The 72,089-nt window shown below is 35.0% G+C and overlaps 4 protein-coding genes across 6 annotated transcripts; all 4 read left to right on the plus strand.

Moving 5' to 3' along the window:
* Positions 1 to 2,733: 2,733 nt before the first annotated feature.
* Positions 2,734 to 4,383, plus strand: LOC133816770 (uncharacterized). The gene is made up of 2 exons (XM_062249090.1): positions 2,734 to 3,813; positions 3,911 to 4,383. Exons 1-2 carry the CDS (start codon positions 3,028 to 3,030, stop codon positions 4,211 to 4,213), a joined length of 1,089 nt encoding a protein of 362 aa, XP_062105074.1. The 5' UTR covers positions 2,734 to 3,027; the 3' UTR covers positions 4,214 to 4,383.
* A 2,691-nt stretch (positions 4,384 to 7,074) lies between these two features.
* On the plus strand, positions 7,075 to 9,744 carry LOC133819694 (probable folate-biopterin transporter 9, chloroplastic). Of its 3 annotated transcripts, XM_062252996.1 has the most exons (3): positions 7,075 to 7,240; positions 7,895 to 8,006; positions 8,226 to 9,743. In XM_062252996.1, the coding sequence occupies exons 2-3, from the start codon at positions 7,922 to 7,924 to the stop codon at positions 9,374 to 9,376; spliced, it is 1,236 nt and encodes a 411-aa protein (XP_062108980.1). In that variant the 5' UTR covers positions 7,075 to 7,240; positions 7,895 to 7,921; the 3' UTR covers positions 9,377 to 9,743. The 3 variants fall into 3 exon arrangements, with proteins under 3 accessions (XP_062108980.1, XP_062108979.1, XP_062108981.1); XM_062252995.1 differs by lacking the exon at positions 7,075 to 7,240 and having other exon boundaries at positions 7,252 to 8,006; positions 8,226 to 9,744; XM_062252997.1 differs by lacking the exon at positions 7,075 to 7,240 and having other exon boundaries at positions 7,869 to 8,006; positions 8,237 to 9,744.
* A 6,181-nt stretch (positions 9,745 to 15,925) lies between these two features.
* On the plus strand, positions 15,926 to 28,075 carry LOC133819695 (DEAD-box ATP-dependent RNA helicase 13). Its single transcript, XM_062252998.1, has 15 exons — positions 15,926 to 16,220; positions 16,501 to 16,938; positions 22,657 to 22,829; positions 22,907 to 23,101; positions 23,592 to 23,768; positions 23,992 to 24,380; positions 25,063 to 25,243; positions 25,558 to 25,680; positions 25,800 to 25,916; positions 26,056 to 26,160; positions 26,678 to 26,818; positions 26,938 to 27,003; positions 27,241 to 27,402; positions 27,551 to 27,632; positions 27,745 to 28,075. The coding sequence occupies exons 1-15, from the start codon at positions 16,052 to 16,054 to the stop codon at positions 27,792 to 27,794; spliced, it is 2,568 nt and encodes an 855-aa protein (XP_062108982.1). The 5' UTR covers positions 15,926 to 16,051; the 3' UTR covers positions 27,795 to 28,075.
* A 35,148-nt stretch (positions 28,076 to 63,223) lies between these two features.
* On the plus strand, positions 63,224 to 65,020 carry LOC133819696 (ammonium transporter 1 member 1). The gene has a single exon (XM_062252999.1). It carries the CDS (start codon positions 63,306 to 63,308, stop codon positions 64,812 to 64,814), a length of 1,509 nt encoding a protein of 502 aa, XP_062108983.1. The 5' UTR covers positions 63,224 to 63,305; the 3' UTR covers positions 64,815 to 65,020.
* The last annotated feature ends 7,069 nt before the right edge of the window (positions 65,021 to 72,089 follow it).

A 72,089-nucleotide genomic window follows, 5' to 3' on the forward strand; every position in this document is an offset into this window, starting at 1 on the left:
CCTAACACACACCCCGAGATATTGTTACACACAATTTCAATATTTGTATAATAAAACAAAAAATGAAATAAACAACTACAACTACAACTTTTATTTTTTATTATGTTCAACCCAACCAAATCGTTTATTTTTTATGTTAATTTTTAATAATTGTTAATACATTTTTTAAAAAGGTTTTGGTTTTCATGTTGCATTCAAATATTATAAATGAATAGGTTCATCACCATGCTAATGTTTATAAATATCAATTTTTTGTTTATTTTTTAATTACATTATGTTCAACGTTTTTGTTTATGAACATTAAAATCCAGATTTCTATTTGAGAAGATTTGTACATGCTTACAATCATTATAATAATATACATATTTAAAAAAAAAAAGAAAAAACATGATGAACATAGATATAAACAAATAGACAAACAACAAAATTGGAAAAAAAATGGACATTAGTATTAAAGGAACCATACCTTGTCGTGAAAAATGGTGAAATCTAGTTTATTTACTAATATGCATGACCGATTACACCCTTATCATGATTTTGAACAGATTACAAACAGTTTTGAAGAAGAATATACATTTTTGTTTAATTGTGTCTGATCGGAAATCTTGAACTAGTAGCCTTGGTATATTCAGGTTTTCAGGTGAACGTTTTCTGCAAAATAAAGTTCAAATTTTGAATTTGGGCAAAATGTTTTGGTTGATATTAGTTGTAGCTGTTTATTTCATTTTTGTTGCATAATATATAGATACATATGGTAAGTTATTGGGTATAACTAACAAATATAAAAGGAAAGTTTTATTTCTATGCAATTAATAGAATACTAATCTTTTTAATTTTGGTATACATTTTGTATTGTTATTATAATAAGAATATATGATATTATTTATGTATATCATTTTATAGGGAAAATTTGTTGTAGGGGCTTCAAAAAGATCCTCACCAGTGCGATACTTGTGTATTCCCGCCCCGTGAATAGTTTTCGGGGTGGTTTTTTTATATGATTTTGTATATTGTAGTTATTTAGAGCATCCTGCAAATTTTCAGAAAATTCTGAATAAGTCACAATGTCGAAAACTATATTCAAAATAAGTTGTTGTAAGCGTGACTAATCATTTGTGGAAATTAGATCTGGTACCCATTTTAAATGATCCACTTTAATTTTTACCTACTATTTTTAACTCTTATTTTAGTACCAAAATTTTCAATTAATGTACCCATTATACCCCTTTAATTACATGTTTTTTTTTCTCTCCTTAAACACATTATAATTAGATTGCATTTCCAATTTAATTATAATATGACACATATAATACACATTACAACAACACTTAGAACCATGTGCTCAAATAAGGGTAATTTAGGAAGTCTCATGATAATAATGGGTAAAGTTCAACTAAATATATTAAGTGTCTAATTTTAGTTAACTACTCCTAAAAATAGGTAGTTCTCAACTTTTCTCTAATAATTTTATAAGGGAATTTGTGGCGAAAATCATTAAGTAGTCTGAAAAGTTGTACTTAAGTCACTAAGTAGTTTTTTTTACGGCAATAGTCAATAAGTAGGTTGAAAGGTTGCACTTAAACCATTAAATAGATTTTTCGATGGCAAAAGTTAGTAAGTAATTTAAAATATTACACTTAAGTGACTAATTTTATCTAATTTTACAAAAATCATATTTTATACTAATTTTATCTCAATTTTAATTTATTAATAAAAACATAAAAATATATAATTCTAACATTGAAAAATTATTTGGAATTTATTTTACAAATAAAACAAATCAAAAGTTATAACATGAAAAATTATTTAATTTTAAATAAACTAAGTTTGGATTCAATTTAAGTTGTATTACTTTCTAAAATTTAATTTAACTAATATTGAATAATATTTGTATATTTATTTTTTATTTTTAAAAGAGATTTTATTTATTATATTGATTTTATGAATATATATTTTTAGACATTTATTGATTAATTAAAATCAATATAAAATTTGTGTAAAATGTGACTTTTGCAACAAAAACAACTATTTGGTGATTTAAGTGCAACATTTAGACTATTTTGTCGCAAAAGAGAAACTACTTAATGACTTAATTGTAATATTTCAGACAACTTCTTGACTTTTGCTACCAAAAAAACTATTTAGTGATTTAAGTGCAATCTTTTGAACTACTTAATGATTTTTGCCGCAAATTTTTCTTTTTTAATACGCGTGAAAAACAATATGTTAGTTTTCGGCAGGGTAAATTATTCAAAATTTTGCAAGATGTTCTAAACAACTACAATATACACGGTCATAAAAAAATCAGCCTAAAAACTATTCACAAGTCTATAACACAAAAAAACTCCACCGATGAGACTCTTTTTGAAACCCCTATAGCTAGTGATGCATACGGGGTGGTGAATTGGCAGGGAGTGCACCCCCGTCCCCGTCCTCATTTATATTTTTAATTTCCATCCCCACTCCATTCCCCGTCGGGGGCGGGGTGGGGAATCCATTTATTTAAAAAAATAAATTTTAAAATAAAAATCGTAAATTATATGTAAATTAAAATATTGCACAATAATTATTATTTAAAATATTAAATATTATCTAAATAAAATTTAAAATATTAAAAAAATTACTACTATATTACAATAACACATAAGTAAAGATATAAAATACATATAAAATATTTAAAAAATATATACTAATTTAAATGAGTCCTGTCGGAGTGGAGAGTGATATCCCCACTTCGGCGCATTTAACATTCGATGATTGAAAATCAATATCATCCCGCCCCGCTCACCATTTAGACAAATACTCCATTAAAAGTGGGTCCCTACGGGCCACATCCCATGAGAAAATTGTGCATCACTACCTCCAGTATAATCCCCAACTCAATACTTTAGTACCCTAATAAAAAAAAGCCCTATTAATGACTCCATTTCAAAAAAAAAAAAACTTAAATAACTTTGACGCATTTTTTTTACAAGAAATAATTTATTGACGTGTTATGTATGACCCACTCTATTCGACGTGGCGTCTATGTCTCGCACCGGTGTGTATATAAAGCCCCTAAACCCATATGAAAGCTCAACATTAACAGTTATCATCAAGTTGACGAGAAAAATGGGAGAACCTCTGCTAATTCAAGAACCATACTCAAGGCAACACCGGAATCCACTACTCGATCAACGTCCCGAAGAGTCATCAATGGAGGAACCCCTCGACTTCTCAGCTCTCCGCCTCGAGAGCTCGCCACCAACCATCCCCCACCAACCCTGCGCTAACTGCGGCTTCTCCGGTTCCGGCTCCGGCTCCGGCTCTGGCTGCACCACAGACCACTCCAATTCTGGCTCCGGTACCCTCAAACGACCCTTGCCTCCTTCCACATCCTCCTCCACCTCTCTTCTTTGTCCTAGTTATAATGATCCCCAACCCAAACCCAAGAAGCTGTTTCTTGACCAGAACGACGCCTCACCCTCAGCCGCCGACCACCCACCTCTATTGTTGCCGGAGGATCTCTCCGCTCCGAACCCTTTTCTCCTTCGTCGCTGCGTTTCCGATCCCTACCACGCTCCACCGGCACCGGTGCCAGCCGATTCTTTTCGGGGTTCTGACTCTGGCATTTTCTCGAACACTTACAGTTCTCCTCAGAATGTGATCAAGACCAATCCCACCACCAACTCCCTCACGCCTTGCTCGGCCCCGCTGCCTCCTCGGCCGCCACCCATTCTCCGCCGCTGCGTCTCGGATCCCACTTCTTCTCCATTCAAGTCCTTTTCACGTACATCGAGCTCCAGCGACTTGGAAAAGACGCCCAAACCAAAGGTGTTATTTTTTTTTTATTAAAATGAGATTTCTTGAATTTTTTTTCTTCTTCTTTTTGAATAAATTAATACAATTCTTGAACGTGTAACTTTGACAGAAGCTGGGAAAAATGTGGGATTGTTGGAAAGAGATGAACTCGAAGATGGAAGAATTCATGAGCGAAGAACTAGAGGAACAACAAGCAGAAGAAAACGACAATGTTACGTATCAGAAAAACGACAATATCATCATCAAGAACGACGTCGTTGCGAATGATGAAGATGATTCTGAGATTGTATTTGAAGAATCATTGAGTGTGGAGAGAAAAGGGGAAAGCTTGACTGTTCGCTTCAACTGTCAATGTGGAAGAGCTTACGAGTTTCTTCTTCCTGGAGGCAACTGTTACTACAAGCTCTTGTAAACAACAATATACCCATTTTTCTCTTTACAATTTTTTCACTTTATTTTTTTTTTCCTAAAAAAAATTCAGAAGACATATATACCCTATATAGTTTGTTACATTTCTTATTCTTTGTAAAACAAATATAAATAAGGAAAAAAAAAACTTTTAAGAAAATTTGAGCACATTAATTTTGCATTATTCAATTGTTTTTTGGAAAGGGTGAAAAGCTATTATATTAAGTGATTTTTATGATATCTTGGGTTTCTAATTTTGGTGGCACATACATTAATATTTTCCATGCAAAAATAAATATCTAATTCTTTTTAGGGAAAAAAACAAATAGAAAAACGTGAGTATGTCTGAATTTGTTTGATATTAATTTTGTCGTTTTATGCACTACTGTTCTAAATCTAAATGTATCATGTAACATATTGTTCTAAAAGACTTGTTCATATGTTCTCAGTGTCGTTTAAGCATTACATTGTCGTTTATAAGAATAAACTATCGTCTTTCAGGCCCTACAACACAGTCAATGTGCACGAACGATATCAGAGATGGGTTAGTGTTCTTAAGATCTTCCCAAACTCTAAGCTTTGTACAAAGAAAATGTACCAAATTGGTCATTCTCTGTTAGCATCTTAAAGCATTCACATCTTTCTTCTATTTTTTCTTCAAAACACATTACTAAAATTCTATATTTTTTTATTTTACATCAAATTTTTGCATTACATCATTTCTCAATTTATTTAGGTTTCCTGGCAAAATGAATTATTTTTAAATTCATTTTGCATTTTAGTCTAGTTTTAATAATATTTTGCAAAATGATATCTCATAGTTTAGATAGATAATCGAAAATTTTAAACAGCTGGTCGAAAATTTTGAATAGCTGGTCAAAAATTTTAGACAACTAGTTAAATTTTAGAGAGAAACCGTTTTAAAAAAAAATATCACAAATAGATTAGAGTGTAAAATCTGTAAAAGAATAAAAATCTAATAAATTTGGAGAGTTAATGAAAGAAAGAAAAGTTAATAAAAAAATAAAAAAAATACTTAGAAGGAGCTGAGAAAGATATAAAGATTAGAGAAAAACACTTTCTTACGTATTTCAAAATTTATAAAGAAAGCTGCTGTGAAGATTTATATGTAAATATCTTGGCGGGAGTGGTTTGACGTCTCAACTACAACTACTGTGTAAGAACACTTTTTAACGTGTTCTATTTCATTTTTTAAAATACATTTTTAAAACATATATTTTTTTATTTTATTAATAATTTTTACATTATATTATACATCAGTTTTTTTTTATTTTTTTTTCTATATATTATTTAAATATTATATTTTTAAATATTTTCTATTTATTTTAAATATTTTTCTTAACTATCAATAATATCCTTATGTCTTTTAATATTTATAATATCTACCCATATATTATATCACATAATTAGATTATAATACTAGATACAAATAAAGTACAATGTAGATTTACTTGATTTTATTTATAGAATTTATTAATTATTGTATTAAATTTGTATCATTGTTTTATAAATTTCAAATAAATAAAAAATATTATATATAAAAGAATGACATAAATATATTAAATAAAAAAATTAAACTAAAATATTATTTATAATTTTTTTAAATATATATAATATGATGATATTTTTCAAACATAAATGATAATTTCTTAATAAAAATTTAGATTATGTATTATATATTATTATAAAGATATTTTATAATATTTAAATTTATATTAATATAAGTATTAAATATTTAATTTTGTATTATATATTATTATAATAATGATATTTTAAAATATTTGAATTTAAATTTATATTAATATAGTTATTATCTATGTAATTTTATAGTAAATATTATTATAATAATGATATTTTATAATATTTAAATTTATATTAATATAATTAATAAATATTTATTTTTAATTAGTTTTAAAAGTTTATTATATTAAATATATAGAATATTTCATTATAATTACAAACTCTTACAACCAAAATATTTTATTGTCTACACATTTTTTTTATATAAAAGAGATATAAATATAATGTACATGTAATACTGTGCTAAAATAAAATAGGAATATACTTATGTGGTACCTTATATTTTTGCAAAATATCATTTTGGTACCCTCTATTTTTAATAATGCTTATATGGTACCCTGTATTTTAAAATCGTACATATTTGGTACCCTAAACTCAGATTTGATAGATAAAATTTTGTCAATTTAATCAAACTGCTGTCAATTATGTAAGTTACAAATTTAAGTTTAATTACATAATTACATATAACTGATGACAGTTTGATTATATTGACAAAATTTTATCTATCAAATCTGAGTTTAGGGTACCAAGTATGTACGATTTTAAAATACAATGTACTACGTGAGCATTATTGAAAAGAGAGAGTACCAAAATGATATTTTGCAAAAATATAGGGTAACAAAAGAGTATATTCCTAAATAAAATATAATAATATTATATAATATAAATAAAACTTAGTTATTTTTTGATATAATTTTACATATTTAATTATTTCTAAAGTTACCTGTCCCCAACGCCAACGGTAGGAGAAACTCGGCCTGTAATTTCAACCCCGACCAAATAAAATTAATAATAATAATTATTATTATTACAAAAACACACAGTAAAAGTGAAGACGAACTGCCACGCGCTCGCATTTGCGTCCACTACAATCGCTACTCTTAGTCTTAAACCAAGGGTTCAACTCCAATACCAATGTTCGAGGAGGGATCAAGCGTGCGTGGCCGTCTCCGGACAAAGTCAAGGGCTTTCAAGGCAGTCACCATCGAATCGAATCAGCTGTTCAATGTCACAGAAATGGACGTTCAGAAAATGCCCATGTGGTATCCCACCGCTCTACTCTCTCTGTCCCAATACTCTAGGACAACAAGGGAGCGCGTGCGGCGCGTGTAGTTTATTTGTATGGGGGACCCAACAGGATCTCCCGAATGGAGGCTTGGCAAGGCAACCTTTAACTTCATTGCTCGACTGGTCCAGCGTCGGGAACTAGGTATCTTCATCACTGGAATCCTCTTCATCTTTTAATTTTTTTTAATTATATTTTATTATAAAAACTTTTTATTTTCCTTTTTCTCATTATTAGACTCTTCTAGATTTCTGTCTTATCACTCTTCTTATTATAGATTCTTTGTTTTTGCTAGTAATGATACCAATCTTGTTGTTATACTAGTTACTTTTCGTTTGGTTTTCGTTCTGAAGTTTATATCTTTAAAAGGAAAAAGAAAAAATACTCATTTTCAGCCAAAAGCCTTGAACCCCATTACACAATATTATGATTTGCCAATTGGGTTCGTGTGAAAATCCATGGAGGATAACGAATATCACTCCCCAGATCTTGAAGAGACCTCCATTGAAGAAATCTCTCTTGTACTCAAAACCAGTCCTTTGTTTTCATCCCCAGAACCCATATACGATAAACAGAGCAATAAAACGCAGAACCCACCTGGTAAATCCCACCTTCTCATTCAAGACCAAGGTTTTTCACGAGAAAAACGAACAGAGAAGTGGGGCTCTGGTCGGTGGCCCTGAGATGTTGGATTTGTGTGGACTTGGGTATTGGGTTCAGGGCTTTAGATGTTTTCCATGGCTGGCTTTGAATTTCCACATGACTCACAATCTCAACTTGCATCCCTCCATTCTGCAGCTCGTTCAGAACTCCGGTAACCTTCCCATGGTGGCCAAGCCTTTATATGGGATCTTATCTGATGCTTTTTACATCAATGGCGCTCGTAGAATACCTTATATATCTATAGGAGGTTGGTTAACTCTCATCTGATTTTACTTGCTTGCGCTTTTCTTTCTCTTTTTTATGTGTCATTATGATTCTAGTTCACTTTATAAATATAACGATTGCTGAATGTTGTAATTGGAAAAGGTTTATCTTTACTTTATGCCTAAAAAGGTAGCTTGTGTAAATGCAATATACCTTTTTGGACAATCTGTTGGTGTACTCTGATGGAATATAAACTTATCAGTTGTTTTGCAGATTTTGTCTTGGGGGTCCCTTGCATTGATCCCAGTTGCTGGTCAATCCCTTCTCACCGTTATGACAATTGTTCTTTTCAGTAATTTTGGAGCATCTATCGCAGAAGTTGCCAAGGATGCTCTTGTTGCCGAGTATGGTCAAAAACACAATTTGAATGGTCTCCAATCTTATGCTTTGATGGCTTCAGCTGCTGGTGGAATCCTTGGCAACTTACTAGGTGGATTTTTCTTAATGAAGGCACCACCTAGAACCATGTTTCTTCTTTTCACAGTTTTGCTTTCCATTCAATTTGGGCTTTCCTTAAGAACAAGTGAGGAATCTCTAGGCTTAGGGAAATTGCCGGATAACAGACTTGTGGAAAAATCAATTCTAGAAAGCTTTGGAACACAGTTTTCTGAGTTAAGAATGGCCATCAGCGATGAGAGCGTATACCGCCCTCTCGTATGGATTATAGCTTCTATTGTTTTGGTTCCAAGCCTGTCAGGATCCATCTTTTGCTACCAAACACAATGTCTAAATCTTGACCCTTCAATCATTGGCTTGTCAAGAGTAGTTGGTCAGTTAATGCTTCTCTCCATGACTATTCTTTATAACCGATACTGGAGACAAGTTCCCATGAGGAATTTGGTTAGTGCAGTTCAGATTGCTTATGCTGGTTCTGTTCTTCTTGACCTTATTTTGATGAAACAGATTAATCTCAAGCTGGGAATTCCAAACGACATCTTTGCTCTTATTTTCTCTGGATTGTCCGAAACTATTGCACAATTCAAGTTGTTACCTTTCTTAGTTCTATTTGCTAGTTCATGTCCTCCAGGTTGTGAAGGGTCTCTCACTTCATTCTTGGCATCAGCTCTGTGCTTGTCATCAATAACAAGTGGTTGTTTGGGCATTGGATTGGCTCTTGTGCTTGGAATAACATTAGGTGATTATTCAAGGCTGCCTTTGGGAATAGCAGTACAGTTCATTGCAGCTATGGTTCCTTTGTTATGGAGTCACCATTTACCTATGTCACAAGGATCTGCCAGGGAGAAGAAGAAAGGCATGAGTAAAAGAACTCGGCGAATCAGAAGGATTGGAAGAGTTGTTCTTGGATCAATCTATGTTTACCGACGGGAAAGAGAATCTGAGATGCAGAGTTGAAGAGAAGAAGCTAGGCTATAGCTAGCTTGTTCAACAGGTAACTTTCTTCTAGAGTTTCTTCAAGGATGATGGAGAAGAGGAAAGTGGAAGTCTTTGAGATGAGGCTTAGGAAATTTTCCAACATTAACTTGAGCTGATGAGTCACACAAGGCCCTCCCTCCCATTTCTCCAGACTGACTTTAAGATGAAGTATTTGTATGAGGTGAGGTCAATGATTCATCCTTGTAAAAATGATTTTGATCTGAAAGAGTGTAATTAATCCTTTGCAAGAAAATTTCGGCTCAGTTGCACTGTAAATATCATGAAATTTGAGAGCATTGAATTTGAATATCTAAAAATTGTGTCATAATAACCAGGTAGTGTGTGCGAGATATGATTTGCTGCACATGGAACCAAAAGAAACTGTTACCAAATTAGTAGTCTAACCCCAAAAGTTAAATAAACTAAAAACTAAATTGAGGTGAGTTCATAAACATCTCAGTCTAAGACCAATAGAACAAAATGGTACCTTAGCTCAAATTTGGTCACAAATGATATGTATCAAATAGGTATATTCCTACGGAATAGTAAAATATCATTTTATACTGATTTTCAAATTATAAGGTGCTTAATGACTATTATCTTGAAAGTAGGGTACATTTTAGTAATTTTCAAATTATAGGATACACAATGATTATTATAAAAAATATGGGATACCAAGAATATACTTTATTAAAACACAAAATATCAATAAAGTACCTACCCTTATTATTATTTCTATACATTTTCTACTACTAGTTAAATTGGTTTATAAAATTAATTTCAATAGTGGCTTCGAAAAATATATGATAAATTTGTTTAATTATTGAGCTATCATCAAAATAAATGACACTTGTGACTAGCTCAGTAGTTGAGTGTGTGAGGAAGAGATAGGAGTTAAAAAAAACTATCATCAAAATAAATATTGTGTGAGAACTTATTGATTTATATTTCAATGCATACTTACTCCATCTTTTAAAATATCTCCTCAAAATACATATTTTTTTATTTTACTTTTAAGTTTTACATTATACCATACATCAACTTCTCTATATATTTCTCTACATCATTTAAATATTATATCTTTATGATAATTTTGCAAAATAGACAAAATGAGATTTGAGAGATAATCAAAAGGGAGGTTAGGTTTTTATTATATCAAAAGAGATGAAAATAAGAGTACAAGAGCAACAAAATATATAGCCAAAATAATGAGAGGCTAAAAGACTAAACTACACTTACATATTAATAAAACTTATATTATTAACATCCCTTCTCAAACTCACGATGCATTTGCGGGAAGCATCGAGAGTTCGCTAACTAAGAAACGAAAACGAGAAATAGTATGAGCCTTCGTAAACAAGTCGGCAATCTGCATAGCGGAAGTGACAAATGGTAAAGTGATGGTCCCATTCTGATAGTGGTGACGAGTAAGATGACAATCTATCTCAATATGTTTCGTGCGCTCATGAAAAACGGAGTTGCGAGTAATCTGAATAGCACTAACATTGTCACAATGCATCGGAGTGGGATCTGAGAGAATAACACCCATATCAGCAAGTACCCAACGCAACCAAACAATTTCAGCGGTAGTGGAGGCCATGGCACGATATTCTGCTTCTGTAGACGATCGAGAGACAACAGTCTGTTTTTTACTCTTCTAAGAAATAAGAGAATCTCCCAAAAATATACAAAAACCAATGGTAGATTTGCGATCAGTACAATCACCACCCCAATCTGCATCTGAGTAGGCACGTAACTCTAAAGTAGACGTAGATGGAAAAAGTTGACTCTGAAATTGAGTTCCCCGAAGATATCGAAGAATACGAAGCACAGCTGCCCAATGAACGGTAGTGGGAGATGCAACAAACTGACTGACAATGTGAATTGCATAAGTGATGTCTGGCCTGGTGATAGTAAGGTACACTAAGCTACCAACCAGAGTGCGATATAGAGAGGGATCTGACAAGGCAACACCATCAGATGAAGAATACCTGACATTAAGCTCAAGAGGGGTATCAACAGTGTGAGCATCAGAGAGACGAGCCTGATCAAGAATATCAGCAATGTACTTAGATTGAGAAAGAAGATAGCCACGAGGAGAGTAAGTTACTTCTATCCCTAAAAAGTACCGTATGGAACCCAAATCTTTCATCTCAAACCCACGAGTCAAGTGCGTTTTCAACTCCGTTATCCCATTCGCATCATCACCGGTGATAATCATATCATCAACATATAAAGAGAGTAAAGTGCGGCCATAAGAAGTACACCTAAGAAAGAGAGCTGAATCATGTGCACTGTGGTGGAAGCCGAGAAAAGTAATCACGATGGAGAATTTTTCAAACCAGGCTCGGGGAGCTTTTTTAAGCCCATAAAGAGCCTTCTTCAATCTGCAAATTTCTCCTGAATTATGAGGAACACCTGGTGGAGGAACCATGTAAACTTCTTCTTGAAGAGTCTCGTTCAAGAAGGCGTTTTAACGTCCATTTGAGAAATGGACCACTGTCGAGCAGACGCAACAGCAATGAGAGTACGAATAGTGGTATGTTTGGAAACTGGAGCGAAAGTTTCCTCATAATCCATCCCATACTCCTGAGCAAAGCCTTTAGCAACCAAACGAGCTTTGTACCACTCTACTGACCCATCAGACTTAGTCTTGATCTTGTAAACCCAACGGGAACCAATAGCACGCTTCCCCACAGGAAGAGGAACAATATCCCAAGTACCTGTCTTGTACAACGTAGAGAGTTCTTCAACCATTGCCTGCTGCTAAAGAGGGTCAAGAGTAGCCTCTTTATAAGAAGAGGGCTCAGAGAGTTGGTGAATAGAAGTCAAAAAAGAAGAGAAAGAATCAGAATAAGTGGAGTAGACAAAATCAGGTAACTGTGTGGACTTACGAATTCTTTGAGGGTAGCGAGGAGGAGGAGCAGGATCCACAATCTCATAAGCATCTTGGGCAGTAGTAGGGACAGAAGGGACTTCGACAGGCTGAGAACCGACATCTGCAGAGTTAAGAGTATCAACAGTACAAGAATCAAATGGATCAATACGAGCGAGATCAGATTTGTGTAGAGTGGGGGTGTCTGATGGAATAGAGTAGAAATGTATATGCTCAAGAAACACAACATGACGAGAAACATAGAGTTTTTGACTAACAGGATCATATCATCGATATCCTTTTTGACCTTCACCATAACCAAGAAATACACAAAGAGCGGAACAAGAAGTAAGCTTACTACATTCAACATGAGGACGGAGAACAAAACATGTGGAACCAAAGACTCTCAATGAAGAATAATCAGGAGCGTCACCATAAAGTTTTTCAAAGGGAGACAGACCTGAAGTGACAGATGACGAAATTCTATTGATTGAATGAACTGCAGTCAGAATGGCTTCCCCCTAGAACTCACTAGGAACATAAGCAGACAATAAGAGAGAACGAGCAGTTTTAACAATGTGTCTGTGTTTTCTTTTGGCAACCCCATTTTGCTCTGGTGTATCGGTACAAGATGTTTGATGTAAGGTACCATCTAAAGCAAGCAATTCAGAGAAATGATTGGAGGTATATTCACAACCCAGATCACATCGAAAACATTTGATAACAACATTATGTTGAGTTTTAACAAAAGCACGAAACATATGATAAATCGCGATCCACCTTTTGTTAAGATAGACCGATGTTTCATAAGATAGACCCAATAAAAATGAGTATAATCATCAATAAAAGAGACATAGTAACGTGATCCACCTTTTGTTAGAACGGGTGATGGCCCCCACACATCAGAGTGAATCAAATCAAAAGGTGCAAGAGAAACAGAAACACTCTTATAAAAAGGTAAAGCATAAAATTTTGCCAATTTGCAACCACAACAATCTGAAATATCATGGGTTTGTAACTTTCCTAATGCTCCTGTGGAAGCTAAGTACTTTAAACGTGAACCAGATACATTTCCAAGACAAGAATGCCATAAATAAAAACTAGACGAAGACGAACTTAAACGAAATAAAGACAAATCGACACTAGAAGCTGCAACATCAGGAACTCTCAACTCATCTAAAATGTAAAGCCCCCTGCCTACGGCCTGTCCCAATCAGCTTCTTGGAATGAGGATCCTGCACATAACAACAAGAATTAGAGAAAATAACTAAGAAACCAGAGTCACATAATTGACTAACAGAGACAAGATTCAAAGTAAGATTTGGAACATGATATACATCAGAGAATGACATTTTTGGAGTGCAAATCGAGCCAATCCCTGCTAATGGCATGGGAGTGCCATCAGCGGTCATGACAGATACAGAGGGTGCTGATTTAATGGACATGAAGGAATTGGAATTAGGTGACATATGATGTGAAGCTCCAAAATCAAGGACCCATATAGAGGAAGATATACCTGGTGTATTACTAGAAGGCAAACCTATGTGTGAGGAGGCTGACATGGCGTGTGGTTGCGAGGCAATGAACTTCTGAAACTGCTCTGTGAGTGTATCAATCGAGGTACTAGGAGTGCTTCCAGAATCTGCAGGTGGAATAATAGCTGCCATGTTCGAAGACATAGAATGAAGAGGTCGATGAGGTTGGTTGCCAGATTTCTAGTGAGGAGACTGATTCGGTGATTGCGCCCTGTTCAACAGTTTGGGACATTGAGCCCTCCAGTGTCCCTTTTGCTTGCAAAAACTGCATTTGTCGTAGCCAACCTTGGCTTGAGTCTTGTGTTGATTGTTGGAGGCTGGCCGATGAGGAACTGCAAAGACAGAGGGATTCGGAGAAGGAAGAATCCCCTTTTCCGCCCCCCTTTATCAACACGAGACTTCAAGCGAATCTCTTATGCTAACAACTCATTAACCACCGAATTAACCGACGGAAGAGGACTGCGATGCAGGATTGTTCCACGAAGACCTTCAAACTCATCTCGAAGAGCCATAAAAAACTGAACCAGACGTTGTGCGTCTCTCGAGTAATGTAAGGGGCAAATGCCCGTAACTCCGCTGATTCAGTCAAAGCAAGCTGATCCCACAGATTAGACATAGCAGAATAAAATTCCTGAACGTTCATGCTATTCTGTTGAAGGGCCCGAATGTCAATCTCCAACTGATACTGCTTTGCGAAATTAGACTGTGTATACAACCTTTCTAAGTGCTCCCAAACTTCCTTCGCCGTCTCATATTTCGCCAATTGGATATCGATTGATTGTTGATCCAAGTGATGATTTTCGAATTGTTGGCATCCCAAAGATCCAGCTGTTCTACAAAACTCTCATCCTTATCGTCCTTCGGTTTCATGGAAGTTTCAGAAACATAACCCCACATACGTTTCCCTTTCAGACATTTTTTCATAACATAATGCCAATACGAATAATTCTGCCCATTCAATTGCACATTGTAATCCTAGCGCAACCAAATTGAGGATACTCAAGAACATTGCTCTGATACCATGATAATTTTGCAAAATAGACAAAATGAGATTTGAGAGAGAATCAAAAGGGAGGCTAGGTTTTCATTATATCAAAAGAGATGAAAATAATAGTACAAGAGCAACAAAATATATAGCCAAAATAATGAGAGGCTAAAAGACTAAACTACCCTTATATATTAATAAAACTTATATTATTAACACTTTAAATATATTTTATTACTTAAAATAAAATAAAATAATTAAAAAAAAGAAATAATAAATATATACTAAATGGAGAGAGAAAACTTATAAATAAAAATAATAATATTAAAATATTATATAAATGATACGTAAATATTACGTAAATGTAGATATGGATTAATTGGAGTTTGTGCATAGCCATTATAAATATATGTATAAAAAAGTTGATGGAAGATGTTTTTATGAGTTTTAGCTAAACATTATAGGGAAAGTGTATTACAAAATATATCACAAAAATATACATTTTTATAATTTGCCTCAAACTTTTATATTATACCATACATTTGCTTATCTATTTTTTCTCTAAATCATTTATATATTATATTTTTTAAAATATTTTATTCATTTTAAGAAATAAAATAATTAAATATTATAGGATCACACTCTCATATATACAAAAGTTTATAAAAAAATAATAAAATATTTATAGCTTGATGAATAGTATTTCACTACATATAGAAAAATACTATTCATTTAGGTAAAAAAATATAATTTTACATCACTCATTGGAAGACTACTTAACCAATATTTCTTTATATTATAAAGAATAACATATTTTAGCTCATCCATTGAGAGTACTCTTATCAGTAAATAACAAATAACTATTTAGTCATATGATTTTATAAAGTACTTTTTTTTTTCATGAGTACGTGAGACTTACTCAAATTTGAGTTTTTAGCATTTCTTTTTTGAAAAAAAACAAACAATAAAATCTTAAATATTAACCTTAAAGACTCGATTACAAGATTTTTTTTAGGGACTGAATCACCAAATAAAGTGAAAGTTAGGGGCATTTATGCTAAAATCTCCAAAAATTTCACAAATAAAAACATTAAAAGGTATAGGGGCAATTACGTCAAAAACAAACAAAAACCCTTTGTAATTCTTGGCTTCCTCTTCCCATTCCATTCACTTCTTTCTTATTAGTCCTACAAATACAGTTGCTAGCGAAAGCCTCACCGGCAGTCGGACCAACAAAAACCACGGTTGCTACTACGGCCATGGATTCGGTATCTGTATCCAGTGGAGGATTGAAGAAGAGACCGAAGAGGAAGCGGACTCAGAAACACGACGCCGAACTCGAGCAATTCGACTCCCTCCCATGGAGCTCATCATTATCCGGCGAGGACCCGTTCTCTTTTGTCGTTGGCTCCAATGAACTCGAAGGAGGTTTGTTCCTCTTTTTACTCGATTATTCTGCTCTAGAATGAGGATATTGTAATACATTTAATTGTTTCACTAAATTCTTTCAATGGAAATTTCGATTGCATTAATAGATTAACTTTTGGTAAGGTTATGTAAAATCAAACGAACTCGTTTGAAATTATGTTGATGAAACAGTTTGTATTTGATTCATTTTCATATATCAATGTAAGGTGGTAGTTATTAAAAGGTTTTTCATTTTGATGGTTTAGGCTTTTTGTATATATGTATATGAATTTATATACAGGTTTTCTTTCGCTTGAAGAGATTAATGAAGCCGAATATGGATTGGAAATCCCTAAACCCGAGGGAAATATCAAAAAGGAAAAGGCTAAGCCAAGTAAACAATCTAGCAAACAAAAGCTCAGCCAAAATGGTGGCAGTGACGGTAATGAGGTTCAGGCTGTAGATGAAGTGAACATGGAAGAGGGAGAGAATGTGATGGCTGAAAAGAAAAAGAGAAAGAAGAAGTTGAAGATGAAGAAAAAGAAGACAAAGGAGGCACAGAAAGTCGAGGATGTTGATTCTAATGCTGCTGATGTGGTTGAGAGTGAAGTTAAAGAGAGTGAAAAGGATGGGAATGTGAAACCTGAGCAGGGAAGTAAGAAGACTAAGAAGAAGAAGAAGAAGAAGAAGAAGAAGAAGAATGTGAATGAAACTCAGGAAAATGAAGAATCCATGCCTGGTTAGTGTTTTGTTCTACGTTCTAAATTACATGTTTATTGGTGCATTTGGATGGTAGTTTCCTTTTTAATTATTATGTGTTTTCTTAACCAGTTCTTATTCTATGGCTGGATGACAAATTTAGTTTCTCTTACAAAAGAAAAGATAATCAAGTCACTTGATCCTTTTCAGAGTATTAACTTAATGTTGTCACTGTGCTTTGTCTATCTGAAATGTAAACCCCTCTCACTATGGTAAGAAAATCTGGTGTATTTTGATTCTATTGTTTTATGTAGCCAACAGTTTCTGATTAATAATTTTCTATTTCCAAAATTTTTAATTTTTATAGCTTGCAAATTTTGTAAGTTCCGCTTTAAAACTTTTGTTCGGATCTTTGATAAGCCCCGACTACCTGCAAATCTGGTTAGAGACCAATAGAACAGTAGCAAAGCAGAAAACCCAGAAACAGAGAAATAATAAGCAGCTCAAAGAAACAGTGAAATCTGAATTAACCAGTCAAATGGTACAAATTCCACAGGTATTCGAGAGCCTGGGACTCTCCAATTGCAAGTAGCAAAAGCTAGCTCATGCATAACATTCTCTTTTCTCCTAACCGAATATATTCAGCTACTACTCATTATTAGTTACAATTACTAAACAGCCCCCCATACTCCTCCCAATAGACCGAATTACCCCTGGTGGGTGGACTTGGCTCTCCTAGAATAGGTGAACCTAATAGTAGTCCTAACATTACCCCCCCCCCCCTATATCTCTAACCTTGTCGTCAAGGTTAAAGGACGGAAATTGATTGCGAATGGTGTCAAACTTCTCCCAGGTGGCTTCAAACAGCGGTAGGTCTTTCCACTTGATTAACACTTCCAGCTGCTGGGTTGGGTCGTCCTTGGCATGGCGGACATTGAGGAGCGCTTCTGGTTCTACAATTAGCTCCAAATTAGCATTCAAGGTTGGAGGTAAGGTGGGAGAGGAGTGTGCCGCCCCGACAGCCGCGTGGAGTTGAGATACATGGAAGATAGGGTGTATGGCCGAAGTAGCTGGTAGGTCCAAACGATACGCTACTGCCCCAATCCGAGACAGCACCTTAAAGGGACCATAAAATCGTGCCTGCCAGTTTTTCATCTTCCAAATTGCCAAGGACTTCTGTCGGTAGGGTCGAAGTTTCACAAACACCGAATCCCCCTCCTAAAACTCCACATGTTGCCGAGACAAATCTGACGCTGCTTTCATCTTTTGCTGTGCCCGCAGTAAATGCATCTTCAAATCATCTAAAAATGCGTCCCTATCCTCCAACATCTGCTCTACGGTCACCGCTGTTGTTTTTCCAGTCTCGTAGCGGATCAAGGATGGAGGGTCACGGCCATAAAGCACTTTGAAAGGGGTGCATCCCAAAGCTGAGTGAAATGTCGTATTGTACCAATATTCAGCCCAAGACAGCCACTTCGCCCACACCCGAGGCTTCTCTGATGCAAAACAACATAAATACGTCTCGAGGCAGCGGTTGACCACCTCAGTTTGGCCGTCGGTTTGGGGGTGGTAAGCTGTGCTCCGCTTCAATTCTGTACCTTGTAAAGGAAACAGTTCTGTCCAAAAGTTGCTGAGAAAGATTCGGTCCCTGTCAGATACTATAGAACGCGGTACGCCATGCAATTTGACCACAAAGTCAAGAAATTTCTCAGCCACGGTTCGGGCATTGAAGGGATGTTTTAGACCAATAAAGTGGCTATACTTACTCAGTCGATCCACCACTACCAATATCGAATCCACCCCTTCCGATTTGGGCAGCCCCTCAATGAAATCCATTGACACATCTTCCCAAACCCGCTCGGGCAGCAGTATTGGTTGTAACAACCCCGCGGGTGACATGGCTTGTTCCGTTGACACACCTCGCACTGTCGCAAAAATTCCGTCACTGCTTTCTTCATGCTCGGCCAATACACATCCTGTCGCAGTCGCTGATAAGTACGCGACTCTCCCGAGTGCCCCCCAACCGGGGAACAATGATAATCCCTCAAAAAATCTGGCAGCAAGGATGAGGACGCTGTCAACACTAATCTGTCCTTATACATGAGTCGCCCATGCTCCCAAGTGAATCCCGGAACCACACTCCCTTGGGTAAGGTCAGCAATCACCCCCCCAAACAGCTTGTCTTGTTGCACTTCCCGAGCCACCACCTCCCAATCCAACCAAGTAGTTGAGGACAAAGCAGCACAATCCACCTGTGGTAGCCGTGAGAGTGCATCAGCCGCACTATTACCCACCCCTGGCCGAAAATGAATCTCAAAGTCATAACCCAAAATTTTTACCAACCACTTCTGATGTTCTGGAGACACTAGGCGTTGCTCCAACAGAAACTTTAAACTCTTTTGATCCGTGCGCACTATAAATTTCCTACCCAACAAGTATGGTCGCCACCTCAGAATGGCTAGCACAATCGCCATGAGCTCCTTCTCGTAAATTGACTTCAATTGGGCGCGCGGTTTAAGTGCTTGACTGAAATACGCAAGCGGCCGTCCCTCTTGCATGAGCACCGCCCCAATGCCATATCCCGAGGCATCTGTCTCCACCACAAAAGGTTTGGTAAAGTCCGGGAGAGCCAACACAGGCACAGATACTAGTGCTGTCTTGAGTGCTAAAAAAGCTTCAGTGGCTGCTGTGGACCACCCAAATTGGTCCTTTTTCAGTTGGTCCGTGAGAGGACGGGCTATGGCCCCATATCTCGCTACAAATTTCCGGTAGTAACCGGTCAATCCCAAGAAACCCCGCAGCTCCTTAAGCGTTGTGGGCAGCGGCCATTCATCCATGGCTTGAACCTTCGTGGGGTCAACGGCTACTCCCTCGGCTGAAATGATATGACCCAAGTATTCCAATTGAGATTGGAAGAAACAACACTTCTTGAAATTAGCATATAGTTGATGCCGAACTAAAGTCTGCAAGACCAATTCCAAATGTTCCATATGTGTGTCGCTGTCCGGGCTGTAAACAAGGATGTTGTCAAAGAAAACTAGCACAAATCGCCTCAAGAAAGGCTTGAAAACTTCATTCATGAGGGACTGAAACGTGGCGGGGGCATTCGTCAGGCCAAATGGCATGACCACAAACTCATAATGGCCCTTGTGAGTGCGGAAAGTCGTCTTGTGAATATCTTCCGGTCGCACTCGTATTTGGTGGTAGCCCGAACGTAAGTCTAACTTCGAAAAAATTCTGGCCCCATGCAGCTCATCTAACAGTTCGTCAATGACGGGAATAGGAAACTTGTCGGCGACTGTCTCCCGATTAAGCGCTCGGTAATCAACACAAAAACGCCAGCTGCCATCCTTCTTCTTAACCAGCAAGATGGGGCTTGAATAAGGGCTGCTATTGGGGCGGATTATACCAGCTGCTAGCATTTCCCCCACCAAACGCTCTATCTCGTCCTTCTGAATCTGGGGGTAACGGTAAGGTCTCATGCTGATCGGTAAGGTGCCCGGACGCAAGGAAATGGCATGATCGTGACTCCAGTGTGGTGGTAATGTGGACGGCACATCAAATACTGAGGTGTAAGTCTGAAGTAGTGCCGTGGCTGTACTAGGCAGCTCCCCCACTGTCGACGCAACCGTGGACATTCCCAACTCTACCTAAACCCCTTGCCGTTCTTGCTGCAAAATCTTCCGCATGGTCTTCAAAGAAACTCTGGTCTTATGCAGGGAGGGGTCGCCTCGCAACGTAAATGCTTTGCCACCAACATTCAGCTTCATAATGTGGTCCTTCCAGTGATGGTACGTGCCGCCCAAGGTCTCAAGCCACTGAATTCCCAAAATCACATCCGTGCTGCCCAACGGTAGTGGTAAAAAATCATCAACGATCTCCAATTCCTGTAAAGCCAACGGAACCGAGCGGCACACCCCTTCCCCCTTGACTGCCTGTCCCGTCCCCATTTGAACCCCATAAGCTTCAGTGCGAGATATAGGGAGTTGTAGCTTCGAAGCTAACTCAGCGGTAATGAAGTTGTGGGTCGCCCCACTATTAATAAGAACAACCACCTCTTGGCCATGGATATTGCCAAGTAATTTCATTGTCTTAGGCGAGGTCAAACCCACTACCGAGTTCAGTGGCACTTCCACCAATTGGGCCTCCAACCCCGTCGACGCCGGCGTATCCGAAGCCATACTCAGAAGTTCTTCAATCGGCTCGTCGGTCTCCTCCAAAGGAGCATCATCTTGCACCAAAACGATCTGCAACTCAGGAAACTTGCACTCATGCCCCCGACGCCATTTTCCCTCACATTTGAAACAAACTCCTCGAGTTTTCTGATCTTGAATCTCGGCCTCTGTCAGGCGACGATAGGCTGCCGTTGGTGTAGTCGGAGAAGACACTTGATGCGAAGTAGCCGCCGAGGAAGGAAACGTACCCCTGCATGTGTCGAGCTGCAAAGGACCCAATTGCCGATTAGGGTGTGGGTTTGATTTGGGCGGCCCAAGCCCAACCCGAGAAGCCCTAACCAAGGATTGGTTAGCTTCAATCACTTCTGCCAATTCCATCAACTGGGCCAAGCCCGCGGGCTTAAGGATTTGCAATGGGCCTTGGATATCCATCTTTAAGCCCTTGAGGAACGTGGACACCAACATTGAGTCCTCCATCGTCCCGAGCGTTGACGCAATGGATTCAAATTGCCTTCGGTAATCCTGGACCGTGGACGTCTGCCGGAGGCTCAACAGGCGGTCATAAAGGGAGCCCTCCGTCACCGGACGAAAACGTTGGACGATCAAAGATTTCAATTCTTCCCATGAAGCTATCGGTCGTCGAAGATTCGCCCAGCGAAACCAATGGAGGGCTGCCCCCTCCAAACACATCACCGCAGCTTCCAATTGCTCGGCCTCCGATAACCGTTGTAGCCCAAAGTACCTCTCCGCCCGATAAGTCCACTCATCGAGGTCAGCCCCCGAATACACAGGGAGCTCAATCTTCTGAGCTCTGAATTCAGGCCGATGGCTACCGTCGTCCCCACAAAAAGACGACCCACCCAGCGGAGGTGAGCCGGCCGAGGAGTGGTCGCCCGCGCCAGAAGGACGGTCGGGACCAAAACGACCCGCTGCCAACTCAGAGGCGATAAGGGCCTAGCCCTTGATCACCATCTCTAACTTCTCCGTAAGAACAGCCAGGCCATGCAACTGGGATTTCACGGTACCCTGAAGGGCAGACAATTGAGATTCAACCGAGTCAATTCGAGAGTCCATCCGAGTGTGCGGCATTCACCAGGAACGAGTGTCTCTGATACCAATTGATAAGCCCCGACTACCTGCAAATCTGGTTAGAGACCAATAGAACAGTAGCAAAGCAGAAAACCCAGAAACAGAGAAATAATAAGCAGCTCAAAGAAACAGTAAAATCTGAATTAATCAGTCAAATGGTACAAATTCCACAGGTATTCGAGAGCCTGGGACCCTCCAATTGCAAGTAGCAAAAGCTAGCTCATGCATAACATTCTCTTTCCTCCTAACTGAATATATTCAGCTACTACTCATTATTAGTTACAATTGCTAAACAGCCCCCCATACTCCTCCCAATAGACTGAATTACGCCTGGTGGGTGGATTTGGCTCTCCTAGCATAGGTGAACCTAATAGCAGTCCTAACAATCTTTTTGCCTTAGTGTTGACAATATTGATAATTTTATTTGAAGTTGAGGAAAGGAAGAACGAAAACAAAACAAATGATGTCTTTAACGTGTGTTGCCTGTATTGTAGTAAGCAATGCCCAAGATGAAGTTGAAGCAGAGCCTGTTGATGAAGCTGACTATTATTCATGGAATGAGTTGAGACTCCACCCTCTGATTATGAAATCTATATACAGACTTGGGTTCAAGGAACCAACACCAATACAAAAAGCTTGTATTCCCGCTGCCGCCCATCAAGGGAAGGTTAGTTAAGACTCCTGTTAAATTTATTATTAGGAGATGACAGCAGTAGGTTTATAGTCAGTGTGTTTTCATGGCAGGATGTCATTGGTGCTGCGGAGACAGGGTCTGGAAAGACGCTGGCTTTTGGTTTGCCCATTTTTCAGCGACTATTAGAAGAACAAGAGAAGGCTGCAAATGTACTTGAAGAAAGGGATGAGGAGGCAGAAAAGATTACTCGCAAAGGATTTTTACGGGCTCTCATTATTACTCCTACAAGAGAACTTGCACTTCAGGTACCTCATCAAGTTTATCCATTGACTTTTGTAATATAATTTCTTAGTTGAGGGGATGGGATTGCTGTAGATGTAGAAAGGTTTGATAATGACTGATATTAAATTATTTAATACATATAACCAGTCTGATTATCATACATCAATATATGTCATATAGTTACTTTTCTTTTCTATAGGACTAAATTTAAAGGCTTCAGTTAATCAACTTGAAGGTCATGAACTATTTTTTTCCCTGTGAATCAGCTATATCATCTGTCATATTATGCATTCTCTGTCATGTTTGAAAATTTTCAGTACAGCTTAGGAGATTTGATTAAAATTTCTGAATCTTATATATTTATCAGGCCAGCAGGTAGCTTATTCCTGGGCCAATTGCTTTGAGTATTAGTGGTTCATTTTAAATTTTGTATTTGCACGGATGTGAAGATTTTAGCTTAGTTATTAGATATGGAAACTACCAGTGTTTGGGTTTCATTGTTTCTTTTTCCAGGTAACTGATCATCTAAGGGCAGTTGGCAAGGATACCAATATCAGAATTGTTCCAATTGTGGGAGGAATGTCATCAGAGAAGCAGGCAAGACTTCTTAAATGGAGGCCTGAGATTGTTGTTGGAACTCCTGGTAGATTATGGGAACTCATGTCTGGGGGTGACAAGCATCTTGTGGAGGTCAGTGCTGCATTAAATCATTTCCTCAGACAATAAAGTAGAATTAAGAAAATTATCCTAGGCACACGAGTTCTTTCTTCAAAGTAGAATCTGGGTACATTGGTTCTAAGTATTTTAGTCCATAGATTTTCTTTATTCCATATTTATCCTTTAATTTCCTTGCAAATGGTTTTGAAGTTTTAAATCCTTATCTGTTTGAACTCCTCCTTTGTTTGCTTTGCAGTTACATTCATTGTCTTTTTTCGTGCTGGATGAGGCTGATCGAATGATAGAAAATGGACATTTCCATGAGTTGCAGTCAATAATTGACATGCTTCCTATGACCAGTGGTTCTACTGAAGTAAATCCTCAAAATACACAAAGTTGTGTTACAGTTTCAAGCTTCCAGAGAAAGAAAAGACAAACCTTTGTCTTTTCTGCTACCATAGCTCTATCTGCTGATTTCCGTAAAAAGCTAAAGCGTGGTTCCATGAAATCAAAGCAATCAATGGCTGAAGGGTTCAGTTCAATAGAAAACCTCTCAGAACGAGCAGGGATGAGAGACAATGTTGCCATTATTGATTTGACAAATGTGTCCATAATGGCAAATAAGCTCGAGGAATCATTTATAGAGTATACTCCTCCCATCTATTGCCCTGCTTTTTTCTTTTGTATAGATATTATGTATATGTTAACCTTGTATTGTTGTGTCTTTTTTCATCTGATAAAACACATAATTGTAAAGAATTCTTAGTCTGAGGCATCATCTGTGGTACACTTTTTGGCTATATGGCAGTAGTTTGATTGTTTAAAATATTTGTGTGTTTACATGCAAAGGAGGATATATTTTTAACTATGTGTAGCATATTGTTGTGACTTATTATGTTTGCATCTGATCCTTACTTCATCTTGGGCATGTACAAGGTGATTCTAATATCAATATGATTTTTTTTCCTCTTTGAAATAACATTGCATTATCTGTTAGCTTTTACTGCACCTTGATGGTACATAGATGATTCTCCTTTAGCTTCTATTGCGATTTCTGTGCAAGAGTTAATCTTTGACTTCTCTCTTTAATACATAAAGCTAATTATTATTGATGTGTGTACACCTTAATTTGTTGATACAACTTATGTATTCTCTTGGTGACTTACTAATTATTATTGGCTAATGAGGAAAAGTTTGTTATAGATGCAATTTTGATGTGTAGTACTCTTTTTTTCCAGCAAGGATATATCGTGACATTACTTTTTGATTATAGAAATATAGAATAGTGAACCTCTGAAATGAGAGACTAAACCTTCATGTATTGCAGATGCAAGGAAGAAGATAAAGATGCTTTTTTGTATTATATATTGAGTGTTCATGGACAAGGTCGCACAATAGTCTTCTGTACATCAGTGGCTGCTCTGCGTCATCTATCTTCTATCTTGCGCATCCTCGGTATTGATGTTTGGACCCTTCATGCCCAGATGCAGCAGCGAGCTCGATTAAAGGTTTGTTTTCTCTTGCTTACTGTTTATGTCTCTTAACACTTTTTATGTTTTATTTTGCACTTGAGAAGCCTCGTGTGATTATGTATCTAATTGCCCAAAACTTCTGTAGGTCTTATGCTGTACCCACACACGTATTTTTCTATTTTTTTATTTTGTTGCAACTTTTTGCTTGACAACTCTGAACCTTTATCTTTATGACAGAGGAGCACTCTTTGTAAATTCTATTCCCATAGCCGTACTACTTATTTCCATATGTAATTTTTTTCCTTTTTCTTGTTTCATATCCTGTTCCTCACATCATGGGTTCAATGCAGGCAATTGATCGTTTTAGGGGAAATGAGCATGGTATACTTGTTGCAACTGATGTGGCAGCTAGAGGCATTGATATTCCTGGTGTGAGAACTGTTGTTCACTATCAGCTACCACATTCAGCGGAAGTTAGTTAAAATTTTGAATCTTGTTTATGCTATTTTATGGATCTTCTGTATTAATACACCATATCTAGGTTTTTGCATTTTCTGATGAACTTTTTCCCTTTTCCCTTCTTTTTTATTAGGTTTATGTTCATAGAAGTGGGAGAACTGCTAGAGCTTCTGCTGATGGGTGCAGCATTGCCCTAATTTCACCGAAAGAAACTTCAAAGTTTGCTTCCTTGTGGAAATCCTTTTCTAAGGTTTTGTTTGCAGTGGCTTCTTTCTGATACCATTAGCTAAAGTGCCTTAGGAATTTGAGATTAACTCTGTAACTAAATTTCTGCCAAATTAATGACTATAGTTTCAATCTTAATATATATCTTTGTGTCTTTACCACAGGAAAGTTTTCAGCGTTTTCCTTTGGACAATTCGTACATGCCACAGGTCATGAAACGATTATCTCTTGCACGACAAATAGACAAGATTTTACGGAAGGGATCTAAGGTATTTATTTTGGATTTGAATTAGCTCATCTGAGTCCTTGATTAATTATCCTCCCCCTTACAGATATTTATGTGGGTAGCAAAGTTATTCCTAATGTAGCTGCTTTCAAAACAGCCCCAGTGTAGTTCTGGTTTAAACATTGCATCTTGTAATTGACTTTAGTTGGCTTTGAATTTTATTCTGCCATCCCTGATTTTAGTTCTTATGCATCGGCTGTGCCAATGTTATGAAAATTTTCTGGAAAAGGTGTTCTCCTTTTGATAGTTTTTTTCAAGTGTTGTCACTTACTTTCTAAACTATTATCATTCCTATTCTTTCCCTGCCTTTCTTCTATAACTGAAGTTCAATGTTATTTTTTTCCACTTAAAAATTGACCCCTCTCTGTTGATATCTCATTTCTTCTCAACTTAAAAGTTTTATTGTTGAAATTATTTTTTGCTAGGTGAACTTTGCTTGGAATTTTTCGGTCCATCATCAGTTTTCAACTTATTATATATTCCTTCTCTTCACATTTCAGGAGAAGTCACAGAAAAGCTGGGTTCAGCGAAATGCAGATTCAATTGACTTAGTAGTGGACAGTGATGAGAGCGAGGAGGAAAGAGTGAACAATTCCAAGCAAAAGAAAGTCACATCAGCAAGTTTAAATAAGTTGCAGCAGGTTCTTTTATTATGAAAACATTACTATATTTTTTTGTCTGCGAAGCTTATCATGGTCTATATTTTAGATTTATAAGGAGTTGTGATTTTCTCATTATTTTTTTTAATTTTAACCTACAGGAGCTAAATGACCTGCTTTCACGTCCACTACAACCAAAGACTTTCTCACATCGCTACTTGGCAGGGGTAACCATCTTAAACTTTCTTTCTAACATCGACCCTATCAAGATTTTTCCTTTCTTTGTAAATGACATTATCCTTGACAAAAGTACACCAACCAACTTAAAATTTATCTATTTTCACGAGCCATGGCATCTATAATAGTTTGTTTCGAATATTGTTTTTGTATTCTTCTTCAATAATCAGCTCAGTTTTTTGGCTAATATACCTTACTTCTACATACGATGGTCATCTATTTTCCAGGCTGGTGTTTCACCTCTGCTGCAACATCAATTTCAAGAATTAGCTAAGCAGAAACTAAGTGTCGTCAAGAACACAGGAGGACAAAACAAAAGGAGGAAAATGGTTGTTATAGGTCAGGATTGTGTGGAACCACTCCAGGCCCTTCGGAGTGCTGGTCAAGAGGTATTGCTATGATTATTGCTTCCTTATTTTATGATTGAATGGCGATAATTCTACCGCAAATTACTATCTACCATCTTCAACTGGTTTTGAGATTATTTAGTCTGAATGTTGGAACTTTTCATATTTTTCTTGTTTCTGTGTTTCATAGGTACACATGGATGTTAAAGAAATTGCTCAAAAACGTAAAACTACGGAGGAACTTCGGAAAAAAAGAAAAGATGAGAAGAAACGTGGGTTCTTCATTTTGAGTTTTGTAATCGTTTAATATTTAGCTGTCCTTGCTTTCTTTTTCGATACTTGAAAGAAAAACTGATGCATGTTTTTGATGTTCTTTCCATTCAGGCTTGAGAGATCAACGGAGAAAGCAGAGGAAGAAGATGAAAGGGTTGTAATAAGGTCATATTCTTCAAAACACAAAATAGAGTGAGATCCAACAAAATGGTATTCCAAGCAAAATATAAAATCACATCAAACTAACGGATGCAGAGTGTTTCAAATCACCTGGAAATTTTACACCATTTTGTATACTACTTTTAATTATAAATTTTGATGCATAAATTGGTATTATTCATTCTAGTTTAAGTTAGTGGCAACCGTAGATGTTTGTTGTATAATTTCTTTACCCTATTTTTATTAAAATTTGAGGTCAAACGATAAATAATTTCCACATAAAGTTTTGTTTTTATATTCTATTTTTTATTTTTGCCAAATTTACTGAAGAAACTCCATCACGCTTGTTTGCTTGTTGATTGTATTATGTTTCTATTATAATTATTATTTTTTTTATCAGTTTTTATTTTAATTGTTCTAGTTATAATTTATTTTTTTAGCCCGTCAAAAAAAAAAAAAAAACAATTTTGGCAACCAAAAAATTGTTAGTTTTGAAAATCAGTTAACTACTTTTTGAAAAGGTGGCTACCTCCCTCACCAAAAAAACACCACAAGAAGTCTTCGAGCCCCACAAAGCAAGGGCATGTGCAGATCCATTGCAATTCTGAGTAATCCAAACAATCGAGGCACTTAAATGTTTGGTATGAGATTTGGGTTTACGGGGAGTAGACTTAGAAAGAGTTTAGATTAAGAAAATGTAAAACTCAAATGTTCAAAGAGGCTAAAATTATGCTCAAATTAAGCTAAAAAATGGGACCTACTTGGAAACACAAAATCCTGAGCCATCAAAAATAAATTTACTGGATAAATTTGACATTTTCATTCCCACTAAACCAAACTCACATGTCAAACACCCCTAGGGAATTAACTAAACTAACAATACTGTAAAACAAGTGAGCACTATGCCAGACCTATTTAACTCTATGCTTTGGTTAGAGCATATGTAGTGGAGTGTTAAAAAGGTGATACATTGCAATATTTTAGTACATTTAATAAAAAATTCTACTCCAATATTGTTTTAAAAAGTGAGTCAAATTTAACACATTTTCAAAGTTGCACTAATTTTTTGTGCATTGGAGCTACACGTAGCAAAAATACCCAGTGGGGGGTAGGGTGAGTTGGGTCAATAAAATACTTGAACATCCCTTCACGAGGAAATTACATTTTATATGAGATTTTTAATAGTGTGCAAAAATATAGTTTTTTTTTAAAAAAAAAGTTAATTTATGGCTTATTTTAAGAATTTTTACTTTTATGGGTTTATTTTCCCATATTTTTGTATAAAAGTTGGTTTATGATATAGTTTTACTCTTAATAAAGTTTTATTAATTTGGAAGGGTATATTTGTAATTTGATTATTATTTTTTTAGCTTATTCATTTTTTTATATTATTTTATATTACTAATTTTATATTAACTTTTTCTTTGGTTGTTTTGCAATTTTTTTTGTTGTAACATGAATTGTGTTTAAAATTATTTTTTATTTACTATAAACATTTTTTTCTTTTTTTTTTAGAATGTACGTTTTTTTTTTCAAATTCTGGGTAAGGTAACCAATTACTTGATTGATCTTTGACAGTTATTTAAAAAAAATCCTAGAGCTAGGTTAAATAACATGTACCAAGAGGAGTTACCAGTTATCCTGAGATGAGTAACTTTTGGCCATAAGAGGGGTAACCAGTTACCATAAGAGGGGTGGCGGGTTACTCATATTAAATATGAAAAGAAACATCAAATTTAAAGGAAAAAGATAAAGAATACTTCATTAAAAAAGGAAGAAGTAACTATGATTTTAGTAACATTGGTAACTAGTTACCATAAAGAACCCAGAAATATACATACAAAGAACGTGAAGGTAACCAGTTACCCCCATAAATATACACACAAAGAACGTGAACGTAACCAGCTACCCTCATAAATATACACACAAAGAACAGGAATGTGACCAGTTACCACAGATCTGAAGATAGAAAAAAAAAAATCAGATCCACCCCCTTTCCTTTCTCTCTCATCTTCTTCATATAATTTTTTTTTCTAGATTTGAATGTTCCCATCAGGGTAACTGGTTACCCATTCACGTTTTCATATTTTTATTAGTTTTCTTTCCAAATTTTGGTGTTCTTATAAGAGTTACAGTAAAAAGATTTGAATTTGTTTACATATAGTGGAAAAAAACTATAAAAAAATTACAATAATAAAATATATAAATAAAAAAATAGTAAAATAATTATGTAATGTTAAAATATGTAAGATAAAAAGGAAAAAAAATTGAATGAGAACAGAATAAGTACAAAAATTGAAGAAAAAAGTTGGAAAAAAATATGGAAAAAAACAAAACAAAAGAAATGATGAAGGAAAAAAACAGATGAATGAATAAAAATGAAAAGAAGAAGAAGAAAAATAGAAAGAAAGAAAAAATGAATGAAAAAGTTGGTAGAAAAAAATGAAAAATGGAAGAAGAAAATAAGCTTATGTGTGAAAAAAGAAAAAGAAAAAGAAAAAACATGGAAGGAGAAAATAATAAATACAAAAATGAAGAAAAGATAGAAGGAAAAAAAAAAATTGAAGAAATATAGAAAAACAAAAAAATACAAATGAAAGAAAAAAAATAGATAAATAAAAAGAAGAAGAAGAATGGAAAAATAGAAAGAAAAAAAAAGATGCAGAAAAAAATTGGTAGAAAAAAAAATGAAAAAAAATGGAAAAAAGAATAAATAAGGAAAAAAAGATAGAAAAAATAATTAAAAAATGAAGGAAAAAATAAAAAGTGAAAAAAATAAAATAAAATTACCTTCAAAATCAAAGAAAACCTATTAGTTTGAAATAGGCTATTTATGATTTTTACCCCCCGAACTATTACATATGTATTATCGCGCCCTTCGATTTTTTCAAGCCGTTAAAAAATCTCCCCGATCTATTCACAGTCATGTAACTTAGGACTTCCGTCCAATTCCATTTATTTTTTGTAATAGGAGGATGATGTGGCCTTTTTTTACATGATTTGGGATGACACGTGTGACTCTAAAATGTGAGTTGGATATTATAGCCTGCTGACATGGAAATTTAATTTTAGCCCGAATGAATTATGAAAATAGAAAATAAAGTAAATAATAAAAATAAGGATTTTCAATTTGGGGTCGGGTCAATTGGGATTTTAGGGTTTACTGACATAGAGATCTGGATTGTGCCATTTTCCCCTTCATGTAAGAGTAATCCGATTATGACGCCCTTTACTCTCCTTTTCTTCACATTTCAGTTCTTCTCTGTAATCAAATCCATATCCCAATCCAAATCTACACCCTCAAATGTTAAATCCCTACCATAACCCTAGACTTTTCCAATATGATCCACCGTTTTCTGCATTTGTTTTCCAAAGCATCTGATCCAATATCACTCCTATGGCGTTCATCTGATACAATTGGTACTTTCTTTTCCCCGAATTGTAGTTTCAAAATCTCATCCTCAATGATTTTTTGGTATGGTTTTTGTGAGTTTCTGGTTTTATTTATTTTGATACAGATTTGGGGGGTGAATTTTGCGAGGCTGTGGGGGGTTTTTGATTGAACAGGCATGAAGAGAGAGTTGGCTTATGTATTCAAAGCCAAGTCTGAACTCAGCGAATCGCAACTTGGTGGGACTCGGGCATCATCTGCTTCTGTGACTTAGACTCCGACCGAGTCGCAGACGAGTTCTGGTGTGGAAGGTTCTGAGAATTTTAGCTGTAAGAGATTTAAAGGTTCTGTTGTGAATGGTTTGATTGTGTATACTCGAGCTAGGAAGTCTAGGAACAACAATGCGCGTGAAGATGAGCATCTTGAGCGGCTTAAGCCAGCTGCTTGTGTTGATGAATTTGTACAAGGTGAGTTGATTAAGGTTGTAGTGGAAGATGATATTCATGGTAGTTCGTCAATTCCTATGGTTAAGGAGGAATCGTCGATGAGTAAACCCTAAAATCCCAATTGACCTGTAACGACCCAAATCCGCTATTAAGGCTTAAGGGCCTTGATTAGCTTGCCAGGAGGGCATGATGGGATTTATGTGTGATTTTAATGATTTAAATGCATGGTTATGATTTAAAGCATGTTATATGACTATTTGTTTATCTGAGATGCATGACTATGTATGTTAGTATGCATGTAGGCCCGGATCGTGTTAGAAGGGCATAATTGTAATTTTGGCCATGTTGGGCATAACTGCATTGATATGTGATGATTGTTGAGGCCACAGTGGTATGTGGGTGTATCTGTGATTTGTGACTCGAGGCGATCCCAGTGAGCAGGCTAGCGGAAAGTCTTAGCGGGAATTTATACCCGGCTCGGGGCGAGCCTGGGGGTATGAACAGGAATTCAGAGAAATAGATTGAGATTTATTTTGATGATGGGGGATAATTATTTGGTGATTTATCAGGTATTGGGAAGCAACGGGAAAATATTAGAGACGCTTGAGGATTAGCGGGAATTGGGTAAAATGACTAAAACGGCCCTATTTGGACAAAAGGATTTAGAGTTAATAGGAAGGGCATTTTGGTCATTTGGATTTTAAAGATAGGTTTTATGAGGCTTTACACTTAGTGGGATTTATAGAGAGTGTTGGCTGTGGAGAGAAAGAAAGAAAAGAAAGAAAAAGGAAAGAAAGAAAAGAGGGAAAACAGAGGGGTTTTCACAAGGGTCGGTTTGTGCATTTTTGCACCTTTCCGCTCCATTTTTCTTGGGGCAAAGCTTAGTGGAGAGCAAGGATAGGCTGAGCATCAAGGATCTTGGGTTAGACTTGAAGATTTGGCAAGAACACATCAATGTTTGAGGTAAGTGTTAGAGATTTTCGGTTTTAAGGGTTTTGATGGTTTGAGCTGTGTTTTGAGCTGAGTTAATGGGAATTTTAGGGATTTCTGGGCAAGCTTTGAGGGAGAGCAAGCTAAGGAGGCCTAGGGTTGAATCAAGGTCGAAATTTGCAGCAATGGTATGATTTCTAAGACTCTATCTTTGTGGTTTGCATGAATTTCTGGTTTAGGGTTGTTCATGGTAGATTTTGAGATTTGGGATAAATGTTCTTGGGATTTGAGGATTTGGGATGCTTGGGATGAATGGAGAGTGATCATAAGATTGATTTTTGAGTTTGGTAAAGATTTGGGGAAGTTTGGTTTGAGAATGGTTGGAAGAAATCGCAGAAATGCGATTTTGGGATTTCTGGGCTGCAACTAGCGCTACAGCGCTAGTCAGTGGGCGCTGTAGCGCTAGTCCCTGTTTCTGGAGGGGTGTTCTGCTTGTAGCGCTACAGCGCCCTCTTTAGAGCGCTGTAGCGCTGCACTGTTCACAGAGGTGAATTTTTGGGTTTTGATGAGGGATTTTGACCTAGGGTTCGGGGCTCGATTCCGCCACTTTGTTTTGGGGATTTAGGACTTCCCGGGGGCTCGGGATTGGTCCAGAGGCTAGGTATTCGGACTTGGGGTTCGGTGTTGACTTTGACCTATGTTTGTGCCTAGGTGTGCGCTAAGGCTCGGGTGGGATCGTGCTCAAGGAGTCAGGTGATTTTAACTATCGAATTGTCAGGTAAGAAAACTATAACACCCGTAGGATAGGGCATGAGCCCATAGTGCGATTGCGGGGCACGGCCCTATATTGCATGTTGCATGATGAAATGATTGCCGGGCATGGCCCTCTATTGCATTACATGTTAGGTGCAGATTTAAATGAATTGATATTTGTTTGAATGTTGTTTGATTTATGCTATATATGATTATAGTGAATTGAACGGCTATGGCCGAGGGCGGCAAGGCCGAGAACGGCAGCGGGGCCGGAAGTAACACCTAGCACATGGGATGCTATGGTCAGGGCAGGGCCCGGGACCCACAGGATATGTGTGAGATCCTGCGGTGAAGACCGAGACCCCAGGCTTCGGTAAGGCTTCGGGGACGGCATGGCCGTGTTTGCTTAGTCTAATGGTTGACTTGTTTATGTGTGGATTATTTGTTATGATAAATTGTATAAATTGCATATGTTATGTTTTGCATGAGTTTTCTTGCTGGGCTTCGGCTCACGGGTGCTCTGTGTTGCAGGTAAGGGCAATGACTGAGTCAACCAACCATGAGTACGGAGAGCGTGAAGCGACGTGTACATGTTCGGCCTGCCCGACTGCTTTGGTTGGGGGTTTATTTGAAAATGGCTGTAATAATCTATGATTTTATAATTGATCAACTGTAAACTTATTTCAAGATGTAAATGGTTTTCAAACCTTATTTTGGGATCCCAATTGTCTATTACTAGAAGTTTTTATTGAGTCAACGCATTTTTAAAGATTACAGCCTTAACTTTTATTAGTCACACTTTTGCTTCAAAACCTCGGTTAGCGAGTTCATTGCACTGTTTTGTCTCAAAACTCACTTAGTAACGGCTCTAAGGAAGTAGGGCGTTACATGACCCGACCCCAAATTGAAAATCCTTCTTTTTATTATTTACTTTCTTTTATATTTTCATAATTCATTTAGGCTAAAATTAAATTTCCATGTCAGCGGGCTATAATATCCAACTCACACTTTAGAGTCTCACGTGTCATTCCAAATTATGTAAAAAAAAGGCCACAGCATCCTCCCGTTACAAAAGATGAACGGAATTAGACGGAAGTCTTAATTTACATGACTGTGAATAGATCGAGGGATTTTTTAACGGCCTGAAAAAATCGGGGGGCACGATAATGCATATGTAATAGTTCGGGGGGTAAAAATCCTAAATAGCCTTTGAAATAATGCGTGTATCATTTACTAACATAAGTTGTGCTCAAGGCTTTGGACTTTCATGGGGATACTCGAACTTTCTCGTCGATGATCCTCCGTGAAGTGGCGAGTACTGGGGCATTACTTGGATCCATCAATATATTCAATCATTCTAATAGGCAACACCTTGGAATATTTTTAACTTTTATTTAATAAATATATTAGTTTAATTAAATTTATTTATTTTTAATAAAAATACCAACTAAAATTTAATAATTTAAGCATCTAATTCAATTATTATTGTTGGATATATCCAATTATAAGCAATTAGATTATATTAGATTTTATCGATATAAGTGATCGATTTTTTTTTTAATAAAAAGAATTTTTGCCCTCTAAATTATGACCAATTCAAATCGTGCCCCCCGAATGATTCGTGATGTTAAAAATTCCTTTCAAACTATACATGTTACTCAAACGTGAGATTTGTATTTGATTTCGTTCTAGGTGGTTAATAGAATGATGATGTGATATTTTGCTGTTGATGTGTGGCAATGCCATATGTAAAATAATTAGCTATTTTTCAGTTCGAATTTCGACTACTACGAAATCGTGCCCCTTTTATTAATTTTTTTTAAATATAATTTTTTTCTTAAACAAATAATTAAAACCTTAAAAAATATTAATAAAAAAATCATTTTAAAAGATTAAGAAAATAAAAAAAATTACTAAAATTTTCAAATTAATTAAATGAATTTTCAAATGTTAAAATATTAAAAATCTTATTAATAAAAATAACTTTTTTTTGTCTTTTCTTTTACAATATAAATAAATCTATTTTAAAATAAAAATTAAAAATAAATCCTAAAATTAAGTTTTTTCCCCTTCTAGGTTTCGTAGCGAGATGGATAGTTGGAGGACACAACAGAGACAATTAGAGAACACGAGATGACATATGACCAAAGAACATATGTGCTGCACAGATTTAGAATTGAAGGGTCGACGGCGAGTGACAACCTATAGTAATATTGATGGTAATTGTCATCTATGAGATTCTACTCTTCGTAGCCATATATTTTATTCTCAGTGCATAAATTCGTTGTTGTTGAAGACACCCATTTATTCAATTTTATATTATTCATAATATGAGTTTACATTTAATGAGCTGCAAATTTGTTTATAATTTGAATTTTTTTGTAATTTTTATTTTCTTAATCTTTTAAAATGATTTTCAAAGGTTTTAATTATTATTATACGAAAAAATTAAATTTTAAAAAAATAATAAAAGAGGCACGATTTTGTAGTGGTCAAAATTTTGGAGCAAAATTGCAAATCATTCTACATGTGACATTGTCACATCATCATTCTATTAGCCACTTAAGACAAAATATAACAAAAATCTCATATTTCATTAAAGTGTATAGTTCAGAGATAATTTTTAATATTGTGAATCATTCGGGTGGCACAATCTGAATCGGTCATAGTTCGGGAGGCAAAAATGATATTTATTGTTATTTTTTTAACTTAATTTTTTTTTATTTTGGTAATAAGAAAAAAAAAAGTAATGTGATGTTGATCTCGCTTCTATACCTTTTAACTTTTTAAGTAATTTTAGGTACCAAAGCAACTAGCTATGAGGATCTAAGCTGAATTCTCGATTTTTTTTTTGGCCAAGAAAAAATTAATGTGATGTTGATTTCGCTTCTGTACCTTTTACTTTTTAAGTACTATCAGCAACTAGCTATAAGGATTTGAGGAGTCCCCATGATATCATAAGTTAACAATTTTTTTTAACTTATTATTATTTTATGTCAGAATGTGGAAAGAACTAGTTTAGAAGGAGAATTAGATACAAAGAAGTATGATGTTAATAAGTGAAATAATACATGTTTTTATATATTGTTAAATGTACCTACATTAATGACTAATTTTGCTCACCAATCTTGAACGGCTCAATCACAAGTGATTCTTTTGGCTCACTATTCTCGAATCACAAGTATCTTTTTTGACTCTCTTTTTGGATTTGGATCGTGTATACTCGTTAAAGTTTTCTTTGACTCACGATACTACTTAGAATGTGGAAAGTGATTTAAAAGTAGAATGAGATGCATAGTAAGAAGCATATGCAGTTTCATCTCAAAACAAATTGCTAATGAATGAAGTAACTTATATTTTTATATATTGTTGAATGTACCTACACACTTTACACGTGAAATATTTTCACTAACATTTTCTAATAAAAAAATCATGTAGTGTTCGTGCTACTGCTAAACCTATTGGACTTTTTAATTAGTTGTAGACTTGTAGGTACGGCCAACAACTAGCTAATATGGATCATAGTTGAGTCCCCCAAGTTATCATGAGTTCTCATTCACACAGAAATAGACCTAAAAGGTCAACTCAACCCAAAGCATCTATATAGCAATTGCTAGAACTGGGACAAAGTAATCTCACACGATGTTTGGTTGGATTCAAATCTCACTCATTAAGAAGAAAATCCTTCAAAAAAAATTGCATCCCTATCCATACACCACATATAGTAGTCTTTTGAACCCTAATTTTGATTGTTAGGTTAGCAATATATATAATTTTATGTGTCCTTTATTTCTTGCATAAAATTTAATTGTGTAGCAGCTAAGCTAATAATCAAGCCTTTCATCCAAAACCATGAAAATTTTAAGCATTTAATTAGTTTCTTCCAACTAATTAACATAATATAGTATGAACAATATCTCAAAGGCATATATTGACCATAACTTTTTATGATCTTCACATCTCTCTGAGGATTTAACATTAGTTTAGAATTCAACCTTTCATTTTCATTGTGGATATGTATATGAGTTATTAATAATAAAGATTTGTCTACCACTATGACTATCCCATCAATTCTAAAGCTAACTTAGAAGAATCCAATAATTAGTATGAGATCATACTTTAGTGTCTTATTGGGATTTATTCGTTTCTTGACTTTGATTTTGCCATATAAAATATACATAATATATATGTATAAATATATGTATATATATTAAATAGCAAAGCATGACATGTGATTATGCGTCATTGAGTATATATGGTTATATATTTTTTTGTTTAATCAAGGGACAATTTTCATTTCATTAACTAATAGCGCAATTCATGCACTAATAATCATAATTCAGCCATACTTAAGTTATATGTGTATAAACAATGGTATTATGAGAAATATCATTATAATAATAGATAAAATTTAACTGAATTTATTTAGTAGCTAATTTTAATTAACTAATCATAAAATTGAGTACTTATCAAGTAATCCCTATTAACATATATAATCCAACAAGTTTTTTTTTTTTTTTTTAAATTATGTACTAGTAATGAACCCTAGTATTGATATATTCCTATTAATGAACAGAAAATAGAGTTTGCATAAATCACACGATAACATATAAATCAGCAAAATTTCTCAATCCATTTCAATTTATAACCATATATATATGCCAAGTCAAAATTTGATAAAAAACAAATTAAGCCTAAAATATCTGTGTATATATATAAAGTTTCAACTCCAACGAACTTCCTAAAATATCACCCCAAAATATACCATTCTTTTTCAAAAATATAGTACTCTTTTTAATTTTATCACAGTTAATTTTAATTTAATATAAATAATAAAAATGAAAAAATATAATTAAAACAAACTTTAATAAAAATATATATTTTCAGGGTTGAATAAAAAATGAAAAAAAAATACTGGTTTAGTCTCCTATACTTTAGCTAAATACCAAAACTTGATATTTTATCTTTACAATTTTAATTATAACACTGTTTTACAAAACCTACCGAAATTAACCCTACAATATCTAATTTTGGTCAAACTTTTTCTTACATTACTAAGTGTAAAGATTTCAAAAAATTCACATAAAAACAATAATAAAACAAATCACGTAGGTATTTTGTTATCATTTATCTCTAACCACAAAAATTATTTTAGTGTTGGTTCAATCCACACAAGCAACTCCAACCACAAAAGTTATTTTTAGTTTCGGTTCAAATTTTTGTACTATATTATTTTTCTATCACAATTATAACACTAAAATTTACACACAAAAATATATTAGTTATTATTATATTATTTTATTTTATATATAATATAATATAAATATATATTTATTTATAAAATATTAATATAAAAAACAAAAAAAATAAAAAATACATTTTGCCATTTTAAAGAATATGGTGGGACACTGTAACGTTCCACCAAAATAATGTCCCACCAAAATAATGTCATGTTTCTCATCCCACTAGAATTAATTTGGTGTGAATTTCCCACAAAAATATATATATGCCATCCCATTCGAGAAGCCCTTAGACCATCACAAATGCATGCTACCACAAAAAATATAATATTAATTAAATTTGACACAAAATTAGAAATATACTATATTTGGCACAATATTTCATATTATGCTCCAATACAAATGTTAATTGATATGTAAAAAGTAAACTATCTTTAATGGTTATTCAATATTTATTAAAACTACAATTTTTGTATAGTTCTTCTTAATTTTATGTTTTATTTTTTGGTGACAGTTTAGTAATTTAAAAAGTTTATTTGTTTTTTTTTGTCGGGTAAAAAGTTTATTTGTTGGTGTGTCAATTTTTTCACAATTTTGATCACACTATATATTGGATTATCTTTTCTTATAAAGTGCTAAATATATGAATGCATCACTTATTTAGCATTTCATATTGAAGTTGTTCTTTATAATTTGGATCATTTCACATTGTATTCTAATTCAATTTTGTTTTGTTCTATTCACACCCACTTTATTTCTCTCTTCTTGATCACTCCTTTTTAATTAATTAATTATTTCCAAATATATTCTTATAAAAATTGATATAAACATCCCATATAATTTTGAATAATTAACAAATCATATTTTTTTTAATAATTCATACCCCGGCCCCTTCTAATTAATATATATATATACTATATATAACAATCATGCAATTAGATCATTAATTTCATGAAATAAAAATTGTCTATAATATAAACGAAGAGTGTGTTTCTTCATTATCATAGTTTTAGTTGTAAATATATAATTAATATTAGATAAAAAAAATCTAATGAATAATAAAGTATTGGATGGGGAAAGTAATATTTTTTTTTCAATTTTTTTACGCTTATTAGGATTTTCCCCCCGAACTATTACCAATATAAATCGTGCCCCCGAATTTTTCAACTTGTTAAAAATTCTCCCTGAATTATTCACATTACTGAAATGTAGGACTTTCGTCCAATTTCACTAACGGAATGGTGATGTGGCAGTTTGGTGGCCGATGTGGTATTGCCATGTCAATGCTTCGTTTATAATATAAAGAGTAAATAAGATTTTTGCCCCCTAAACTATTACCATTACCAAATTGTGTCCCCGAATTTAAAAAAATTAAAATTAAATAATCTTTTGAATATTAAAAAAAAATAAAAAAAAACATTAAAATAAAAAAAAAAATTGATGGTGACAAAAAATTGGTTTGGGTGTTGGGCATGCGTCAGAATGAGCTCAAAGTTGGTTGGGTAGCGACATCGTCGATAGACTGGAGTCATGTGGGTCCCTAGCGACATTCAGCTTTGGTGTCGCTTATGTCGCTTTAAGTTTTTATTTTGTATAATTTAATTTAATTTAAATGAATTTTTAGTTTAATATTTTTTATATTTTCTTTTTAATATTCAAAATATTGTTTAAATTTTAAATTTTAGAATTCAAGGAGCATAAGTTGGTAACAATAAAAGTTTGGGGTAAAATCCTATCTATTTTTTAAATTATACATGTGACAATCCACATCAACAATCCAGTGTCGCCATATCACCATTCTGTTAGCAAAATTGGACGGAAGTCCCACATTTCAGTAACGTGAATAGTTCAGGGGGAATTTTTAACAAAGCAAAAAATTCAAGAGGCACGATTTGGTAGTGGTAATAGTTCGGGGAAAAAAATCCTAATAAGCCATTTTTTTATTAATAAGTAATTTGGTAATTAATAAAAAAATCTAAAAAAGTGCAAGAATATATTTTTTTTATAATCATAAAACTTTATATATGTGGTGTTTATTTTAAAATAAAATAAAAAAGGATGCCCATATAACCACCTCAAGTTATTTATTAATATTACTACTCCTATGTTCAACACTTGAAATTTACAAGTAGCATATCATTGATTTAGCTTCAGTTTCCCATTTTAAAATTAATATATATATATATTTATATGATAAATCTGATGTCACATATTAATAATGTATATGTAATTATATATATATATATATATAAATGTAGTTTAGATATTACAAGACAACAGATTTGTCCCATTACTAGGTATACTGTTTGTTTACACAATAAGTATCTTTCTACATGGAACATCACTTAAATCTCTATTAGACTTTGTCTTCGTCAACCATATAAAATCTACTAATTATTATACAAGCAATGATATATATATATAAACTCAAAATTATAAATTTATATAAATAGAATTCGTACGATCTTGAATGTCAACCATATTAAATTAGTGGGCTAAATATCTGTCGTGAGTGTGTTGAAATGTACTAACGAGTGTGTGAGTATGACATTTATATATAATATATATGTTTATAAATTATATATAATAAGCAAGCATTTCTAAGATTTTCACAAGCATATTATTATTGTTTGTGTTATAATAAATTATGCATTCTTACATATATTATGAAAAGATGCCATTAATTACTATAGCTGCAATTTCTTAATCAATGATGACCCGTCAAAAATATTGAATTTTGATTATTCAATCATTAATTAATTAATTATCTGCTCGTAGTTTTGGAAATTTCAATAATTAATTACACATTTGGCCAATATTCATCCATTGACTTTTAAAAAAAATACTAACAAAAAAAATGCAATTACAATAATAAATTTTCCAGCAAAAACCACTGAATTTACAAACAGCGGCTGAGAAAAACAATTGCTGCCATGAAGTATTCAATTCTATCATATATATATATACATTTTTTTTCCTCTTAATTGTCTAGTTTGTGTAAATATATTTTTTAAAACTAATGGATCAATAAATCTGTCATATTCATGTGAAATTTCAAGAAAAATGAAATTCTTTTTCAAATAAATAGGAAAATTATAAGGTAAGTCACACCATGATAAGGCACCGGTAAGAAACGTTTGTTTTAGGTACGTAAATTAATTTTTATTATGACGGTATTCATACGCCATTGTAGTCATAACAAACTCTCTGCAAAATTCGAATAATTTACGGTATCCCAAACAAGGTTTAAATATTTTTTTTTCTCATGCATATAAAAAAAGTACATGTGCAACAGACGGTGTAAATTCTAATTTCGGTACCGTAAATTATACGAATATTCTTAAAAAAATTATAAAAGACTTGTTATAACTACAAATAACACTATCATAGAGAGAAACTAAATTATAATTAAAATTGATTTACATGCCTAAAATAAGATATTGTCTTAACAAATAATTAAATAAGTGAAATTCATTTAAGATGGCCATATATTCAAGTAATAATATTTTGAGAATCTTTGATTGAGTGTTAGTTACTATTTTAGTATGTATACTTGATATCTGCATGTGACGACATATATTTATATATATATATATCTTAATGTGTGTGATTGCATAATTGATGCAGAAAATGCATCCGAAAAATACTCAAAAATCACGACAGACAAGATGTGACAACTGATTAATTCTATTGATTTTTTGCCTCTTTCTGTTGGAATCTGGATTCAAAAATTCCATTCAATAGATTATATCTATAGTAATATTTAAATTATTACATAATAATGATTAAGATATCAACTAAGTTGTTGGCTTGGATTAGATCATTATTATTAGATTCTAACTTCTCTTGTTTAATTAATATATATAGGGAATAGAAAAATAGTTTATGAATTCTCTTACTATTTGAACTTTTTTCAAATAGTATTTAAAAATCAAAACATTCGAAACTAGAGTTGGCCAGCATAATATAACATTTTGTCATTTGTTTCTAAATTTTCAAACATGGTAAAGGTAACTCTCAATTTTTAAATTAAGTCACTCTTAACTTATTACCGTAATTTTAAGATACATTTTTAGAACTTTCTATTAATAATATCGAAAATAATTGTTTCTATTATTTATACAAAATAAAATTTTTAAAATATTATTTAAAAGAATGACATTTCTTTAGTCCCTCACTTCATTATGAGGGACTAAGTTCATCACAAATTATTAACTCTTGGATAATTGGAGATTCTCTTTTAATGATGAATATTTTTGTATGAAAAAACATCAATATACTTTTTTACCCTTAGCAATTTGTTACCTGTAACTTTTATTTCCAAAATGTAACTTTCTCTTCAAAAGTTGTTATACCTGTCTCTCTCTCTCTCTCTCTATATATATATATATATATATTAGACTTACCCAAATATTTAACCAACTTATTTTTTTCTATCTAAAGTTGGGTACTAAAGAATTATAGAAACACTTAAAAGTAGTGTAGTTACATGTAAATATATAACATATTTTTGTATAAATCTGTAAAAAATAAATTTGATATGTTTCTTCTTGATTTGCTTATGTTACGTATTTGGAGTTCAAGAAAAAAATTATTTTTTATTTTTCATAAATGTATATCTTGTTTTATTTTGTTTATTTTTGGTATGACAAATTTGTATTTAATAACTTTGTTTATATTTTTAATTGAATATGTTAAGATATAATATAATTTTACTATATTTCTATAGTATTTAAATTCATGATTTTGTAATTATTTGAAATACATAAATTTATTTAATATAAGTTAGGAGTGTGTGCACTGAATTAGATAATTAGGAAAGAAAAACAATTTCTTACATTTAAATATTTAATAAATATATTTTGCTAATGATTTCTAAATATAAGGTTTACATCCAAAAATATTCTTGAATAAAAATAAATAATGTATGTATTTAATAATCATACCACTAATTTAAATAACACTAAAATAAATAAATAAATTTATTTTACCTTTTGTTGATCAAGATTATTAATCGTAGTACTAAAATATTAAATAGTTTATTTTTATGGTCCAACAGTAACTTTATCACTACTCGAACACCAATTTTATAGTTCATCACGATCTTGCATAAAATGGCTATATTAGAGACAAAAATAATTGTACCAATAAAATCTCGAAAATACTAACTTTTAAGGGTCAACAGGTGAAATTTGTGACTTTAGTCACTAATCGAATATCAATTTGCTATTTTTTCATGATACCAAATAAAATAGACACATTACATTACTACAAAATTGACGTGGGATGACAATTGTTCAAAACTTGATAATTGGAAAATTAATTGGGTCCTACTATAATTTTGTAAGTTCAAAGCTTAGATTACACAACCGTGATTGGGGATGTTCTACTATAACACATATTCGTACAATCGACACATCCCAATTACTTGACCCCATCTTCCATGCAATCAATAACAAATTATTAATTTCCTTGTCAACTAAGCCGCCAATGTGGTTTGCAATTTAAACCTATGTACTTCACCGTACAAGTCAAATGAAGTTACAAAAGTATAGTATGAATGATTCATCAATTGATCTTCTTTTTATATTGTATGAAATTAAATTTTTAGTCTCCATTTATGATAGAAATATTTTAATCATACTTTTTTTAACGAAGTAGTGACTCCTAATCGAGCAACCATACAAATATTATAACTTAAATATGGTACGTTTAGTGGTATTATTATTATTATACTCTAATTGTGTTACACATCAGGAGATTATAAAATAACTTATGCAAAGGGAAAGTCTTACATACCAAATACCATATAATGGCCAAAATTCATTCTAAATTAACTATACAACATAAAGCTATATAATCAATGGTAATTCATTATTCTAACCATTAAACAAGTCAAACAAAACTAAGATATTCACTAAGACAATTCATTTGTTACTCACAAAAAAACAAACAATAATTACTTTCGGTTTTTTTACTTTCAGCTATTATGTTATTACTAACCACTCTATTCAATATTACTTACTGACATCAAAATGTTACTTATATGCAGATGAGTTACTGGAAATTCATTACTTTTACATGCAACATTATTCCTGACTACTCCTTTAAAAATTACTAAGTGACTCTTAAACATTACTTTCCCAAATTTGTAAATATGTTTGAACACAATACTAATTTTACCTTATTGCCCTCCACTGTAGACTTTTTTTACCTGCAAATTACTATTTTGCCCATACTTTTTAGACCATGATTCAATTTTTTTTTACAACCGGTTTACATCACCGGCTCATCAAGTAAAATCATGTAATAATAAAAACACTAAATAATTCAATAGCTTGACACTTGGCAATTTTTTGGGTCCCACTTATTGGACTAAGTTCGGTGAGGGACTTAAGAACTTGCCTTAAAAGAAAGAAATAACAAAAATAAATTTTAAACCTATAAATTAAAATTATTTTATTTTGTATAAAAAAAATGGATTTTAAATATATTAAAATATTAAGGTTAGAAATTTTGTCCTTTAGAAAAATTAATTTGATCAAAAATAGTTTCACAAAGTTTACATATATGTGGGATTTTAGGAAATGTTGTAATAAGTTACCAATTTAATGATTTCAATGAAATTTTTTACATATAATAATAATAAAAAAAATTCTCCCATCACCATAGATATAAATATCGCGTTATATTTGTCACAAAAAATTAATATGTGGTATATTTGACACAATTTTTAGCATTATACTCCAATACACTTTTATAAAAGTTGATACAAAATTTAGTCTTTCATTAATGTTCATTAGACATTTATTGAAAATATACAAAAGATAATAATTTTCTTTTGTATTTTATTGTTAATAGTTAGAGATAATAATAAAATAATAAGGTAAAAAGTCTAGCATTTAATAGTAATTATTAAAAATAATACTAAAATAATAAAAATGACATAAAAGTAAATAAAAAATTATAGTATTTATAGTGATGCAAAATATGCATCATGTTATATTGTGTGTCAAATTTGACACAACTTTTAGTACGTGCCAAATTTGGCACACCATTGGAGCAATTTTTTTGTAAAGTAAACTATATTTTAGCATTGCATTACCAATTCGACTTATTTTGAGTAGTCTCTTGGGGGATCTTGGCAAAGCGAAAAAATTTCAAAGGGCAAGATTATACAATTTATAATTCAGAGGGAAAAATCATGTTAATTAATTCAATATTATATATCCTAACATACAAACTACATTCTAACAATCTAACCTATACTATTTTTTTTCCTAAATCAAGTTTCAAATCCGAAAAACATCATATTATCAATTTTAACAAACAATCGTATATTTGATAATGCTATCTTTATTAAATAACTAGAAAAAAGTCACAAAATATCAGACCTAAGACTAAACAATTATTCTGAAGAAAAAAGAAAACCTCTAATCCAGCATACGACTTTCAAAAATATATAATTTGAAAAAAAAAAACAAATTTAAGGCAAGGTGAACATAATTATTTTTAGAAAAACGTAAAAGAAATCTAAATTCAAATCATAAATAAAACACCTAGAGATTTACAGCAAATATAAGTTGAGATTAAGAAGAATGTGGTAGGAGGATAAAAAAAATTAATAAAAATATAAAATTCCGTCAATATCCTTAAAACTAATGAAACTTTTCAATATAATATATGTTTTTTTTTCTTCTTTAGAACATTACACATATACAAGAAAATAATCTACATATATTTGATAAAAAAATGGTAATCTTTATATTGGTGTAAATTCCACTATTATAGGATCAATAATCAATGGTTACGTCAAAATATACTATCAATGCTTATATTAATTTAGTTATTGAATGATTGTGATTAATTTATTAATTGACTAAAAGTATTTAATGAGTGAATTAATGACTAATACTAGTATGATCATGTACTATTGATTTAAAATATTTTATTTAAAAAACATTAATTAAGATTTATTTCACTTATAAAATAAATTCATTATAATTAGTTTCTATAAATTACTATATTTTTTTTGCTAAAGAAAATTACCATATATTAAGTAGGTCACCACTTGGTTAGTCGTGGTTCCCTGAATGGTTGTCTTGTGGGCTCTTATATTTTTCTCTTAGAAGCTTCGAATAATGACCAGAGAATTGGAAGTGTTATGTGTTTGAAATCAAGGGTGAAACATTTCATCAAGTCAAACAGAACAAAACCCAACAAAATAACATTGAAATTTTCACATTCATGTATACAATTTTCCTATTACAGTCAAACTTCTGTAAAGTGTTACTCTATATTGGAACAACTCTCGTATACTCATAATAATTTTAGCCCAAACTTAGGACCAGTTATAAATAGTAATAAACTCCTCATTGTAATAAGTTATAATATTTATTGATCCCGCCTTTAGAAAATATACTTAAATATATATATATGTTATTTTATACATGCTAAAAATCCATGATAAAATTTCCAAGAGTATCTTTTCATGTCATTTGGCTAGACAATGAATTTTGTTTGCTAGAGGAAATCCCTCTCCCAATTTGTACGGCATATATTATGCATTCTGAATAAAATAAATTATTCCCCGCAAAATAAAAATCCATGATAAAATTAATTATTAATTTAGATTTTTAAAATAACTTTATATATTTTTAACATTATAAAGATATGTACATTGTAGCTATACATTTATGTCAATTTTGTTTATCAATGATTACACATTGAATTTGACATGTTTTATCAATTATTATTCAATTTAATAAATAAGTATATTTAAAATATTTTATAAATATAATTCTATTAAGTTATAACATTTTTATAGTAATAAAATAAGTTAGTCCCAATATTATTACTATATAGAAGTTTTACTGTACTATTATTAATGGGAACAATAAAGATCTCATATATACGGGCTTAAAAAGAGGTATCAATAAAGGCATACTACATATGAATCTCATTTAATTACCTTAAAGATTGTAATACATTAATTAGTCAAGACCGCTACACTGTGTATTTTAAATTGTGCTTAACTCGCTAAACGAATCATTAGGCCATAAACATGCATCTAAATATGATTAATGGTCCAGGGTTAAAAATTTCAGTTAAAAGGAATGGATGCTTTATTAAAACATTAAACTGTAAATGAGATCCTATAATAAACGTTTACAAAGTTGTTTACAGTTCCAAAAGGGTCATTACAACTCAAAAAATACAATCCGCCGACCTAAGTGGCAAAAATAGGGTTAAACCCTAGTTCCTCTGAGAAACCTTGGTCGTGGTGGTCAAGCGGCCGCATATGTACACGTCGCCACCTAAGCTCTCTAACTCATGGCTGGTCCAGCTTTTCTTTCCCTTTACCTGCACCACGTAGCACCCGTGACCTAAGGCCCAACAATAAAACTTAAACATGCTCATAAGTAGTGAATAACACATTTTCATAACATAATAAAAATGCCAGCAGTAATAACCCTACTCATGCACGTATACCATTCATATAAATGGCTACAACATCATATGGGACCAAATGCCCTAAATAAATGATTAACCGATTCATATCGAGGTTCATTGCCCAAGTACATGACTAGTAAATCATACTAGGGCTCAGCGCCCTAGGATTTGGGACTAATAAGTCACCCTAAGGCCCATTGTCCTATCCTCTGTATAAACAGCCTTGGAGCTGGTCCAACATACCTGGCGCTTTAGTTTTCTACAACCATTGGGTCGGTCAAGCGTATAAGGCGCTTCTGATTAGGTCTAATCATATCGACCAGTGCTCAGCGCGCTATTGCCGCCCTTGACTCATAAGTCAATGCTTTACGACCAGCGCTCAGCGTTATTATCGTCCTTGACTGATAAGTCAATGCTTTACGACCAGAACTCAGCGCTATTGCCTTCCTTGACTAATAAGTCAATGCTTTTCTCAAGTATATAATGTTAACATGCATTCATCATATAACATATATCCATTTACAAAGCATTCAACATGCTTTAATCAATCATTCATCAGCATAATCATAACCGTGCGCATTTACAAGGGCCAATGCCTATTCAAAACTATATTCAGCATTCGAGCCAATCCCTAATCATGTATGTCACGTAATAGGTGCAATTTTCTTATCTCAGGTCCGAGTATAATGTAAAATAAGAACGACCCTCGAGCACGATCCTGATCTTGAGCCCCTAGCAGTAACCTAGTCATAACCAAATATAGAATCCCGTCAATAATGAGCGAATAAAGGCTTCTGGACCAAGTCCTAGCCTCTGGGACCTCGAATTCTACCAAATCAAGTAGTAAATTCGATCTTGAGCCTTTAGGTTTGAAATCTTGTTAATAAAACCTAAGGTCGCCAAAAATGGCTAGGCGGGCTGCAACTTGCCCCTAAGGGCCGCAGCGCACCTCCCAGACAGAAATCCCCCCTGTCTAGGTCCAGGGGTGGGTTGTGACTTGGCCTTGATGGCCGCAGCGCGTCACTAAGACAGAGCCCCTCTTAGGCCCTGGGGTTCATACGGGTCGCGACGCCCAAGAACAGGGCCACAACGCAACCTTGTAAACCCAGCCATCCCTGTTTTCCTCAGCCCAAAACTCGCCAAAAAATCATGACCAAACAATCCCAAACATCACACCTCAATCTCAACAGCAAATCCCAATTTAAACACATACAAAGCACTGTCAAAAACTCAAACCAAAACCATTATTCACAACCTTAAACTTTCAAGCTTAAGAACGACCAAAACCACAGCAAAAATACCAACTAAAATAGAGTTTATAAACTTTACCTTAGCTGTGAATTGAATCCCCTTTAGCTTCTACAATTCAATCCTAATCCTTAAGCTTTGAATCCTCAAGCTTACCCCAAAACCTCAAATTCAATTAAGATAGAAACCGAGAGAAAGAATGATCGAGATAGAGAAGAGAGCTGAGAGTTTGAGTGTTTCATTCCACTAGGTTATGAATATATCATCCCTTAGGCTAGGAAATGACCATTATACCCCTTAGTCAAGCCTAGGTCCTTTAATGCCCCAAGGGAAAACTTGTCATTAGTCAATTGTCCCGTTAATCATAATTAACGTCTCACAATTCTCGTCACTTCCAATTTCCTCAAATAATTACCAAATAGATTCTCATTACCCGCTCAATCCTAGTAATGTACTAAATACCAAATTACTCCTAAACTCACCCTGAGCCCGGTATTTGACCCATTACGACCTAACCGCTAACTTGCCTCCTAGGATCGCCTCGTGTCGAGTTACCCAAAAATATTCACATAATAATGTGGTCTCACACATATATCACATATATGCACACAAATATACAAATATTCCCTCACCAGACCAAAATTACGAATATGCCCTTCAAATAAGAAACCGGTCCACATGCATGCAAATACAGCCATATAATAATGCGACTCACATAATCATGCATATAATCACATATTAACACAATTAACCAATTATTACTCTCCTGGCCCCTTAATCAAGACACTAAGCCACATTAGGGAATTATTGTAACTTTTGAGTTGTAATGACCATTTTGGAACTCTAAACAACTTTGTAAACATATATTATGGGATCTCATGTACAGTTTAATGTTTTAATAAAACATCCATTCCTTTTAATCGAAATTTTTAACCCTGGACTATTAATCACATTTAGATGCACGTTTATGGCCTAATGACTCGTTTAAAGAGTTAAGCACTATTTAAAATACATAGTGTAACGGTTTTGGCTAACCAGGGCATTACAAAGATGGTGCATGCTTTTGCATTTTGTTCCACCAAAAAGCTAGCAACTTTCTTTCTGTTGGAGTATTGCTAAGGAGTACGGGTGGTGTCCAACATTATATGAGGTGCTGTATTATTATTGGTGTAATTTAATATTACGTCCTACATATTTTAAATTAATAAGTAATATTAGAAACTGTTATTCAATCTTAAAATGAGACCTCATGTGGTATTGTACACCTTAAAATATTTCTTTTGATTCTCATTGAATTTTCTTTATATTTGATGTTACCAGTTCAGGTAAAAGTTATTGCTCTCATCTTTTCCTCTTATAAAAGTTATTGTATTTTCTTTATTATTGTATTTTGTTCCACTCAATTGATGCTAACCTCAACCGTGATTCATGGAGGAAACTCAGCAAACTTGAGAATGACCTTGACATCATCTATCATAAACAAGAGAAGTACTGGGCTGCCTGCTCGATAATAGCTGGCTTAAGCTAGGGGATACAAATACTGCCTACTTCCACCGTAGTGCTACTTGTCGCAAACGCAAGAATAACATTGAGAGGTTATCCAATTTTGTCTGTTCTTCAGTTGAAGGTCAGCAAGATATTTCTTTGATTTTCCAAGATTACTTCACCTAGTTGTTTACCTCAGACCAACCAAATGAAGATACCACTAATCGGGTCCTTAATATCATTCCTGTTAAAGTCACGAATCCTATGAATGATCAGCTCAACAGACCTTTTTCTCTAGAGGATGTCGAGATGGCTTTATTCCAAATGAATCCTAACTCTGGCCCTGGTGAAGATGGCTTAAGTGCAGTTTTCTATCAAAAAATTTAGGCCACTATAGGTGAGGATGTCAGTGATTTTTGCTTGGATTTTTTAAATGGTGATTGTGACATTCGAAGCATCAATAAGACTCCCATTGCCTTCATTTCGACAGTTAATGAGCCAGCTAGTCCAACAGATTTCAGGCCTATAAGCTTATGCAATGTTATCTACAAAATCATTGCAAAAGCCATGACTAATAGATTGAGAAAAAATTTAGGTGCTGTCATTTCAGAAGACCATAGTGCTTTTATCCCTGGAAGGCTTATCACTGATAACACTATGATTGGCTTTGAATGTGTGAATGCCTTCAAGCGCTGCATCACTAGTAAATCTGGAGCATTTGCTATTAAGTTAGATATGTCCAAGGCCTATGATAGTGTTGAGTGGCCTTTCCTGTGCAATATCATGAGAAAACTTGGCTTTCATGAAATTTGGATCAATAAAGTCCTTGCTTGCATCTCTTGTGTGCATTATTCAGTCATCATAATTGGAGAAATCTATAATCATATCATTCCCCAGCGTGGCCTCAGGCAAGGTGACCCTCTCTCCCCCTTCTTATTCCTTTTGTGTGCTGAAGGTTTATTTTCCCTTGTAAAAAGGGACTGTGAGGCAGGATTGTTATCTTGGATTACTTGTGGTAGAATTGGACCTTCCATTTCTCACCTATTCTTTGCAGATGATAGTCTTTTTTTCTTCAAAGCCTCCACGGGGGGCTTGTGCCCACTTTAAAGAGAATCTTGAATGGTACAGTCAAGCTTCTGGGCAGCTGGTCAACTTCAACAAATTTGTTGTGTGTTTCAGTTCCACTATTTCTGAAGAAGATCGCACCTCCATGTCTAATATTCTTGATGTGAACATTGTTGCCTGCCATGAGAAATATCTTGGTCTTCCCTGTTTTGCAGGAGCAAATAAAAAAGGCCTATTTCAATCAACTCGCGGTCGCATTTGGAGTAAGCTTTTTAGTTGGAAGGCTAAAATTTTCTCTGTAGGAAAGAGAGAGGTCGTACTTAAGGCTATCATCCAATCTATTCCTACTTATTCCATGAACCTCTTCAGGCTTCCTGCGACCCTTTTACATGAAATTCACAAATTATGTGCCCAGTTTTGGTGGGGTGGTGATGACAGTAAGAGGAAAATCCACTGGTGTAAATGGGAAAATTTGTGCTGGCAAAAAAATGTGGGGGGCTTGGCTTCAGGGACCTATTCTTGTTCAACCAAGCCCTCCTGGCTAAACAAGCTTGGCGTCTACACTCTCATCCTGATGCTCTGGTTAGTAAGGTGATGAAAGGGTTCTACCATCATTCTGAGTCATTTCTCCATGCCAAAGGTTCTAATAATGCCTCCTACATTTGGCGCAGTATCCTCTGGGGTCATGACCTTATTAATACTAATGCTAGATGGCAAATTGAAAATGGTCGTGATGTGTCTATCTACAAGGATAAATGGATTCCAAGAGGTTTAGGATTACTGTCCTTATCATCCTGCTCTCTTCCCCTTGAGGCTAAGGTTGACTCTCAATCGCCTCCCCTCTGGTGGATGGAATGCCTCGTTGATTGCTCAAACGTTCATTCAGGAAGAATTTGAAGTCATTCTCTCCATTCCTATGACCATTTCAGATAGAAAAGACTTCCTTGTATGGCATCATAATAAATCAAGCTATTACACTGTTCGAAGTGGTTATTGGCAGGTTGTTCGATTACATGGGCTGGGCTAAGATGAAATATCTCAAGGCACCCCAAGGTGATGGAAAAGACTTTGGTCCCTTTTTCTACCTCCAAAAATTAAACTTTTCATTTGGAAGGCCTCCCATAATTGGCTCCCCACTTTCAGTAACCTCTGTCACCGTGGTATGAATGTTGAGGAGACTTGCACATTCTGTCTTAGAGGCCCTAAGTCTAGTTTCCATGATGTGTGGGATTGTCCAAGTCTGGCTTCAATTAGAAATCAGGTTTGTGATAACATTATCCTTCCTTCTTTTCGGCATATGGACATTTATGAGTTTATGATGGAACTTTCTAACTCTCTGTGTAATCATGAGTTAGAAAGAATGCTCACAGTGTTATAGAGGATCTGGTTCCTTAGAAATAAGTTTGTGAATGAAGGGATCAAGCTCAAAGATGAAATGGTGTCCTTGTGGGCTCTGGATTACATCCATCGCTATCATTGTGCAAACAACTCTATCAATGACAAAGGTTATCAAAATCGTGGTCCTACTACTAGGGAGCACCCCCCCACGCATCTTGTGAAGATCAATTTAGATGCAACTTGTAATGCCCTAAAATCCCTAATGCAGTTTAATAGTTGGATTAGAATTTTGGGAGGGCCATAACTGATTTATTATGTCATTAAATGATTATGTGCATGTTTATGTGAATTATATTATAATATGATGTTAAATGCATGCATGTGGGTCCACATTTCATCATAGGGGCATTTTGATAATTTGTCTCGTTGAGGGCGTAATTGTATATTTGTATGCATGTTGGTGAACTATTGTTGAGGCCACATAATAATGTGGATTTTTTCAAGCCATTCGGCATGAGACAATCTTTGAGTGCAGATTAGCGGTTTGGTCATAACAGGATTAAGTTCGAGGCTCGGGGTGAGTCTCGGGGTAATTTGGTGATTAGAGCATTGCCGGGAATTAAAGGGTAACGGGATATGAATTATTGGTATTTGAGAATTTTGAGAATAACGGGAATTGGAGGGTGTTAATTATGATTAACGATAGGCGAGTAAGGACGGTTTTACCCATGGGAGCCTTTAGAAGACTTTAAATGACCTAGGGGCAAAAAGGTATTTTCACCTTAAGTTATATTTAAGCCAGTGAAGGCTTTAGAAGCTTGCCAAAAACAGAGTGTCAAAACTTCCTCCCGTACATCATTTTCTTCTCCTTTTTCCTTTGGATTTTTGAGCTTCTTTTGAGAATTCAAGCTAGGGAAGTGGGCCTTGAGGACTTAGGATTGTGTTCCACCATTGAAGAGGATCCTAAACTAAATTTGAGGTAAGGTTCTAGCCATTAAAACTCTAGCTTTGCTCTGTTTTGTTTTGGATTTCAACTTGGATTTCTAGGCTGGATATTGGGAGTTGATGGGAGTTTTTGGCTAGGGTTACTTGGGTTATTGTAATGCCCCAAATTTCCTAATAAGGTTTAGGACCTTGATTAGGAGGCCGGGAGGGTCATAATTGATTTATTATAGTATTTCATGATTATATGCATATTTACGTGAAATATATTATTATATGACGGTGAGTGCATGCATATGGGAGAATTTATTATTGTGAGGGTATTTTGGTAATTTGGCCACTGTGGGCGTAATTGTATATCTTGGGTGCATGATTGTGATTAATTAATATAGCCAAATTATAAGGTGGATTGGTTCGAGCTATCGACATGAGACGATCATGAGATGTAAGTGTTCGGTCTAGTCATAACGGGTTTAAGTCCGGGGCTCGGGGTGAATTTTATGGTTAGAGCATTACCGGGAATTAAAGGGTAATGAGATATGGCTTATTGGTGTTTGAGGATATTGGGAATAGCGGGAATTGGAGGGTGTTAATTGTGATTAATGAAATAGGTGTGAAAGGACGGTTTTGCCCTTGGTGGCTGCTAAGGTTTCATTTTAGACCTAAGGGTATTTAGGTCTTTTTACCCTAAGAGATATATATCAGCCATTAAGGCTGTAAAGGAGTAATAAAAAACAGAGTAATAAAAAACAGAGTCTCTCCCGATAGATTTTCTTCCTCTTTTCTCTTTGGATTTTCGAGCTCAGTTTGAGGAATCGAGCCAAGGAACCAAGCTTAGCCAAGCTAGGGTTATGCTCCACCATTGAAGAGGGTGTGTTGCCAAGATTAAGGTGAGATTCTAGCCACTAGAACTCTTGGTTTTGCTCTGTTTTCTTAGTTAAGTTTCTGCTGGTTTTTGAGTTGGAAACTTGGGAATTGGTTGGAGTTTTGGCTAGGGTTCTTGGGGTTGTGGTCCCTAGGACATGTGGGGATGGTTTTTGGGTTCATTTGGCACCAAAAATGGGATTTGGAAGCATTAGAATCGAGTTAGAATTGAGGAAGTCGAAGAAGGAAGTTTCAGGGGTGGTGCTGTCTGGGGGTAGCGCTACAGCGCCCATCAGAGGGCGCTATAGCGCTACACAGGGTTCAGTTGGGCGGTTTGTGATCCTGTTTTGAGCGCTGGGGCACTAGAAGGGCAGCGCTGTAGCGCTACCCTGCTCCTTCAGAACCCTGTTTTGGGTGTTTTTAAGGGCTTTTGGCTTGGGGTTTCAATCCTTAAGGGCCGGGATCGAATCTACTCACTATGTGGGCATGTTTCGAGGTCCCGAGGGTGGGGTTTAGGTTAAGACCCTATCTTTGGTAATTTTCATTAATTGGAGATTATTTGGTTATGACCAGGTGACCGCTAAAGGACTAAAAGTTGATCATTCTCAAGGGTCGTTCCTCTAATCGTTCTAGCTCGACTTTGAGGTAAGAAAGCTGCACCCTGTGTATTTGTGACATGCATGGCTGTTCTTGATGCATGTTGGTTGACTGTTAAACGTGGCATGCATAGCTGTTATTGGTGCATGTTGGATTGTTGAATATATTGCATATGATGCATAAGAAACACGTGATTAGGACATGCTTTATATACTGAGTATGATATTGTTCAGAGCTTGAGCCTCTGTGGTTGCTCATGGTCCTAATTGTACTGGTATCTGTTAGTAAGCATGCTAAATACCTTGTTTATGGATATTGGACATGTGATATATGTTTGGTGGCATGGCTTACTTGTGTATGGCGCTGGCTTATTAGTCAGAATCGACAATAGTGTCAGATCCGTCTGTGAAGCTGTGACTTATTAGTTAAGTTCACCACGGGCTGAGCACTGGTCGTGTTTTACCGACCCAAGGGTCAGAGGTGGCAGTGCGTTGTGAACGCCGGGCCAAATAAAGATTAGATCTAATCGAGGTCGGCATCGAATGACTCATATGGGGTATTAATGCTGGACCGACCGGAAGGTCAATAAGAACTATAAGCGCTTGCCTGGTCTATGACCAGATGTTTATGGCCAAGGTGTATGACCCCGGTGACTGTTTGTCACATGGCCAAGGGACGCTGTCCATAACACGACTCTAGGGTCGGGAGGAAGGTTATGTTGGTGACCATTCACCATGCACCTGTCCTAATCAAACTTACGAAAGGATCACTTGTCAGTTAAGCCCTGGTGACCCGATCGTCACATGGCTAGAAGGAGCGATGCTCATTATTGTGACTTTTGGCTATTGTCACCTATTTGCTTGGACTAACAGTCCTGAATGGTTATTATGATTGTTGTTGAGACTATGTCATGCTTTATTGTGTTTTCTTGCTGGGCTTCGGCTCACGGGTGCTACGTGGTGCAAGTAAAGGCAAGAGGAAGCTGGACCATCCTTGAGTTGGGGAGCTTGGGTGATGACGTGTACATATGCAGCTACTCGTCCGCCACGGCCGAGGTTTAAAGTGGAACTAGGATTGAACCCTGTTTTGCCGCTTAGATCGGCCTGTTGTAAATATTTTCTGTAATAAACTCTGAAACTTTATTTTCGGGATCCCAATGTATAAACTAAACGTTCTAGTGAAACGTTACATCTTAACCAAAGTTTTTAATCCCTAAACCGGTAATCCTACTTAGTTCACAATTTTGCCCAAATGACTCGGTTAGCGAGTTTAGCACTGTTTACAAGGCACACCGTAACGGTCCCTGGGGTTTGGGGCGTTACAGTTATGATGCCTAGGACGTGTGTAGATGGTTTTTGGGTTCATTTGGGACTTAAAATGAGGCTTGGAAGCTTTTGGTTTAGGTTGGAAATGGTGGTGTCAAAGGAGGAAAAATCAGGGTAGAAACTTCCTGGTCCTAGCGCTGGGGCACTAGAGGGGCAGCACTGTAGCGCTCCCCTGCTTTTCCAAATTCCTGCTTTGGGCATTTTTTAAGAGATTTTGGCTTAGGGTTTAAATTCCTAGGGCTCGGGATCGAATCTACTCAACGTTTGGGTACAATTCGGGGCCCCAGGAGTGAGGTTTAGGTCAAGACCCTTTTATTATTGATTTTCATTAATGGAGGTTATAATTGACTATGACTAGGTAACCGCTAAGGAATCAAAAGGGTCGATCGTCGTTCTTTTACTATTTATCGCTCGAACGAGAGGTAAGAAAACTGCATCCCATATGTGACATGCATGGTTATTCATGAGGCATGTTGAGTGTTTAAATGTAGATATTGATTGCATATCAAATGCTTAGCAAATCTTTCTCACTTGTGCATAGCACTGACTAATTAGTCAGAATTGGCAATGGTGTCAGTATTAACTGTGAAGCTGTAACTCACTAGTCAAGTTCGGCAGTTGTAACGCCCCAAACTCCAGGGACCGTTACGGTGTGCCTTGTAAACAGTGCTAAACTCACTAACCGAGTCATTTGGCCAAAATCGTGAACTAAGTATGATTAGCGGTTTAGGGATTAAACATTTTGGTTAAGAGGTAACGTTTCACTAGAACGTTTAGCATATACATTGGGATCCCGAAAATAAAGTTTCAGAGTTTATTACAGAAAATATTTACAACAGGCCGTTCTAAGCGGCAAAACAGGGTTCAACCCTAGTTCCACTTTAAACCTCGGCCGTGGCGGACGAGCATCTGCATATGTACACGTCATCACCTAAGCTCTCCAACTCAAGGATGGTCCAGCTTCCTCTTGCCTTTACCTGCACCACGTAGCACCCGTGAGCCGAAGCCCAGCAAGAAAACACAATATAACATGATATAATATCAACTATAACCATAGTAACCATCTGGAACCAATGATCCATCCAGATAGGTGACAGTAGCCAAAAGTCACAATAATGAGCATCGCTCCCTCTAGCCATGTGACGATAGGGTCACCATGGCTCAACTGATAAGTGTTCCTTTCATAAGATTGGTTAGGATAGGTGCATGGTGACTAGTCACCAACATAACATTCCTCACGACTCTAGAGTCGAAACTATGGACAATGTCCCTTAGCCATGTGACAAACAGTCATCGGGGTTCTATACCTTGGCTATAGTCATCTGGTTGTAAACCAGGCAAGCGCTTATAGTTCTCATTGACCTTCCGGTCGGTCTAGCATTAATACCCCATATGAGTCATTCAATGCCAACCTTGATTAGATCCAATCTTTAATCGGCCCGGTGCTCACAACGCACTGCCATTTCTGACCCTTGGGTCGGTAAAACACGACCAGTGCTCAGCCCGTGGTGAACTTAACTAATAAGTCACAGCTTCACAGACGGACCTGACACCATTGTCGATTCTGACTAATAAGTCAGCGCCATACACAGGCAAGCCATGCCACCAAACATATATCACATGTCCAATGTCCATAAACAAAGTGTTTAGCATGCTTACTAATAGATACCAGTACAATTAGGACCATGCACAACCACAGAGGCTCAAGCTCTGAACCATGTCATACCCAGTATATAAAGCATGTCCTAATCACATGTTTCTTATGCATCATGTGCAACATATTCAACAATCTAACATGCACCAACAACGGCCATGCATGTCACGTTTAATAGCCAACCAACATGCATCAAGAATAGCCATGCGCGTCATACATAATAACCAACCGTCAAGCAGCAATAAGAACCACGCGTGTCATACTCATTAATCAACCAACACGCATCATAATAACCATGCATGTCTCATATACACAGGGTGCAGTTTTTCTTACCTCCGGTTCGAGTGAGAGTTAGAACAAGAACGACCCCTGAGAACGATCGATCCTTAATCCTTTAACGGTCACCTAGTCATAACCAAAACAACCTCCAATTAATGAAAATCACCAAAGATAGGGTCTTAACCTAAACCCCACTCTCGGGACCTCGAAACATGCCCACATAGTGAGTAGATTCGATCTCGGGCCTTAAAGATTGGAACCCCAAGTCAAAAACCCTTAAAAACACCCAAAACAGGGTTCTGAAGGAACAGGGTAGCGCTACAGCGCTGCCCTTCTAGCGCCCCAGCGCTCAAGGCAGAACCACAAACCGCCCAGCCACCCTGTAGGTAGCGCTGTAGCGCCCTACACTGGGCGCTGTAGCGCCCTACACTGGGCGCTGTAGCGCTACCTTCAGCCAGCCAATTCCTAGATTTTTCCTTCTTCGATTCTACCATTTGTAACCCAATCCAAAAGCTTCCAAACGTCAAATTAACTCCCAAATGAACCCAAATACCATCTCCACATGTCCTAAGGACCACAACCCCAAGAACCCTAGCCAAAACTCCAACCAATTCCCAAGTTTCCAACCCAAAAACCAGCTGAAACTTAACTTATAAAACAGAGTAAAACCAAGAGTTCTAGTGGCTAGAAACTCACCTTAATCTTGGCAACACACCCTCTTCAATGGTGGAGCACAACCCTAGCTTGGCTAAGCTTGGTTCCTTGGCTCGATTCCTCAAACTGAGCTCGAAAATCCAAAGAGAAAAGAGGAAGAAAATCTATCGGGAGTGAAGGAGGAGAGGCTCTGTTTTTGTTACTCTTCTACAGCCTCAATGGCTGATATATATCTCTTAAGGTAAAAAGACCTAAATACCCTTAGGTCTAAAATAAAACCTTAATAGCCACCAAGGGCAAAACCGTCCTTTCGCACCTATTTCATTAATCACATTTAACACCCTCCAATTCCCGCTATTCTCAATAACCTCAAACACCAATAATCCATATCCCATCACCCTTTAATTCCCGGTAATGCTCTAATCATTAAATTCACCCCGAGACTCACCCCGAGCCCCGAACTTATACCTGTTATGACTAGACCAAACTCTCGCATCTCACGATCGTCTCATGTCGACTAGCTCGAACCAATCCACCTTATAATGTGGCTATATTAATTAATCACAATCATGCACCCCAAATTATGCAATTACACCCACAGCGGCCAAATTACCAGAATACCCTCACAATAATAAATTCTCCCATATGCATGCATCCACCATCATATAATAATATAATTCACGTAAACATGCATATAATCATTAAATACTATAATAAATCAATTATGGCCCTCCCGGCCTCCTAATTAAGGTCCTAAACCTTATTAGGAAATTTGGGGCATTACAGCAGTAGTACTAGGCACTGGTCACATGGTATTAACTAATAAGTCAAGAACGATCTTAGCGTGTTTAACGCAAGCCGACAAAGATTAGATCTAATCGACATCTGCATTGAATGACTCATCGTGAGCATTAGTGCCGGGCCGACCTCAAGTTCGATGAAAACTAAAAACGCTTGTCTAGCCTATGGTTAGTCACTTAGAGCCAGGGCCAGAAGGCCCAGGTGATTGCATCGTCACATGGCTATGGGTGCTGAGCCCCGTAGTGACTTACTCATCAGTCACTCATCTGGTTTACGTTAGTGACTCACTCATCAGTCACTCATCTGTTTAAGGTAGTGACTTACTCATCAGTCACTCATCTGTTTAAGCTAGTGACTTACTCATCAGTCACTCATCTTTTTAAGCTAGTGACTTACTCATCAGTCACTCATCTGGTTTATGTTAGTGACTTACTCATCAATCACTCATCTGGTTTACATTAGTGACTTACTCATCAGTCACTCATCTGATTAAGGCTATAAGCCCCATTATGGTTAAACAGAACATTAAAGTGATATTCACTCATCTGTTCAGGGCTATAAGCTTTGTATGATTATCATGATCATCATTTGATATTATTTACATGCAGTAATGAGTTTTCTTGCTGGGCTTTGGCTCATGGTTGCTATGTGGTGCAGGTAAAGGGAAAGAAAAACTCACCCAGCCTTGAGTGGAGAGCTTAGGTGGCAATGTGTACATATGCGGCCGCTTGACCACCATGGCCAAGGAGTTTATCGGAGGAACTAGGGAGTTAAGCCTATTTTTGCCGCTTAGGTCGGGGGGATGTAAATTTTACACTGTAATAACCATTTTGGACTGTAAACGTTTTTATGGGCCCATGAATAGTTTTATGTTTTAAATAAAATATATCATTTCCTTTTTGATTGGTTTTTCACATTAACCTGTTAATAACACCTAGATGCATGTTTACAACCAAAGAACTCGATTAGCGAGTTAAACACGGTTCAAAGTTCACAGTAATGGTCTTGGAGTAACCAGGGCATTACACAACTATTTCTGCTAAAACCAAAAAGGTGGGCCTTGGCATGATTATTAGGGATCACCAAAACAATTCTCTTGCTTCAGCAGTTTGGCCTCTATGTGCTACTTTTTCTCCTGTTATCGCTGAGGCCATGGGCATTCTGAAGAGCCTGCAGACCTGCAAAGATTTGGCTTATTTAAGCATTGTCCTTGAATCTGACTGCCTTTCAATGGTGCAAGCTATCAACAACAGGATGATAGACCATTCTTACCTTGGTTCTATTATTATGGATATCATTACCATTTGTAATGAGTTTATCGTTGTTTCATTCAAATATTGCCCTCGTATCTAAAACAATGTGGCACATTCTTTAGCTAAGTTAGCTCTGTCTAAGGAGGAGCATATGTTCTGGCATCCAAGGCACTCATATTGTATTGACTCTTATATTCAAGTCGATGCTATTATCAATGATATCACATTGTCACTCTTTTTCCCAAAAATGTTTTGCTCTTGAGGTTTTAACGATGCCAAGTTTTTTCCTTCAAAAAAATAATCATTGTATTTTCTTTATTAATGACATGTTAAAACTTACTATACCATATGAGGTCACCACAACATGTAACCATTATATACATATATTGAGGATGATTAATCAAATGATAAATGATGATATATAATAAAGTGAAAGCGTAGGGACAAGCATGTTATCAAATCCTAAACCTAATCCTCAATTATGGTGAATTCCACCAAGATAAAGATGTGGCCAACATGAATGGAATTGGAATATAAACTTTTGTGATAGGACTTACTCCAAAAACAACAAATAATAACAAAATTGTAATATGACAATTAAGCTTAAATTGAAACCATCTTAGTAGACTCTCATCATATCATGTGAGAAATCAACAATAGACTTAGCAATGCATGTTGAATAGGGTGGTTTCGTAATATACATATTAATAACACATATAATACAAATTTAGTATAATATACCACCAAAAAGAATTGTAATATGACATTGATAAATAATGGCATAACAACTTAAGAAATGGTAAAAGATATTTTTTTTTCTTCTATATATGGAAGGATAATTTTTTTATGAGTAATAATATGTGCACTTAAAATATACACTAAAATATTACACATTTATTAAAATTGAAACTCACTATTTTAAAAAACAATAATACGTCCGTCAGTATTTAATGTTTTAGTGCATATTTTGAGTATATTTGAGTGCACATTTCATTAATTTTTTTTTATATAAAAGTAAACATAATACCAATGGAAATATTATATTTATATATATAAAAATCTTGATCTGACAAATGAAAATATTAATTTAATAAATACCTCAATGCATTATTATGTCGCCAATTTTTTTACAACCACATATTCCATGGAATGTAATGACCAATATGCTATATATGATAAGCCTAATACATGGAGGGTCAATTCTTTTTCTTTTTTGTTTTTTTTTTTAAATCTTATTGATTAAGGACAACTATTTTTAAAGCTTGAAGCATCATAAAATCGAACTTTAGCACTCTATTGAAAGAAAAAAAAATAAGGGCAAATGTGAAAGCAAAAGAACCACTGTAAATTAGTTATAAGTTACAAATGTGTATTATTAGTTTAACAAATAAATGTAATTAATTTTTAAAATTTAACAGCCTATATTGCCAAAAATAAAAATAAAAAATAACAGCCCATCGATCCACTATTAAGCAAGGATTAAATTTAATAAGCAAATGGAATCTATTTAAATAAATAAAAAAGGCTGGATCCAGATACAGATTCAGATTCTGATTCAGTCTTCTATTTTTGAATACGTACCAAAAATTTCTCCAAAACAAACAAATTTAAAAATATAATCTTTTTTAAAAAAAAAAGTAGGGAAAGCTATAACAAACCAAATATATATAGTCAGATATTTCCTACGTTTTCTCCCACCTCTACTACTATAAATATATACAGAGAGAGAGAAGACTAGTAGTAAACCGGACCACGCATTCGTACGAGTCCTTCTCTCTCTTCTTCTCCGTCAGCCATGGCCATGGAATGTTCAGCCACACAGCTCAGCCAACTGGCTCAGTTCCTTGGCTCGAACACCACAAACGCCGCCGGCGCCGCTGCCTTGATCTGTAATCGGTTTAGCGTCGTTTCCGACAAATATAAAGACGCCACTTTCGCCATTGACACCACTTACCTTCTCTTCTCTGCTTACCTCGTCTTCTCCATGCAACTCGGCTTCGCCATGCTCTGCGCTGGTTCGGTCCGAGCCAAGAACACCATGAACATCATGCTCACCAACGTCCTAGACGCCGCCGCCGGGGGTCTCTTCTACTACTTGTTTGGTTTTGCTTTTGCCTTTGGAACGCCTTCTAATGGCTTCATCGGCCGTCAGTTCTTTGGTCTTGACCAGATCCCTGCGGAAAATTTCGATTACAGTAATTTCCTCTACCAGTGGGCTTTTGCTATCGCCGCCGCCGGAATCACCAGTGGCTCAATCGCCGAACGGACGCAGTTCGTTGCTTACTTGATCTATTCCTCTTTCTTGACTGGATTTGTTTATCCGGTCGTTTCTCACTGGTTTTGGTCTGGTGATGGCTGGGCCTCCGCCGCGAGAACTGACGGAAACCTCCTGTTTGGCACCGGAGTTATTGATTTCGCAGGATCTGGTGTTGTTCACATGGTCGGTGGCATCGCCGGACTCTGGGGAGCCCTAATCGAAGGTCCAAGAATCGGCCGGTTCGGAAATGGTGGTCGGACAGTCGCACTCCGCGGTCACAGCGCGAGCCTCGTGGTTCTCGGTACCTTCATGCTCTGGTTCGGATGGTACGGATTCAACCCTGGCTCCTTCACAAAAATCCTAAGCCCTTACAACTCCGGCAGTTACTACGGCCAGTGGAGCGCCGTCGGAAGAACAGCCGTGACCACGACTCTCGCCGGATGTACGGCGGCTTTAACAACACTCTTCGGAAAGAGGATCCTCTCCGGTCACTGGAACGTCACCGACGTCTGCAACGGACTCCTCGGCGGGTTCGCCGCCATAACATCTGGGTGCTCAGTAGTGGAGCCATGGGCGGCGATCATCTGTGGCTTCGTGGCAGCCGTGGTCCTCATCTCATGTAACAAGCTAGCCGAGAAAATGAAATACGACGATCCATTGGAGGCGGCTCAACTACACGGAGGGTGCGGCGCGTGGGGAATAATCTTCACGGCGTTGTTCGCGACGGAGAAGTACGTGAACGAAGTTTATCCGGGGAATCTGGGGCGGCCGTATGGGCTTTTCATGGGCGGCGGAGGAAAGCTCTTGGGGGCGCACGTGATCCAGATTTTGGTGATAGCCGGGTGGGTCAGTGCCACCATGGGTCCCCTTTTCTTCATCTTGCATAAGCTTAAGTTGCTTCGGATCTCGCCCGAAGACGAAATGGCGGGTATGGATCTGACCCGACATGGAGGCTTCGCTTACGCGTACGATGACCAAGACGAGTCTCAGAAGCACACTTTTCAACTTAGAAAAATTGAGCCCAATGCCACAACTCCACCCAATTAGGTTCTTTCTTTAAGTAATTTTTTTTAGATATTAATATTTTTCATCTACGACTACGAAAATGTTCTAGATCAATAGCTGTATAATATGTTGATCATTTCTCTGTGGTTTGGTACTTTTTGTTTATATTTTTATTTATGTGCTTTCTTGGAAAGTTACTTTTGAGAATGAACGGTTAAGATTTAAACAATTGTGGTGGTTAATGTTAATTTTGAGGTATTTTTTTTCCTTAAATACAGCAAATTATTACGAAGTGTCCAATAAAAATGTAGTCTAAAATATTTTGAAATTAGTTTCCTTCTAGCTCAAATTAAACTTTAATAAAAGAATTTATAATCTAGTTCAAGTCGATAATTAGAAAAAATTCTGAATCCAAAAGCAATAAACCTTTAAAAAAAATTATGACCAATATAGAGAAACACAAAAAATTTACGAAAAAACCATCTACAATACAATAATTGAACTTTTACTTATTTTTCTCATACTCAATTTTCATAGATAAATTTTGATCAATATGATCAAACTATCAGCAGTTTAATTAAATTGATAAAATTTTATTAATTAAATTTAAATTTAGAGTACTAAATATATACGATTTTAAAATACAAAATATTATATGAATATTATTAAAAATATATGAGCATTATTAAAAATAAAAAGTAGAAAAACCCCTAATACTATATAATTACCTACTTTTTTTTTTTACTGAAAAGAAGAATATAGAATTTCATAACAAATGCCAAAATAGCAAATAATATTACTAAAACTATTGATTGGCACATGGAGAATTTTATTGAGTTCTATGTCAAACAGATATGAAAGGAGTGGTCTCCAAAAAAGATTGCAGGTGATTTATTGTCTTCATTTTTATTACTTAATAATTTAAATAATAATAAATAAATAAATTGTAGGGATTAATAATATTCAACGAACCAGTTTCAATTCCATTGCGTGTATTGAGAAACAGTGACAAGAAAATGTTCCATTTTTATTTTGACATTTTTTGTAATTGGGGTCTCACTCTTTTGGCTGCCTTCGCTAATTCCAATTTTTATGGGACCCCAACACTTGAAAAGCTTTGGGAGATTCCTCAGTTGTGAAAACTATACAACTGTTTGAATCTCAAAAAAATAAATAAATTGTGTGGTTGTGGCACTATAATTTTGGGGAATATTAAAAAACAAATATATATATATATATTTGTATAGTTCACGTGTATGTATTTATTATATGATATAGATAAAATTAAAGGTATGGTATGGTATGCTAGTAGTACTTCACGAGTACTCTATTAAAATCAGCTTGATTTTTTTGACTTCCGTGAATCACTAACACAGCATATACAAACTTTCTTAAAGCGACATCATTTGTACCACCATATGATACAAAATTGATTGGAGCTTACTACTTTATCTAAGGCAAATATCTCCACAATAAAATGTCTTTTGGCATTTAAAAATGTACTAAGGAAACTCCAATGTGTCATTAAAGGTGATATATCATATATTCATTAAACAAAAAATTAATGTGAAATGTCTCCCCCCTTTTCCTTCATTATGTCATTCTCCTCCATTATGTCATTCCTCCTTTCTCTAAACCTTATCTAGAAATACAGGCAACCTATCTCTTCCCCAAATCCTCCACACTGATCCTCCTCCAAGTTGTGCCACCACCTGTTCCACGTCCACCTATCTCTCGTGCTCATTGTAAGACATAAACAGAATCTCTGCTCGACAAGTCGAGCAGAGCCTCTTATGGTAGAAAGAACGTCTTCTATATATTTTTTTAAAATTTCACAACATATTATGTGATCAATTAAATTTCAAAACATTACACATAAAATATCACATATTCATAAAAAAAAAAAACTAATGTGAGATGTATCTTCCTTTTTCTTTTATTATTTTGATTAATTAAATAAGTATTACAAAAAAAGTATTATTTAATTCAATATGGAAATGTTATATTATTTATAATAATATAATGTTAGAATAAAAAAATGTGACAAAATGAGTTTGTCACATTTTGTAACATAATCTGATAGTTACAAATAAGTGGGACAAATGTTAGTGTCTAAATTTGTAATATACTTTTGAGAGTTACACATCTTACAAAATTAGTAACATTTGTAACTTCCAAAAAATCACCTATTAATGTGTAAAATGAGAGTTACACAATTCTAAATTGAATTTCATGAGCTATTATGTTGAATAGTTGTTGGAGATATGATTTTGGCTTCCATTAGATTTATGGAAGTTACAAAATCAAAATAGAAAAAGTTGATACGTTTTTGTGGCAAAGTACGAAAATTGGGAGATTACAAACTCTCTATGTCGCGGCCTAAGAGACAGAGCCTCATGGTCGCGACCTATACTAGCTCAGGCCCCGACCTAGGATGCTCACAGTCAAATCTCATTTTTGCATTTTCAACAATTTGAACGTTTGGAACACTTCAAGTAACTTCCAATCTTCAATTTAATTCTATAAACACTCAATTTAACATTGGTAACAACCAAGGAGTTGGTAGAATTTAAAATTCAAATGGTATCTCAAAACTCTATAAATAGAGACCATTTGATCACTTGTGAATAAGATTTTTTTTATCTATTTTAGTACTTTGATAAAAAAACAATAAGACTTGATAATTTCAGAGAGTTATTTCCTAAACTTGAGAGTCATTTAGTGCTAAGAGAATAAGAGAAATAAGTTTTTGGACAAAGATTTCGAACATTGTTTAAGTCTAGTAATCTTCACTACTTTTCACTTAAGGTTGTGTAAGTATGAGAGTTTTCTTCTTTATTCCTGTTGCTTGATTTGTAATTTTTGTTTTGAGTTTGTATTCTTTCTTTTTCTATGTATCATGTCATCTACTGTCATATTTATGTGTATTGATTTTGCTTAGAGTTGTAATCTCCTAATTCTCATCTTAATTCTCATTAATTAAGTGTGATAATCAAAGGGAGAAGAGTGTAAGACAAATGGTTTAAATGTACATATAGTTGGAAACTCGGAATGTGAGTGGCAAGTCACAAACAAACTTAAAATAATAGTAAAGTAAAGTAAAGTAAAGTAATGGTTGATTCGTTCTTATACAAACTTGGAATGTGATTCGATGATGTTGCATTGGAAATATGTTTTTATCATGTTTATTTATTTTTTTTAATGTAATTTTCATTTTCAATTACCATGCTATTGGTTCATTCTTGTTGTGGAGAAGACTCTGAATATTGATAATGGTAGAAAAACATAGTATTTTTCATTACAATTAGATAATATAGTTATCACTTGAAATTGCCAACTTTGATTCTATAATCATAGGAATGAAATTCCTGGTATGACTACTATCAGAAGTGACCTTCACAGTACAACTTTCTTTGGTGCAATTAACATTCACAAAATATAGATTCCTTTAGCTTACAAATTACTTTGTGACATTGCACCATCTCTTTCTCAAAATCATCGACTCGACAACATAGTCGATATATGGTCCCAACAGCTTCACTCGTATTGAATACATCTACCAACTCTCGCATCATAATCTAAATTTAACAAAATAACCCATAAATAACTATTCTTCCCAACAATCAAAATTATAGACATTAAAAATAGAAAAATGTGAATCATGAGATTGTTAGATTATAATTTTAAAAGAATAAAAAACATATTGTTGAATATCTCAATCCCCCATTTACATCAATCCATTCTAACATACTATTAGTTTTACACTCCGACCATCAAGATATAGGACATAAGCTTCTATCAACAAATGAAGCATTGCATCGTACACCATACATGATGAAGGTAAAAACCTAGTATTTTTCAATACAATTTCATATGGTAACATAATAGAATAAAAAAAAAAGACAATAACAACCAAAAGCAATGCTTAAGATAAACCATTTTTTTACCTGCAAAAAATATAAACACCCCAAAACAAATCTTTAGCTTGAATGGAAACCAACCCATCATAAGAAACTTAAAAAACATGGAAGCTCAATTAATTCTTCTATCACTAGCTGAGTCTTTAAGCGATACTATTGGAACCTTATACTCTCGTTAAAAATAATCAAGTGTGTTAGACATTAGGAAAACACTCACAATAAAAAGCAAAAACTGATAGACAAATTACATATTGTTGTTGAAGTTACATTTTAATTTCTCTTCGAGGCAACTTATCAATATCCTATCCCCATTAAAGTTGTCATTATTTGACTTGAGTAGGTGTTCTCCCCGTCAAAAATTCCAAGAATATAGGAAAATAAATTGCTATTTGTCAAATCAATTTTTAGCATAATGACATGGTAGATGATGCGACTAGCGAGGTGACAAAAAAATATACAACACATACCAAAATGGAGTGTGCCCCCTTAACAAGGCACCTTGCCCACTCCATGGTCCCCCTCACCCATCTCATTCAAGGTGGCCCTTGCAAAGTTGAAACTCGTCAAATAAGTCAAATAAGGATCGTCATCGGCTTGGGGACTCAATTGGGTTGCCACCTTTGGCACACTTGGCAGAAATAAATGCAAACAAACTCCATTACCTCATTTGGTGGAAACATAAATTTGAAGCATCTTTCAAACTTTTGGGAATTGTTTGGATCAAGAAACCTCTTTGCACTGTCATTTCCACCCATCTTTTCAACTATAAATACCAGAATGTAAATGAGAGACAAGGTTAGAGATTGTTCATCCCCTCTATAGCATTTACTTTGTAAATAATCCTTATCCTACCTCAAGAACAGATAATTTGCTAAGTATAACTGTTTTTGCTGGTTTCATGTAAAGTCCTAAGAATGGCTAACATTTAAATCATATATTTTCTAATTATGTGCTGATTTTCGAAGACATATATGGTATAATTGGTGTATTGTGCTCTTTTGGCTAATTATGAGTTATATATTAAACAAATTATCTATAGACAAGTTTTCCTATTTATATATGGTAACTGTGTCTATAATGGTATGTTTAATATATTATTGATCATTGAGCAAATTTCTTGGTCTTAGTTGATTTAATTTGATTATCTTGAAATATCTTTGTGCCCAAAAAAGTTCAAATCTGAAATGAACGTGGTTTAGAATTAAGTCCAGTTTCATTCATTTCTAATAATACATAATGCTCTTTTGTTACATTCCGATTTCTCTGTAGTAAAGGTGATTGAGAGTTATTTTTAGAAACTCTCTTATTTGATCTTATTGAGATCAAAAATGAGATTGGATTGGCTTAGGGTTTCCTAAACTCTATAAATATCATACTTAAGCAACAACTAATTTTATCTCTTCACTATTCTAATGTTTCATATTTTGAAGAGTTTTTTTTTATGTAAAGAGTATTCTTTGTTGAACTATCTCTTTGTTTTTTTGTTTTGCTTTGTGTTGTGTTGTTTATTCTTTAACAATTCATAAAGTTTGTGAACGTGACATACAATCTTCAAGAGAAGATTTTCTTAAGTCTCACTTCGGGAGGAAGCGAGCACTCATTAAGATTATAAGGGATTTCGTGCTCTTGGTGTTTATCAAAATCAAATTACTAAAGTAGAATACTTCAAGGTTGCGACAAGGATTTAGAGAGAGTCTAATATTGTATAAGTCAATTGCTTATTGTATTCTTGAGACTTTAATAATTTATTTTATCTTTGGGCGTGGCTCCGTGGACTAGGTTTTCTGAACCACGTAAAAAACTTCTTGTGTCACTTTACTTTTAAGTTTGTTTACTTTCTATTCGTATATTCTGATTCATAAGCAATCTGTCCTGATACATCAGAATATTTGTCTGATCAAACAATTTTATAATTATTCCGCATTAATTAAATTATTGGTTAAATTTAGTTGGTAATCTTAAGAAACAGAATTTCATTTCAAATACAAAGTCTCGATAATATTTGTTGACCACGATTTTGGCCAACGACGAGTAGACGTCAAAACTACAATAAACCTTCAAGAGAAAAAACGACAATGATAATTTTTATAGTGTTTCAGCCCCAATATGTTGGGAATAACCTAATCCACTTGGAGTTATGATATATAGATCCTACACTTAAGATCAGATAAACTTGAGCCAACTGAGTTTCTTAAGTGTAAGTAGAAAAATACATAGTTTCTCTCTCTAAACTCTCTCAGAAAATGCCCCAAGCAATAGTCCCAAAGTCTCAAAACTAGAGAGTTTTTCTCAGTCTAAAAAGATCAGATCCCCCCAAAATGATGCCATGAGCCATTTATTTATAGGCTCATGGATCGTACATCAGATATCTCCGGTTGACCGGGTCCTTGGTTCTTTCAACAGACTTTCATTAATAAAATATAAATGAATTTAAATTACAATAATATAGTTATTATTCCAGGATATGTGAGAGATTCCCGCGGCAGTTGAGAATGATTCGGGTTGAAGCTGTTACTTAGGACATAGGCAAGCACCTTTCGTCGGCAAAGCACACCTCTGGTCGGTATAGGCAAAGCACTCCTCTGGTCTAGCATGACACATCTCTGGTCTAGCAAAATACTTTACTGGTCGGGCAAAACAAATGACTGGTCGGCCAAAACACATGACTGGTCGGATAACACATTACTGAAGTGACTGGTCAGCCAAAACAGATGACTGAACGGTCAAAACGACTGACTGGTCGGCCAAACTCCTAACTGGTCAGTCAAAAATCTTTACCGGTTGGACATAAATTCTATCAGGTCGGTCAGATCACTTTCTCACGACTCCGTAGAGCCAATACATTTATTAACTATTAATGTGTCATTTACTGACCATACATTGCCACTTGTCACTTCTGATTGCCACATCATCGAACTGAAATTTTGGGGATAACATTTGCCCCCCAAGTTTATTATATGATTTACTCGTATGATAAACTTTTTCTCTGGCAAAATGTTTTTGAGGTCATCCAAAAGCTTCCATCCGATCAGTAACTTTCACTTTTGTATTCTTCAAATTCCATTTTTTGATCTTGTTATAGTACCCCATGAGTAGAAAAACATGTTTGTGCCCCATGCTTTTGAGATTTATGGTCTTTTCGGACCCTACAGCCAATCGGTTACTGTTTTTGGCCCTTAAATTCATACATGATTAGTAGGAAGGTCTAGCTCCTCGCAAATAGATTATTAGGGATGCATGAATGTGGCCAATCAGTCATCTTCTTTGAGGGCCATCGAGATAACCCGTAAACTTAACCCAACAAGGGTACCATAAACACGCCCCAAGCCGCTCGGATGTGTCACCATCTGCTCGAATGCAAGGGCACAAACACTCGGACGCTCGGACACGCATCCAC

Source organism: Humulus lupulus, chromosome 2 (genome assembly GCF_963169125.1).
Source record: "Humulus lupulus chromosome 2, drHumLupu1.1, whole genome shotgun sequence".
Lineage (NCBI taxonomy): Eukaryota > Viridiplantae > Streptophyta > Magnoliopsida > Rosales > Cannabaceae > Humulus > Humulus lupulus.

Excerpts from the sequence above, each read along its gene's own strand:
- LOC133816770 (XM_062249090.1), top strand. The coding sequence starts at position 3,028 with ATGTCTCGCACCGGTGTGTATATAAAGCCCCTAAACCCATATGAAAGC. Across the intron at positions 3,814-3,910 it reads AAAAGACGCCCAAACCAAAG|AAGCTGGGAAAAATGTGGGA; the intron begins GTGTTATTTTTT and ends TAACTTTGACAG.
- LOC133819694 (XM_062252995.1), top strand. The coding sequence starts at position 7,523 with ATGATTTGCCAATTGGGTTCGTGTGAAAATCCATGGAGGATAACGAAT. Across the intron at positions 8,007-8,225 it reads ACCTTATATATCTATAGGAG|TTGTTTTGCAGATTTTGTCT; the intron begins GTTGGTTAACTC and ends TAAACTTATCAG.
- LOC133819695 (XM_062252998.1), top strand. The coding sequence starts at position 16,052 with ATGGATTCGGTATCTGTATCCAGTGGAGGATTGAAGAAGAGACCGAAG. Across the intron at positions 22,830-22,906 it reads CTGCCGCCCATCAAGGGAAG|GATGTCATTGGTGCTGCGGA; the intron begins GTTAGTTAAGAC and ends TTTTCATGGCAG. Across the intron at positions 25,917-26,055 it reads TGTGGAAATCCTTTTCTAAG|GAAAGTTTTCAGCGTTTTCC; the intron begins GTTTTGTTTGCA and ends TCTTTACCACAG.
- LOC133819696 (XM_062252999.1), top strand. The coding sequence starts at position 63,306 with ATGGCCATGGAATGTTCAGCCACACAGCTCAGCCAACTGGCTCAGTTC.